The 71,295-nt window shown below is 48.0% G+C and overlaps 4 protein-coding genes and 1 pseudogene across 4 annotated transcripts; 2 read left to right on the plus strand and 3 right to left on the minus strand.

Moving 5' to 3' along the window:
- Window positions 1–13,679: 13,679 nt before the first annotated feature.
- LOC136536202 (uncharacterized) lies at window positions 13,680–15,606 on the minus strand (annotated as a pseudogene).
- Window positions 15,607–16,268: 662 nt separating this feature from the next.
- On the minus strand, window positions 16,269–16,739 carry LOC136536203 (glycine-rich cell wall structural protein 1.0-like). Its single transcript, XM_066528572.1, has one exon. The coding sequence runs from the start codon at window positions 16,737–16,739 to the stop codon at window positions 16,269–16,271; it is 471 nt and encodes a 156-aa protein (XP_066384669.1).
- A 10,256-nt stretch (window positions 16,740–26,995) lies between these two features.
- Window positions 26,996–29,094, plus strand: LOC136519672 (calmodulin-like). Its single transcript, XM_066513051.1, has 4 exons — window positions 26,996–27,071; window positions 28,032–28,189; window positions 28,747–28,827; window positions 28,960–29,094. The coding sequence occupies exons 1-4, from the start codon at window positions 26,996–26,998 to the stop codon at window positions 29,092–29,094; spliced, it is 450 nt and encodes a 149-aa protein (XP_066369148.1).
- A 3,420-nt stretch (window positions 29,095–32,514) lies between these two features.
- LOC136519663 (cytochrome c oxidase assembly protein COX11, mitochondrial-like) lies at window positions 32,515–45,174 on the plus strand. Its single transcript, XM_066513045.1, has 7 exons — window positions 32,515–32,899; window positions 40,416–40,468; window positions 43,454–43,526; window positions 43,609–43,713; window positions 44,670–44,750; window positions 44,846–44,932; window positions 45,007–45,174. Exons 1-7 carry the CDS (start codon window positions 32,600–32,602, stop codon window positions 45,070–45,072), a joined length of 765 nt encoding a protein of 254 aa, XP_066369142.1. The 5' UTR covers window positions 32,515–32,599; the 3' UTR covers window positions 45,073–45,174.
- Window positions 45,175–59,518: 14,344 nt separating this feature from the next.
- Window positions 59,519–60,428, minus strand: LOC136538175 (zinc-finger homeodomain protein 11-like). Its single transcript, XM_066530154.1, has one exon. It carries the CDS (start codon window positions 60,370–60,372, stop codon window positions 59,671–59,673), a length of 702 nt encoding a protein of 233 aa, XP_066386251.1. The 5' UTR covers window positions 60,373–60,428; the 3' UTR covers window positions 59,519–59,670.
- Window positions 60,429–71,295: the final 10,867 nt, after the last annotated feature.

The following is a 71,295-nucleotide window of genomic DNA, read 5'->3' on the forward strand; positions in this document are numbered from 1 at the left end:
GGGCAAAGTGGCAATATCAAATGATCATTCTATCTCAAATGTGCTATATGTTGCTTCATTGAGCTTCAACTTGCTATCCATTGGACAATTGTATGATCTTAGCTTCCAATGCTTATTTATCGAGAAGGAAGTTGTTGTATCTAAGAAGGATGACGATCAAGTGATATTCAAAGGATTTAGATACAACAACCTATATCTAGTGGACTTTACCTCCAAAGATGCTAATTTGAAGACTTGCCTATTCACCAAAACAACACTTGGGTGGCTATGGCATAGAAGACTTGCTCATGTTGGGATGAGCTCACTCAAGAAGCTAATGAAAAATGATTTGGTGAGAGGGTTGAAGGATGTGAAGTTTGAGAATGACAAGCTTTGTAGTGCATGTCAAGCCGGCAAGCAAGTTGTAAATACTCATCCAACCAAAACTTTCATGTCAACCACAAGAGTGCTAAAACTCCTTCACATGGACTTATTTGGACCAACAACATACAAGAGTTTAGGAGGAAATCTTTATTGTCTTGTGATTGTTGATGACTATTCAAGATATACATGGGTATTCTTCCTTCATGACAAATCCAAAGTTGCATCATGCTTCAAGAAGTTTGCCAAGAGAGCACAAAATAAATTTGAAGTGAAGCTCAAGAAGATTAGAAGTGACAACAGTAAAAAATTTGACAACACAAACATAGAAGCCTATTGTGATGAAGTTAGGATCAAGCATGAGGTCTCCACAACATATACTCCTCAATAAAATAGTGTAGTTGAGAGAAAAAACCAGACATTAATCACTCTTGCAAGAACAATGCTTGATGAGTACAACACTCCCGAAGCTCTATGGGCGGAAGCTATCAACACCGCTTGCTATGCATCCAACCACCTATTCCTTCAAAAGTTTCTTGGCAAGACACCTTATGAGTTGCTCAATGGGAAGAAGCCGAACGTCTCCTTCTTTAGGGTGTTTGATTGCAAATGCTACATCTACAAGAAGTGGCAACACCTAAGGAAGTTTCAAAGACGTTGTGATATTGGTTTTCTTGTTGGTTACGCATCAAAGTCCAAAGCATATAGAGTATTTAATCATGCCATCGGCTTGGTTGAAGAAACATATGATATGGAATTTGATGAATCTAATGGCTCCTAAGGAGCACATGAGAATCTTAATGATGTAGGTGATGAACCATTGAGGGAGGCTATGAAGAACATTCCAAGTTGAGACATCAAGCCTAATGATGATGAAGATGATGTACAAGTGATCAATACTCCTTCTTCATCAAGTGTGCCACAAGATGGTGAGAAAGATGGAAGAGTAGAAAATGAAGATACTCATGTCTCCCATGAGCAAATGGTGACACAAGTACAAGATAATGATGCTCCACAACCTCCCCCTCAAGTGGTTGATAGAAGAAATTTGCCTCTACTTTAAGATCATCCACAAGATCTTATCATAGGGAGTCCATCAAAGGGAGTAATGACACGCTCACAAAAGCTTGCTTCATTTATTGAACATCACTCTTTTGTCTCTTGCTTTGAGCCTACTAAGTTAGAAGAAGCTCTTCAAGATCCGAATTGGATAAACTCCATGCATGAAGAGTTGAACAACTTTACCCGTAATGAAGTGTGGACTCTTAAAGAGCGACCATAAGGTGCAAGAGTCATTGGAACAAAGTGGGTGTTCCGCAACAAGCAAGATGATCAAGACATTGTTGTGAGGAACAAGGCAAGACTAGTTGCAAAGGGGTTCTCTCAAGTTGAAGGTTTGGATTTTGGAGAGACCTTTGCATCGGTTGCAAGACTAGAAGCCATCCGTATCCTCCTTGTATATGAATCACATCATGAAATGAAACTATATCAAATGGATGTGAAAAGTACATTTTTAAATGACTTTATTAATGAACTAGTATATGTTGATCAACATCCCGGGTTTGAAGACCCTAGATATCCTAATCATGTTTATAGGTTATCCAAGGCGCTATATGGGCTTAAGCAAGCCCCAATAGCTTGGTATGAGCGTCTTTAGGACTTCCTCACTGAGAAGGGCTTCACCATTGGGAAGGTCGACACCACACTATTCACCAAGAAGCTCGATGGACATATCTTCATTTGTCAAGTGTATGTTGATGATATCATCTTTGGATCATCAAATAAAGATTCTTGTAAAGAGTTTGGTGAATTGATGTCGAAGGAGTTTGAGATGTCAATGATTGGAGAGCTTACATTCTTTCTTGGTTTTCAAGTCAAGCAAATGAGAGAAGGGATTTTCATCTCTCAAGAGAAATATACAAATGATCTTCTTAAGAGATTCAAGATGGATGAATGTAAGCCAATCAAGACACCAATGTCAACTAATAGACATCTCGACCTAGATGAGGGAGGTAACACGGTTGATTAAACTCTCTACCACTCTATGATTGGTAGCTTGTTATATTTAACCGCATCTAGGTCTGACATCATATTTAGTGTGTGTATATGTGCTAGATTTCAAGCTAATCCTAAGGAAACTTATTTGATTGCCGTTAAAAGAATTCTTAGGTATCTTAAGCACACACCAAGCATTGGCCTTTGGTATCCTAAAGGAGCTATATTTGAATTAGTTGGCTATTCTGATTTGGATTATGCCGGTTGCAAAGTGGATAGAAAAAACACATCCGGAGGGTGCCATTTGCTTGGTAGATCACTTGTGTCTTTGTGGCAGAACCTCCTAAATTATAGGGCCCACATGCACCTGTCACTGTCCAATGACCTCTGGCGACTATACATATGTTCCCGGTAACTTAAGAAGTCTGTCCGGTGTCCTCGGGGAACCCCGAATCATCCACGATTTCTGAGCAGAATCCTATTACAGAGTCATTGCAGTATTACAACATTTATTCAAATATCTACATCAGAGTAAAATAGTGGAAGTCTTACAATAACTTAGTTTACAAACCATTAGTTCAAACCTTACAAACTAAGTTCGATTAATATTACAAACTATAGCAGTGGAGTGGCATTAGTAACATAATACAAACACACAATATAAGTACCCTGCCCAAGGGTCACACATTTACTTGGCATCATCGATCGAAACAACAGTCATGCAGCACAGTCCAAGATAGACCTGCCCATGAGGCTCACCTGCAACAAGGGTCAACGAATCGTGAGTACAAAAGTACTCAACAAGACTTAACCGAAATAAAATTGATAGAACACAGGAATGCAGGCTCCGGGATTCAAGGTATGGCTTTAGCAATAATCAAAGTTCTTTTGTATAAAAGCTCTCTAACAAGATTCTTTATATCAATATTTTTATCATCAAAAAGATCATATACAAAGTTGACATGATCCGTATTAAGATCATGAAACTTCATATCCAACACTTTCTCAAACCTTACTCAAGTTCCAGTTATTAAACTACGATGATGAACAGTGAGTTGAGTCTCCATAACCGAGGAGCAACGACGATTCAAACCGATTAAACCCAGCTGGGAATTCCAGACCACATGACATATGTAGGTCCCTGACCTACATATACCAACCTACCCTCAGGTCCTCTAAAACAAGAACGGGTCCGCGCCACCCGAGAATACAGTACTCCACCAATCCAGCCTATTGCCACGTGGGTACACGCTATTCCTGCCATCTCTCCACTCTCAGTGCACGAGTAGCCATTCTCGTAATAGAATCGCCAAGTTAAGGCTTACCAGAGTATGTGGTTAGTACTACAAAGTCTCACCTCATGCAGTTCAACAACGGACGGGCCTCAATCGACACAGGCGGAAAGAACCCGCTCACAAGACATCTATGTCTTGTGGCTCTCATACACCAAGTCCGCCCGGTCTAGATTTATTATTCCACGTGCTCATATCTCATGATAACATAAGTAACCAAACGTAACCAAAGATCCATTTAAAACTCGTAGGTGATAGGTAATCACCCGACTTTTATTTGTCTAAGTATGGCTAAGCATAACTAGACATTTATGAAGTAAAACTGATAACAAGGTAGATATAAAAAAACAAGGTTGGTAATGCACCAATTAGGTTCACTCACTCCTAATCACTTAATGCAGTATTGAAAAGCAAAAGCGATATAAATTTGTAAAACACAAGGTAGGTTTAAATGCATCCGGGGCTTTCCTTGATTGGCGGAAAAGTCAGGTTCCGGAGTCGTTCCACAGATATCAAATCCGACCTCAACAGACGGATTAACCTCCTCCTCAACTTGATTAACTACCACGTGCTCACTTTTGTTCACTACACGTAGTAACAATGTCATGTTTAACATGATGCGAGATACAAAACGTGATGCTTGATAATGGATGCGAAAGTTAAAAACTTGAATACAACTTTCCTTCGCGGTACAGTTATAAGTCAAAACTAACTAAACCTTTTTCATAACACTTATTTCAATTGCCAAGGATCATTACCAACTAATGACCCAAGGTCATCACTCAATCCAAAAATTCAAACAAAACCTAAATCATTAAAGGTTACTATTTGCTTTTATGAATTAATTATTTAATTCAAAATTATGAAATAAATCAGCTTGTTCCAATTGAGCTCAAAATTTTTGTAAAGGTTCATAACATGATAACTAAGTGGTAAAACAATTTTCATAATTTTTGGATAATTATTTAAGCCTAGAAAAATCATGGAAACTCATTTATTTATTAATTGAGCAATTTTTATCACATTCAAAAAGTACTGAAAAGCAACATTTCATATTTTTCCTAAATATTATACATCACAAAGAGGTCACACAAAAATTTTCATAATTTTTGGAGCTCTAAATAATTCTACACAAAAATAACAAAAACTCATACTATTCATTCATTTCTGAAAAAGAAAAATTTCCATTTTCAAATCAAACCGCCACTGACATCTTGACCCCACCCGTCAGTCTTGTTCCCTGCGCTGACCACGGCGACTACGCGCGCTAACCGGTGATTTCTTGCCGCCGGTGAGATCAACGGCGACGGTGAAGGCAACAACATGTTCATCACGACTAGGCGCACCTACTGATGTCACTACTTGCATTGATTACAGCTCAATACGAGCTCGACGCTGGCCATGGCGGACACGGCGGAGCGGCTATGCTACGCTGGTGAAACAAGACTAGAAGAGCTTAAACAAACTGCAAGGGAAGGTTCAGCAGCTCACCCCGAACACAATTGAGCAAAAAAACGAGACCGGAGGAGCAGCGGAGAGGTAGGTTGACGGTCACAGCAGCCGCGACGGCGTGAGCAATGACGACGGCGATGTTCCAGTGGCTGTGGTGGAAGAAATGACCAAGCAACAAGGCATAAAGCACCACGGCATCAAGGTGAAGCTAGATCAACACTTAGCAAGAGCAGCGGCTCACCGTAGAGCGACGGCCACGGTGAAGCACACGCGACGGCGATGCTGCCGGCCGCAAGGAAGAAAGGCAGCGAGCGGCGTTCCTTGGCAAAATTAAGCACCAAGGCTCGGTGAACTGGGTTCACAAGGAGTAGGCGGAGCTGGGACAGGCTTTGCCAAGACGGTAAAGGCACTATGACGACGGCGCAAGCATGACGGAGCTGCGACGGTGGCGACTAGAAAAACAGAGGAGGAGAAAGAAGAGAACAGCGACTGTGTCGGGGCTTAAAACGCGACCAGGAAGCAAAGAGAAGCCACGTAGGGGCCTTCTCCGTGCCAGCGCGGAGCCGAAGGTGGCCACGGCGATGACCAGAACGCAGTAGAAGCTCGCCGTCGGCGAGGTGGCTTCCGCGGTTACTGTTCACCGAAATTACAAAATTGCCACTCGATTTGAAACCCAAAATACTCCCAAATTTATATGGCAACACAAAAATCTCCAAAAATAAAAGTTGTTCCAAATTCAAAGTTCTACAACTTTGCTTTTATAACCATACCCAAATTCGGTCTACATTTTGAAATGCAAGTTTGAATTCAAAAAGGGGACATTTCAAGAATTTACGCCTTTTCAAATTACTTCAAATTTTATAAAACAACTTTGAAAACTCCAAAAACCAACTTTGTACATCTAGACAAGCTCTACACTTTTTGCTTTTAGGCTCAACCCCAAAATTTGCTTAGATTTTGAAATGGGGTTTTTAGGGTAAACTTAAACGCTGAAATTAGGGTTTTTCAGAAATTCAAAATAAAACCAAGATTTCAAACTTGATTCAAATCATGCAAATCAATACATACAACATAAAGGTAAACTTGTTTTAGTGTATACATATAAAATTTTTTACTAAGACCAAATGATTTGCAATGCATATGATGACATGGCAGGTTTTAGTATTTAAAACACCAGGGGTGTTACAGTCTTGGTCCTCCAAGAAGCAAAATAGTGTGGCTTTGTCCACCGCTGAAGCGGAATACATTGCCGCGAGTGCTTGTTGTGCACAAATACTTTATATGAAACAAACTTTGCTAGATTATGGAGTAGTTCTAGAAAAAAAGTATCTCTTTTGTGCGATAATGAAAGTGCGGTAAAACTTGCAAATAATTTAGTTCAACACTCTCGCACCAAGTACATAGATATCCGTCATTACTTTCTTAGAGACCATGTTGCAAAGAATGATATTTCATTAGAAGGTGTAAGGAACGAGGATCAATTGGCGGATATCTTCACTAAACCACTAGATGAGGTGACTTTTTGTCGATTACGGAATGAGCTCAATGTTCTTGATTTTAGTAACTTCACTAAAAATGAGCTTGTGTTGTCCCTTGCAATGCATTATAATATACAACATGTTTACTTTATGGTAATGCACTTAGGGCTTATCTAACATGGTTAAGATAACCACCGTAAAGCATGTGAAGAAGCTTAACCTTGGATCAAACTTGACAAGCAACTAGATTTACTTTCAAGTATTGCATTGCATATGCATGAATGTTGCTTTGTCGTTTATCTTCAATTGCCCTCTTATTGCCTATTTTCTTAAAAAGAATTATAGCCTAAGGCAAAATATTTTGAAAATTTTGAGGGATTGAGAGAGGTCACTCACATCAGTCCCAATTGGTGTTTATTTGGATCTTATTAAAGTTAGAACTTGATTGGGAACAGGCAGCACGATGGTCTTTGAAGATTTGCTAGAAAAAGAGTGACCGGACGCTGCTCCGGACTCTGAAGTCCAGCGTCCGGTCAGTTCATAGGAGGTAAACCTGCTGCGATGGAGTGACCGGACTCTGCTGTTTAGCGTCCAGTCAGATGGTGGTTCAGCGTTCGATCAAGCGAAGGCATTCAAGGCAGTGTGGACCAGACTCTGGCTGCGTCCGGTCAAGGTTCACCAGATGGTTCGATCGTGATTCTAGGGGTTTTGGACCTCTCTAGAATCGACTGGACTCTAGGTGGCAGCGTTCGGTCGTTGCTACTGGAGCGTCCGGTTAGTAGAAATCATGCGGGTTCAGGACTTCTTCTCTGTTTCCTTTTCTGTCTCATTGGGGAACCCCTTATAACCCAATTTGCATCGCCGTTTCCCCCAGCCACCACGCCACACAAAGCCCTAGCCACGCAGCAAGCTCGTCGTGCCACCTAGCTCACCGTGTCACCCAGCTCCCGTGTCGTGCCGCCCTGCTCCCATGCCCTCGCCGCCGTGCCTAGGCACAACTGCTTCAGCGCCGCCTCTAGCCCATGACATCCATGCCCGTGCCTTCTTCGCGTCGCCGTGCCCTGCGCCAGCGTCGTCACTGAGCCCTGCGCCAGCGCCACCACCGTGCCCTACGCCAGCGCCGCCGACGTGCCCTGCGCTAGCGCCACTGCCGTGCTCGTGCTCTGCTTCAGCACTGCTGTCGTGCCTTCACCGGAGCCGCGCCATAGCACCAGTCACCCATAGCTCAACAGCGCCACCAGAGCCTCCTCTTGCGCCTACTTCGCCAATCCAGTGCTCACTGCCTCACCAGAATCCCAACCCTAGGTTCATAGTGTCTCTCGGTGGTTCCCCAATTGTCGTTCCCCTTCTTTTTGGATCGCTGGTTCATCGGGTAGCAAGCCCTTAATTCTAATTTCATACCTAATTGCTTGCTTCTTAGGGTTTCGTATCTCTAGATATGTTGTAATTATTTATAAATCTAATCTATTCTAACATGCAACGAGTCGGTATTTCTGAGGTCTCAGTGACAGTTGACAGTCAACTTAGGGCCTAGCTCGCGAGTATGAATCAAGGCCAAGCCTCGAAAGTGATAGTTGGTAGTTGATCTTTGTCAGCGGTAGTCATGCTTTTCAGCTTCATCAGATAGCTCGTGTTAAGAATGTCAGAGGAGGTCCCGGTGATGAGGATCCAAGGCCCCCGCCTTGCCTGCCTATAGATACAAAAGGCAAGGTGACAAAGAAGCTAGCGACAAAGAAGCGCAAGTACCTAGATGTAGATACAACGAGAGCAGCCGCAGTTGTAGAGGCCGTAGAGCACGTAGAGAGAGGAGGTACTCAGAGTGGTGTTGTTATTGTAGATCAGCTTTCTCCATCTATGAGGGCTGCACTTGAGCAGGTTGAGCGCCATCATGGTGGTCTAGCTAGGACTATCATGGTTGGAGGATGGCATGTGGCTATTGATGAGAGTCAACCTTAGGGGGAGTCACAGCAGCAGCCACAGTCAGCAGAGCAGACTCAGGAGGGAGAGCAGGCCGAGGAGACAGAGCAGGCACCTTAGCCATAGCTTCGCCGCTCTGGCCATACCCGTGTTCTAGTCACACCGAGGTCAGAGACACAGCGGAGGGGTTCTTGTCCACCGCCTAGACCACAGTGTCCGCCTCTAGTGACTCACTTGAATTTGAGAGCCGCCATGGCCAAGCAGGTGCAGTAGCTCAGATTTGTGGACTTTGAGCAGTGGTTCCCACCAAGGAGGGATGACTGAGCTTCAGAGGGCTTCTACACACCACTGTAGGAAGATTTTATAATGCATATCTTAACAGTGGGGCAATATTCAGATCTCAGAGGGTGTGTAACATTGAGTCTATTATAGCAGCAGCTGCAAAGCATATTCGCCCTTACCTAGCTTACCTGCCAGGGCTGATAGATTTACTTGGACAGACAGACTTATATGTTCCATCTTAGATCCATCATTTCTATGCTACAATCTGGATTGACCCGCAGCACAGATTCATTCACTTTGCTTTCAAAGGTAGAGATTATAGGCTGGTGAGCTCTAGGGTCAGAGAGATTCTTAGGCTTCAGGAGTAGCTAGTCCGACTTCATGAGGTTTGCTATGGATAGGCAGCGCCTCCTAGACGCCCTCATGGTGGTATGGTGCCCCCAACAGATCTAGTCCACCATTGCTTCATAGAGCCTTTCAGCGAGGGGTCGAGCAGGACACCTAGTAATCTCACTCCTACTGCTAGAGTGCTTGATGCTATTATGAGGAGGACCCTGCTTCCGAGGATGGGATATCGCGAGGGCTTGACACGCATACAGCTATGGCTTCTAAACTCTTTGATGCAGTAGACTATGATTGACATTTGAGATCTCCTTCTATCAGGGATGGAGGATACTATTGTAGAGGGATTCAGGGGTCATAGGCAGCTGTCATATGCTTACTGGATTACATTCTTGATCCATAGGGCAGTTACTATGAGGCCACCTGAGATGCTGGCAGAGTATAGTGGTGCTACTACAGAGTTCCCTGCATACAACACGACTTAGATGATCCGCCATAGTGCAGTGAGGACACCCAGCTAGCCACACTGTCGTCTAGAGGTGTCAGAGACTATAGCCCAGTAGGATAAGACCATCAAGGGCATAGCAGCTACAGAGGAGGAGCAATTAGATGCTCAGCAAGAGGGGATGGTCGAGAGTGACCCCAGTGACAGCTCAGATGATGACTACCGCGATATCCCTTAGATACCTCCACGACGACATGACCATGAGGTCGGTAGCTTTAGTTTAGCTCCACCTACACCGCAGACAGACCCCGCTCTACTTGCCATACTTGAGCGGATGAGGTAGGATCAGGTTCGCTAGGCTTAGGAGACCGCTGCTATATTTGCATAGTTTCAGACTCGGTAGGATGAGTTCCAGCGATAGTAGCAGGCGATCTAGCAGCAGCAGCAGCAGTAGGCCATACAGTAGCAGCAGCTTCTCATGCAGCAATAGCCACTTGGGTTTATGCAGCATGTTGTGATAGCCATTAGGGCTCCACCACCATAGCCTTCACCCCAGCTTGGTCAGCCTACCACCACTTCTATGACTCTAGTTGTATAGCCCAGTGGGCTTCAGAGTCAGGGACAACCAGCTCCATAGTTTCCTTCACCTACAGAGCAGGTGTCCTAGTGGTTTGCTTCGCCAGTGCCAGGCCCACAGTTCACTCCTCTTCATATGGGCTTTACTCCGCCTCAGAGTTCATCAGTGCTCACCCTAGTTTCTAGGAGCCTTGGTGCTTCATTCAGTGAGTTGATAGGATAGCCTATTACTGGGACTATAGAGACGCTCCCTTCGTCGGTTGCATCATTAGAGCAGGCAGTGCCAGTTATAGATCCAACCTAGACCGCTTCAGTATCGCTTCCAGCTATAGAGGGTCAGACTGCTTAGAGCTTAGGATCAGATGATGATGGCACACAGTTCCAGCTCGCTCCTCGCACCTCAGCGCTTGACTCATTCATTGCAGCTCTGCCGATCGACCCTTAGGTTTTGGTGTTTGACACCAAAGGGGGAGAGGGATCGAGTATATTAGCCTTAGGGGGAGCGATACATTTAGGGGAGTCTATCTATTAGCTTATAGCTTATCTGTTACATTTGGAGTTTTATGTGTGATACATTAGCTTATAGCTTATCTATTACATTTGGAGTTTTATGTGTGACACATTATGCATTCACGTTTACTATTTGCATTGAACTACTTAAGTGTGATCGTAATCGTGATATTAATGTGATCGTGATATTTATGTGATATGTGATATGTGTGCTCTCTACTTTGAATTATTTATATGTCATATCACTTGTGTTATGCTCATTTGCTTTGCTTCCGCGTTTTACTCCGATGCAAATGAGCTTTATCACTTGTACTCTTGCTTATTTCATATCTTTTGAGTACATCATGTTGGCTTGGGTCATATAAGTTTGCCTAACACTTTTGTTCTTATTATCAAAAGCTTATATGAACCAAGCATGCTAAAAAACCTCATCTCTTTCACATACTCAAGGTGGTATTGTCATCAATCACCAAAAAGGAGAAGATTGAAAGCATCTAGGCCCCTAGTTGGGTTTTGGTGATTAATGATAATACGTGATTACTATGACTAGCGTGTGTTTTATAGAGGCAATTAAGTTAGGTCACTGTAATGGAGATCGATTGGGCTATCATGGTGGTCATGCTCCTACGATGGAAATAGTTTCGGTTTTCAAAGGATGGACTAGTTCTAAGTGTTGTTTGGTGTTGGAGACACATAGAGTAGTTTAGGACTTTGTTTTTCCTTTGGCCGTACTATTAAGGGGGGTATGAACGGATAGCTTGACCTAGGTGAGTCTAGTGAGTTAGGTGTGGTGCATACTTGCTAAATCTAGCACTAGGTAGCTCCTAAAAAGCCCTTAGATCTATTGGAGCAAACTTCATTCATGTATGATCGAGAGTTGAAAGTGAATGGAGGGTCAAATACTGACCAGATGCTGGTTTCAGAGTGACCGGATGCTGGTGTAGAGTCCGATCAGTTCATTTGATCAAGGTGATTTCGTCTGGTGCGACCAGACGCTGAGAGATGAGTGACCGGACACTGGGTCTCAGTGTCCAGTCGACTCCAGTAAGGTTCCAGAGAGGGAAAAAATCATGACCGGACGCTGTCTAGCGTCCGATCACAACTTAAACACTAGAGTTCGAGGAGAACTGACCGGAGCGTCTGGTCAACATGACCGGAGCATCCGATCACCCCGTAGAGGCACATAACGGTTCATTTTTCAACCAAGGTTATAAATACTTCCTCCATTCATGTGAGGGGATACTTTTGCTCATTCCAATAGCTGAGAAACACCTTTGAGAGTGTGATGTAGACTAGGCCTGATCTTCCGAAAGGTATGATAGCGTCGATTGGTGGAGACTCGACATTCATGATCTAGGCTTCGAACCAAGATTGATTCGGACCCCTGCAACTGTTACACCACTGCTCTGTTGGTTATCAACCACGTGAACGCGATTGACCTCGCCGAGAAGGCTTTCCTGTAAGTAAATCGAGAACACAAGCAAGAACGGGATGAACGCAATCTGAAATTGCAAATAAATATAAAGCTTATGATAACGAGAAGGAGTTCAAGTCTTTATTTGAAAGGACTAATCGCCACAGGTGAATAAGATCAAGAACTGAGGCCCTGGTTCACAGCAAGCAGCCTTGGCGGCACAGTTGCAGCAAAACGATGTCTGTTTCACAAGAAAATCAAGAACTAAACAAAACCCAAACTCTAAGGACAGCGACGGCTGCTATTTATAGAGTCTTGGGCATCACCCCCCTAGACGCGCCCCCTAATGGGCCCAAACACGATACACGGTCCAACGGACCAAAAGACGGTGTCGCAGCACCCTGGCAGATTCTGGATGCTGACTTGTTTCGACGATTCCCGTTGATTCCGAAGGTCTTTTGACGTGAAACCACTTGGATTGACTTTCTTATCAAATTGGCTTTCTAACCATATGTGGATCATCGAAAATAGAGTCCGGATGCGTCCTGGGTGACCAGTTTAAGGTAGACTGGTTCTGGAGACCGAGACAGACTCGAACTTGAGTTGTTTTGGGCCTCCACCTCGGGGACTCGAACCGAATTAGCCTCGGACCTCCTTCTTGACTTGGATACCCTTGCTGGCTTCCTACCCCTCCATACCATGTGCCAAACATGGTCATATGCATGGGTGTCATGTCCTCATCAGAGTGCCAAGAAGAGCAAGGTCCTAGTGAGGTGATTGAGATTTGAGAATCCCAAAGAGAGCCCTCATTAGTGAAAGCAAGAGTAGCAAAGTGTGCATCCACCCTTCTCATTAGGTTTGTCGTGGTCAAGTGAGAGTTCGTGCTTGTTACTTTTGGTGATCGCCATCACCTAGATGGTTTGGTGGTGATTGAAAGCTTGGTGATCATCCGGCGGAGCTTGTGGATGACCCAACTCAAGTTGTAAGCGGTTGTGGGTGATTCACCATGATGGAGTGTCAAAGAATCAACCCGTAGAGAGCACTTGATCCTTGCACGGATCAAGGGGGAGCTACACCCTTACGCGGGTGCTCCAACAAGGACTAGTGGGGAGTGGCGACTCTCTGATACCTTGGCAAAAAATATTGTTGCGTTCCTCCTTCTCTCTTTATTTTGAGCATTTACTTTGAGCAATTCAATTCTTATCATTTACATTCATAGAATTGCCATGCTAGAGTAGGATTGGAACATAGGTTGCTAAACTTTTGTGCGGTAGATCAATAAAAACACTTTCTAGGCACAATGAGTTAATTGGGCTAACCGTAGGACTTAATTATTGTAAAGAAATTTAGAATTAGCCTAATTCACCCCCCTCCTCTTGGGCATCTTGATCCTTTCACACATAAACATATAACTTCAAATAAACTCTTCTAAACACCAAAGTTAGTAGATTTCATCATCACTGATTAACTCTTACATAATAGCCTACTAAATAAGACCGTAATTTAGCATTGGAAAACAAGATAAATGTGTCGATCTTGCAAAAGTCCTGTGCGGTTTCTGAGGACAGCTCTGAATCGTAGGACATGTTAGGGACACATGATTATATTCCAGTGCCTCATATGAAAAGCTCTTCACGTGCTTCCTCTTCCTCCCTAACTAAGTTGTTCAAGCCCAGAGCAAAGTCAAATGAACAAGGACTACACACATGCATGACAGGCCACATTCTTTTGTGGTCAATTACTCTTGGGGTAAGCAGGCTTGTGAGGACAAGGATTACATGACATTTTTCTGCTTACCTCAAAAGTCACCCATGACCAACACCAAATACATAAGTTGGTGCTACTAAATACACATACAAAAAAATTCGATTATTGGCTCACATAAGATACACTGAAACCTATGCTCTCAAGAATTCACAAGCAAAGAGATGAAAGGCGGATTGTCCACGAACCCGCAAATAGGCTTAATTTTGCAGGTTACCCATAATAATCCGTAAAAAGTTAAGCCTATTTGCTGGTTCATGGATAACCCGCCTTGCTCCTGCTGCAAAAGATAACTAAGGAGCAAAGCTAATGGGCATGATCAATGCTAGAACAATAGAACTTCTCACATTTGCATGGAAATGCAAGGCATCAATCATGAGCCCCAAAGCTTCAAGATAGAGCAGCCACATACACAGTCAATACTAGCCTTTGTAAAAACAACTTTGGCTACACACAAGCTGTCTAAGGATTATGGGTAGCTGGTGTTGAAGCTGCAAACCAACAACTAAGAGGGTTCTTCAGTAATGCCTAGAGCACCAAGTTCATCAAGAATGAAAGGTTATTTTTCATTTTAAATTTTGTGGGGTATTATAGGAGCTAGGGAACGTACTACAAACCACTAAGTGGTTCTTGAAGCTAATGATGTCAAGGTGTGTAGACAAACAATGATTTGCACTTCGAAGTAGTTATGTTGATGGCACCTTATAAAACTTGAGGAAATGTTCACTCATGCATATTCAATAGTAGTGCAAGTGTGAGATCATAACAGAATCTGTAGGCGACTCTAGTTCTGTGTGGCATGGAAATAGGCTATCTCGGTCTTCTTAAACATTGCTGCACTCAAGAAAAAAAAAGATTTGGAGCCGTGTTATCAGGCTGTGAACACTTTGGTCTTGCCAGAAAATTGACATGAGTGTATTAGAAATCCATTGTGATTCCGAAAGTAACCATGCCGGCCATTCTCAGGTACATCAAAATTTGCACCACAGATGACATGTTCATACTCTATTCCCTACAGCAAGGCATTCAGGTCAGTGAAGATACTAACAGACTTGCATTAATATTAACTATATAAGCAAAAACAACAAAAATAGGAGACGGATAAAGAAAATGAGAAAGCAACCTTTTCTTTTGCATATCTTTTCAATGCAGCTTTCGCCTTTCTGCGGATGAAATACTGATTAGCCATGAACTTTTGCTGGTGTCTTTCGACAATCTTGGCTGCTCCAGGAACTAATTCTAGAACTGAGGCCACAGACTTTCCAGGGCATGGTTTCTCTGAAAAATATGTTGCAATGAGCTTGACCTCGCTGGAGGTGACTGTGCGGCTAACCATTTGCGATGCCTTGAAAATTGGCAAAAAACTTGGGCGTGTTGACACCGCAAATTCAGCCAGTGCATCTGGCTGAGGATGCCATGCCTCATCGGCTGCAGCCTTGTAAGCATCCACATAAGAGCTCGACATATCAAGGTTACGCATTGCTCTGAAAATGGCTTCTTTAAGGTTAGCATTGGAGTGGAGAAGGTACAGTATGGCATCATGTTCAGAGAGTTCAGGGAAGAGGACGTGGAGGAAAGCAAGGAGGCCATTGAGGGAGCGGCACCCGACGCGCATAAGACTTTTGGTGCTGATCATGTCCACCTTAAACTCTTTGGATGGAGGGAATACAGTGTCGTACCATATGGTATTGAGAATGATGTTGGTGACAGGGTCATTAGCTGGACCAAAGCAGTAGCCGGCCTTGAGGAGGCCTTGGTGATGGCGTATGCCCAAGGCATCCCTCGGAAGCAGCACGATTGCTTTGAGGTACAACAAATGGATTTTTTGTAGAAGCAAAGTTCTTAGAGTCTCTTTGAATTCAAGGGGGAAAGCGTTGATGCTGGCTGTTCCTTTGATGTAGCGATTTAAGCGAAGAGTCGCCTGCCAGACAGCCTCCGGAGAGCAAGGTGGCTCCTTGAGAGGTTCCTCAAGCAATTCGTGGAATCACTACCGGAAACAGAGACTTTGCCGAGTGCAAAATTCTTTATCGAGTGTTAAAAATCGGGCACTCGGCAAAGACCTTCTTTGCCGAGTGCTGCACTCGGCAAAGAATTGCACTCGGCAAAGATTTCTTTGCCGAGTGCCGAGAACTCGGCAAACACGGGCACTCGGCAAAGGACTTCTTTGCCGAGTGCCAGACTCTCGGCAAAATCTCTACGCTCGGCATAGGCTGCCCGTGAAACGGCGTCGTGTCACGGCCTTCTTTGCCGAGCGCCAACCATCAGGCACTCGACAAAGATTTGTTTTTTTGTTTTTAATTTCTTTGCCGAGTGCTAGATCTGGGGCACTCGGCAAAGAAATTAAAAACAAAAAAAAAACAAATCTTTGCCGAGTGCCTCCCTGATCCGGCACTCAGCAAAGCCGCGGACTTAGCGGTTTTTGACCGGCCGGGCAGTCACAGTCAGCCACCCCGCGCCCACGCCTGCCCGCCCCCGCCTCCGCGCCGCGCGCCGCGCCCACACCGCCCCGCTCGCCCGCGCCGCCACCGGCCGCCCGTGCGCCCGCGCCACCCGGCCGCCGCGCTGCCCGCGCGCCCTGCGCCCGCGCGCCAGCGCGCCCGGCCGCCCGCGCCGCGTTGCCCTCGCTGCCCACGCGCCCGGCCGCCCACGCGCCGTGCCCCCGGCCGGCCCTTCCCCTGGCCGCGCCGCCCGCTGCCGTCGCGCCCTGCCGCCAGCCGCGCCGTGCCCCCGGCCGGCCCTTCCCCCAGCCACGCCGCCCGCTGCCCGCGCGCCAGGCAGCGCCGTGCCCCCGGCTGGCCCTTCCCCCGGCCGTGCCGCCCTGACCCCGGCCGGCCCTGCGCCCCGGCCGCGCCTTTTTTCCGGCCTTGCCCTACCCCCGGCCGCGCCCCGTGGACCACCCGCCCCGACGCCATCCGTGCTCGACCCCGTCCCCGACTCCGCCCGATCCCGACGCCGCCCGCCCCTACCCCGTCGCCCGTCAGGTATGCCTTCTCACTTATTATTGTCGAGGTAGTGGTAGTTGTAGTAGTATTAGTTGTACTAGTGGTAGTATTAGTACAACTAGTGGTAGTATTAGTAGTAGAATTAGTGGTAGTAGTAGTAGAAGTAGTGGTAGTAGTACAACTAATGGTAGTAGTTGTAGCAATAGTGGTAGTAGTAGAAGAACCAATGGTAGTAGTAGTAGCAATAGTGAAAGTAGTAGTACAAGTAGTGGTACTACTTGGATATATTCTTCTGTATGGATTGATATCCAAGCTACATGGCTTCTGTTGAGCCATATGTGCTTGTCGACCATCGTGCCGTTGTTTTTTGCAGGTTTTGGAAACCTCACCGTGTAGGGGAGGTTCTGCCGAATTTTTTTGTAAATGACAGTATTTTGTTCTATTTTTGTAGAGAAGAGCCCGTCAGAGTTGAGTCGGAGTTCTCGCCACCGTGTCGGTCTGCCTGCACCACGTCGTCTCACCACTGCACCGACCCACCACGGCCCCGCTAGCCTGACTCCGTCGCCACCCTAGGTATAACCCCTCTTTTCGTATCATTGTCGTAGATCGCGTAACTCAGTTAGGCGTCTCCCGTTCGAAAGAGATACGGTTGGAGGTATGTAGATCTTTGCATATCTATGACCGTATCTATTTCGGATTGTCCACGCTTTTTGGACAGCCCGCAGATGCGTAGATGGGTTAGTTTCCATGTTCTGCTCTAGTCCGAGACAGAGTTTCGGCATCACCTCCCTGTTGTTCTCCGGATACACACTCTTCTTTGGCAGGACGTGTATCTGGAGAACAGCGGGGAGGTGCTGCCAAAATTCTGTCTCGGATAGGAGTAGAGCATGGAAACTAACCTCATCTATGCATCTGCGGGTGGGATTAGGACCTATCCTCACCTATTAGACAGTAGGAACACCATGTAGATGCAATTGATGGTTACATTACTTGCCGATACATATGTTAGAGGATGGATGACCGTCAGTGGATGTACACGGGCTAGAGAAGTCAGAGTGATTACACCACGGAATGGATGAACAAGACCGATGCTTTCTTGAACAGTGCATTTGGCAACGCTGCTAAAGGACATTGCCTAGTTTTGTGTCCCTGCAACAAATGTGGAAACAGGAGAAGGGTCAACAAGGTGGAAATGGGTAAACATCTTGTGAAGAATGGATTTACGCCGGACTACACTCGGTGGGTCCACCATGGTGAAGCACATCGTATGAGAGAGGAGGTGGTGAGACCACGGGTGGAGGCTTTTGATGCTGATGCCGGGGTAGCAGACATGTTAGATGACTTTCGCCAAGGACAGTTCGATGAGGGACGTGAGAAAGAGGAGATGGAAGCAGCCGCACAGGCGTTCTACGATATGATGGACTCGGCACAGAAACCCCTTCACGATCGGTCAACAGTGTCTCAACTGGATGCCATTGGACGCTTAATGGGGTTGAAGTCCGAGTTAAACTTAAGTCGACCTGGCTTCGATAAGATGTTGGCCGTGATTGGCACCTTGCTTCCGGAGGGCCACATTCTGCCGAAGAGCATGTACGAGTCACAGAAACTCCTTCGAGCACTTAAGATGCCATATGAGTAGATACATGCTTGTCCGAAAGGGTGCCTCCTATTTAGGAAAGAACACGAGCATGCAAAGTTCTGTCCAAAGTGTAAATCCTCCAGGTACCTAGAGGTAGACTCTGATGATGGCCAGAAGAGGCAACTTACGATCCCCATGAAAATCCTACGGTACCTTCCGTTCCTACCGAGGATCCAACAGCTATACATGACCGAGGAATCTGCGAAACAGATGACATGGCACAAAAATGGCAAACGGTACAATCCTGACAAGATGGTACATCCATCCGATGGTGAAGCTTGGATCCGCTTTAATGACAAACATCGTGACAAAGCAGATGAGGCTCGTAATGTACGTGTCGTGTTGGCAACAGATGGGTTCAATCCTTATGGAATGATGGCTGCCCCATACACATGTTGGCCCGTCTTTGTTATCCCCCTTAATCTCCCCCCGATGTCTCCTTTCAACGACATAACGTATTCTTGTCGTTGATAATTCCTGGACACTCGGGGAGTAATATGGGTGTGTTCATGGAGCCCGTGTTTGATGAATTGGTCCGTGCTTGGGACGATGGGGTATGGACATACGATCGAGCTACAAAGACAACCTTCAAAATGCACGTTTGGTACCACTACTCCCTGCATGACTTCCTGGCGTATGGGATATTCTACGCCTGGTGTGTTCACGGGAAGTTCCCATGTCCAATATGCAAGGAAGGTGTGAGGTTTATTTGGTTGCAGAAGGGTGGCAAGTATTCATCGTTTGATAGACATCGTCAATTCCTACCTCTTGACCATCCATTCAGACAAGACATCAAGAACTTTACGAAAGGCGTCAAAGTGATAAACCCTGCACCGCGGATGATGAATGGTGCCGAGGTTCATGCTCAGATAGGTGCTCTCGTGCCCAATGAAGAAGGTGGTTTTGTGGGATATGGTGAGCAGCATATGTGGACTCATATCTCGGGCATGACGAGGCTCCCCTATTTCGATGACCTTCTTCTACCATATAACATTGATATAATGCACACTGAAAAGAATGTCGCCGAGGCACTTTGGGCAACACTCATGGACACTGAAAAGTCTAAGGACAACCCAAAGGCTAGAGTAGACCTGGCAACGTTGTGTGATAGACCAAATCAAGAGATACAACCTCCTAGTCGTGGCAAGACCTAGAGAAGGCCTAAGGCTGATTTCGTCTTGAAAAAGGACCAAAGGAGGGAAGTACTTAAATGGATCAAGAAGCTAATGTTCCCTGATGGGTATGCAGCGAATCTAAAGAGGGGAGTTAACTTAGGCACTCTGCGAGTCAACGGGATGAAGAGTCATGACTACCACATATGGATTGAGCGGCTTCTTCCGGCGATGGTTCGAGGCTATGTCCTGGAGCATGTCTGGCAAGTGCTGGCAGAGTTGAGCTACTTATTCCGCCAGCTTTGTGCCAAGGAGCTCTCTCGGACCGTCATTGATGACTTGGAAAAAGCGGCACCCGTGTTGCTCTGTAAGTTAGAGAAGATCTTTCCACCCGCCTGCTTCTTGTCGATGCAGCATTTGACTGTGCACCTCCCGTATGAGGCACGGATGGAGGGGTCCGTGCAGAACCGTTGGTGCTATCCAATCGAGAGATGTCTGAAGACTCTTCGCAAAAAATGTAGAAATAAAGCCAGAATTGAGGCTTCCATTGCAGAGGCATACATTCTAGAGGAGGTGTCAAACTTCATAGAGAAATACTACACTGAGAAACTTCCTAACGTTCATAATCCACCCCCTCGTTACAATGCTGGCGAAAATGAATCGAACCTCAGCCTTTTCCAAGGGCAACTTGGAAGCGCAAGTGCATCGACCACTAAGCAATTGAAAAATGAAGAGTGGCGCAGTATCATGCTATATGTGTTGACCAACCTTGTCGAGGTGCAACCGTTCATTCGGTAAGTTCTAAACGAACTTGTTTTATTTCGCTGTATGTTCTTGTTTCGTCGTCCAACCCCCTTGTTTCTCGTTGGTACAGGGAATTTCTTCGTCAATCCTGGCATGGATCAAGGCAACCTACCCCGCAAGAAAATGATACCCTTCTTTCACGGGGTGCGGGACCAGGGAGCCCCGATTTCATTTGTTGGTTCAAACAGAAAGCCCAAACTAATGCGCCTATAAGTGATGAGTTAAGACAGGTTGCAAATGGCTGTGCCGTTAGGGTCAAGTCATTTACCGGTTATGACGTGAATGGATATCGTTTTCACACAGCAAGCTACGAGCAGAGTCGGCCCAATCGACAAACCACAAACAGCGGTGTTGTTACGCCCGGCACTGATGGACTTGACTATTATGGAAGAATTGAAGAAATCTACGAACTATCATTTTATGGTTCCAAACCTCTTACTCCTGTCATATTCAAATGCCACTGGTTTCATCCTGGTGTAACGAGACGGACCCCTAAGCTTGGGCTAGTCGAGATTCGACAGGATTCCGTCTATCTAGGAAAAGATGTCTACATTGTGGCTCAACAGGCCGTCCAGGTTTATTATACGTCATACGCGTGCAAAGACGTCGAGCATCTTAAGGGTTGGTCTATTGTGCACAAGGTATCGCCACACGGTAAACTACCTGTCCCAAACGATGAAGATTACAACTTTAACCCAAACACATATGATGGAGAGTTCTATCAAGAAGAGGGGCTACAAGGGAGGTTTGACATAGACTTAATCGAAGAGATAGGAATGGAAGTAGATAATGAAAGGGATGATGACGAGGATGCTGGAGACGAGGTGCGAAATCTGAAGGACATACAAATGCTTGAGCGATTACATTTCGGCAATGACAATAAAGACAACATTCCTCCTTCGGATAGTGTTGATGAGTTGGACAATGTTGATAGTGATGACGAGACCTATGATCTAGCTAATTTCAATCATGAAGATTATTTCTAATACATGTAATATTATGTTTTTTGTAATTATGTTTTGTTCATTTTTGCATATATTTCTAATACATGTAATACTATGTTTTTTGTAATTATGTTTTGTTTATTTTTGCACCTATTTCTAATTATGTCTTGTTTTTCTTTTTTATTGCAGGTGATTGAACAAAGATGGTGGGCGACCGTCATAGGTCTGTGAACTCGATTTACCAAAGACCACGTCGATCGCAGGAGGGGGCGGAGGGGGCGGCAGAGGGATCGAACAAGAGGAGGAGGACCGCTAGCCGCAGGAGGGGGCCGTCTCCTCCCACGCCACGTGAGGAGGACCGCCAGCCGCAGGAGGAGGTGGCGCCCGTGGACGAGTCAGGCGAGGAGTTGGTTTGGCAGACGGAGGAGGAGGAGGAGGAGGAGGAGGAGGAGGAGGAGGAGGAGGAGGAGGAGGTAGAGGAGGAGGGGGGAGGCGGCAGGCACGGGTTCCGCTTCCTCCAACTCCTCTTCGAGTGTCTACTTGCGAGGTCTCGTGATCCTCCCACAGGTTCCGCTTCCTCACCAATGCCCAGTGATTCGCCCCGAAGGACAAAAGTAAGTAACTGTATATGTTATCACCACTACTTCATATGATATGATGAAAAAAACTAATAATTTTTCTTAATTACTTGTGTAGGAACTGGGTGGTTGTGTCGGGTGGTAGCGCACGGCTAGTCAACGGCATCCTGGGTCTTCTGTGCAGGCAGCACTTCCCTGGCATTGTCACGTACGCATCGAAGATGGAGCCGGCCTACTCGTTTGACCACTATGTCGTCGCCTCCGATGCGGAGTACCCCAACAAGGCGGCGCGGGTGAAGGCAGAGTTTTGGGAAGTCTCCCTTACACAACATTGCTCAATACGTTGCATTCATTGGACTTTTCTTGAAATAATGAATCGATACATCGCTTTTGTATGCAGACTTATTACAGATGCGAGGAGGGATTTGAGGCCAGGGCGGAGCAGGCGACTACCAAAGCCTGGAAAAAACTCATCACCGACATGCATCACGAGGCGCGCATCTAGGCCATCGTAACCTACTACGGGTCGAAGCTTGGAGAGAGGAAAACCAAGAAAGACGCAAGAGAGATGCAGCTGACCCGTGAGCAGTACCTTGAGGTAAATGAAGCACATCAATATTGATTTGATTTGAGATTAAGTTGGTTTAATTTGATCTTCTTATATGTCTAATACTTGATGACGTGTAGGTGATTCCCTGGTGGTGCCAAGCGTATCCCGAGTGCTGGGCGATAATGGTGGACAGGTGGTTCACGGAGGAGTACCTCAAGATGCATAGGGATGCCCGGGACCGTCGTTTACCGATGCAAGGTCCAGCACACCATCAAGGCAGCCGCAACCTCGCCGGATACAAACAAGCATGGGTACGCGAATTGATTTATCTATTGTCACGCTCAGTTCTGTCTGATTTCTAATCATCGTGCTGTCTTTCTCGCAGTCGGCGTCACATAGTGGCCAGGCTTGCTCGGACTTCCAGGCATGGTGTATGGCCCACAAGGGTAAGGCGACGTCCGACGTCTCCTTCAACCTGGAGGACCCGCCCGAGGCATACACGAACCCGAGCGTCAACTCCTGCATCAGTGAGTACACTGAGGTGGCGAGGTCGCTCCATGGGGCAGACCACGATCCGAGCACCCAGGACTTCGATGGAGAGGCCGTCATGAGGGCGGGGCAAGGCAAGAAGCATGGGCGGTTCTGGCTTGGCGACGGCGTCATCGACACGGCCTCTACTCCCTCTCTCTCCCAGATCCGAGCACGAAGCACGAGCGAGAGCCCGGCCATTCGCACACGGCCGACTGCTGCACAGCACCGGGTCGACGCACTCGAGGTTATTCCTGTTTTACTCGTCATACATTGATCTTTACACACCTTAATTAGCTTTGCATTACTGAAACATTGGAGTGAAATATTGCAGGCCTGGCTGGAACAAGAAATGAAGGAACGTCAGGAGCTAGGGGCCCAGTTGGAGGCCGAGCGGGCCGAGCGGCAGGCCCAGGCGCAGAGGCTGATGGACATTACGGATTTCCTACAAGGGCTTGGGCAACGTATGGGCTTGTCTCTGCCACCTGGGCTGTTGGTTCCACCTCCGCCTCCGTGTCCTGCAGCTGCAACTACTCCTGTGAGTATCAAAGTTTTTTACTTTCGCTTGTGCTTTGCTTGTATGGCCTCTATTGTCCTAGATTAGCTATCAAAATAATCTTGTCTCACATGCAATCTTTTCTCCTTTATGCAGTCTCCATCTGACGGTGGTTCGAATAATCCACCTCATGCATCTACGAATGATGCATCTGGGCCTTCACCACAGTCGCAGTGGCCGAGATGAGTGCATGTTGTATTTTTTACATTTGTTGTTCACTTGGTGATGGACTTGTGATATACTTGTGATGCACTTGTGGACTTTGATGGACTTGTAAACTTATTTGGATGGACTTGAGCACTTATTATTATATATTGTGATGAATGTGATATGGGCGGATGGATGTGTGGATGGATGGGATATATATGTGATGGATAAGATATATATGCGATGGATGAGATATATATGCGATGGATGAGATATATATGTGATATATGTTTGTATGAATATATTTGTCATGATGGAATGCAAAAAAAAAATTACCGTTTTAGGTCACTTTGCCGAGTGTTGCACTCGGCAAAGGACCCCTTTGCCGAGCGCAACGGTCACAACACTCGGCAAAGCTGGCAAAATGGGCGACCAGGAATCAGATTTTTCAGCTTTGCCGAGTGCAGTGACTATAACACTCGGCAAAGAAATTTAAAAAAAAATTAAACTTTGCCGAGTGTCTTCCGTGTTGGCACTCGGCAACGAGTTTTTTTAAAAAAAAATAAAAAATCTTTGCCGAGTGCCTAGAGGGGTGGCACTCGGCAAAGAAAAATTTCAAAAAAAAATAAAAGCTCTTTGCCGAGTGCCTTACGGGTTGGCGCTCGGCAAAGAATTTTTTTTAAAAAAATAAAAAATCTTTGCCGAGTGCCTAGAGGGGTGGCACTCGGCAAAGAAAATTTTCAAAAAAAATAAAAGCTCTTTGCCGAGTGCCTTCCGGGTTGGCGCTCGGCAAAGAATTTTAAAAAAAAATAAAAATCTTTGCCGAGTGCCTGGAGGGTTGGCACTCGGCAAAGAAATTTTTAAAAAAAAATTAAAAAATTCTTTGCCGAGTGCCTGCAGGGTTGACACTCGACAAAGTGACCGTCAACGGAACCGGCGCCGTGACGGTCGCTTTTCTTTGCCGAGTGCCCGATAAAATACACTCGGCAAAGAGTGCTTTGCCGATCAATTTTTTGCCGTGTGTGCTTTGCCGAGTGCCGCACTCGGCAAAGGCTTTGCCGAGTGCAATATAGCCTTTACCGAATCCAGTAGTGAATTGCTTGATGGCATAAACAGAAAGGCCACGATCGATGGTAAGAATCTTTGAGAGCCCCTCAAGACGCGAGGCCAGTAACAGCGATCTGGTTGCAAAGAGGGCCGGCTTGGGGAGTGAGGCAGACATGGCAGCACACCTCAGGGCTACCTCTATGGTTGGCGAGGAGATTGGGAACCATCTGCAGCCCACGCCTCGGCTGTGCTTGATGAGGAGGACGGCTACTAGCAGGTCAGCCTTCGACAGGACAAGGTAGTGCAGGGCCTCCGAGACAGGGAGATAGCGGAAGTAGCAAATGAGGAACGTAACAAGTCCCTCCAGAGAGCGCTGCGCTATGGTCCTCCGTTGCGATAGGCTTTTGGGTCTGTTGACTCTCGGAGGAAGGTGGAAGATGTTGCTCGCATTTGTAGTGATCTTGGACATAACCTCATCTTTCCTCCTCTGTGCCTCCTCCACCGCTGTCTTATTCTTATTCATCTTTCTCTTCCTCTTCTTCCCCCTTCTATCCGGAGAAAATTGGAATCCTACCATGGGAAGTGGGTTTCGCTGAATTGACATCCTGTAATGGGCTAGATTGCCATTATAAAACTTGTGCAGTCCACTAGAATGACATTCTATGCGTTTGGGACTCAAAAAAAAATGAAAAAAGAATTTCTCTTCCACTCTTGTCCCTGCCCTTTTCTTCTTTCTTTCACGTTAGCATGGACGGAACGGGGGGCCACGAGACGGATCGAGCTGCTCCTTTTCTCGGCGAGCGAGCGGCATGGCGGTCCTGCTGCCTCCCGCGCTATGTACGACAGCGAGGACGTGGACCCGTGCAGCTGTCCGTCGACCTCGTCCTCGCCAAGAATCGGATCCCGTTCTTCATCCTTGTCACTTGCGGCTGCGCCGGAATAACCTCTCCTCGCCGGAATCCCCTCTCTGATGGCGACACGAAGATGAGCAGATCGCTCAGCTCGGCACTCGGCAGCGCGACGGGAGAAGGAGAGCGTCACCTCGCCCAACCCTATGTCTGCGTGCGTCCAGCTCTCCGTCGAACTCCTCGTCATCCAGAGCTTCGTCGTCAGCGTCCAGCTCGTCGCGGCAGCTGCTGTCCGAGGCCGCCGACGGCAACCACGCAGTAGCGGCACGGGGAGTACCTCTGAGAGGTGTAGGAGTTGGCCGGCGAGGGCGCGCCGCTGCCGCGGCTCTTCATGATGGGCCGCTACGTGGGCGGCAGCGAGGACTGCGGCTTGCTGGCCGAGTCCGGGAAGCTGCGGGAGCGTGCGCGCCGGTAAGGTGTGGGCGGGCAGGGACGGCCGTGGCCGCGAGGGCAATCCACGGCCGGCGTGGGGGGCGGGGGGGCGCTGCAGTCATGGCCGGCGTGGGGGGAGGCGCTGCAGTCATGGCTCTGGCGTGGAGAGAGGAAGCGGAGGAGCGCCCGGTCGACCGACGTCGATCCGTTTCTCCTCCCTCCGTTCCGTGTGTCCGTGTGCTCTCCCGTGAAAACAAGGGATGTCATTCTAGCGGACTGCACATGTTTCATAATGACAATTTAGCATAACTCCATTGTTGCGGGATCGCAACCTAGCGAAGCCCAATTTTCTCGTGCCCTAGAGATCGATGCCTGCTCGCGCATTAATCCGAGCACCACCGGTTGCGGCCCCTGACTTGGAGCACCCCGATATCTCGGACATGCTGCAGTGCTGCTAACCTTCAATGCCGACACAGATGGACCGATCGCAGGCTTGGGGACTGAGGAGATAATGTTTATTTAGGCCTGGGCCTTGTGAATTGTAATGGGATGTTGGCCTATTAGATTTCGGGGTGGATAGTGGGTTTTACATGAATTAGGCCTGCTAGACCTAAACTTTCGGCCCGTGAAAAAGAGCAACCTCTAATCACGACGAAGTCCACTGGGCAGGGCCCATGTTCAGACGTCAGTCAACAAAAAAGAAAAAACAACCAAGAAAATATAAGCCACTGCTGGCCCCCACTTGGCAGTGAGCAAGCCGCCAGGCGTTTCCCCTTGAGGTGCATGTGCATCAGGTGAGACCCATCGAAACTCAGAAAGACCGGGGCCCACACCTCTTCTGCTTAACCTTTCCCTGCCCGATCCCTGGCCCCCACACTCGAGTCCTCCTCGCCGTCCAGACAGGCCTCTCTTCGCGAACGCAAACCTTCCTAAAGCACGCGTCCCCGTGAAGCCTCAGCATCGCGCACCATCCAGTCATCCACTGCTCAAGAGCGTGAACGAAGCGGCGGAAGGAAGAGACGCAGGATCGACCGACGAGAGATGGCGGAGCACTTCACTGAGGAGGAGATCACCGCGTTCAAGGAGGTTTTCGCCCTCTTCGACAAGAACAGCGACGGTACGTGTTCGCCGTTTCCTAAACCCTTGCGGGTGCAGCTTCGAAGGGTTTCTTGGGCCGTCCGGCCATCCGCTCGGTGTTTGCTAGTAGATCGCGGGACTTTTCGATTTGTTTTGTTGCTCAGTGCCATGCTTAGAATCAGGGTGAGTGGTTTTTGGGGAACACCGAGATGGAGAATTCTAGCCTTCTAGGGATTGATTGTTTGGGTTTTTTGCTGGCTTCTTTTTTTCGTTCCTGCATGAACTTGTCTCGTATCTGCCTTGAGGTTTGTTGTCAGAATTTTCAGAGGTGTTTGTGCATATTGTTTTTCCCAGATCTCTATATCCACGCTCTGATTGATTGGCACGGTTCTGAATTCCTGATCTACAGTCCTATGCATACGAATCTGATTACAGTCGATTTTGTTCTAGTTGTAGCAGCCTTCCATCTGTAAAAACCAGTAACCCGCCTGCATTGCTGCCTGTTCGACTAGAGATAAAGAATGGATTAGCTACTGGGATTGCATGTGTTCTTATGGAAAAATTGGATGCCATGGCTAGGGATAAACAATACGGAGGCTGCATTACTGGTACCAAAAATTTCAGAGTTGTTTGTGTTGATTTTTGTTCCTAATCTCAGTATCTGCATCTTAGTTATCTAGCTCAGCTATGCATAGATGGTGTCTACTCTTTTCTACCTTTGACGTCTTTTATCTGCCTATATGTGCATCTGTTCATCACTTGAACAGTTGAACTATACATTGTAGTTTGAGTGCATAGTTTCAGTGATCTTTGGTTCAGATGAAGGGTGTGTTTTGTTTGAAACTTGTCACCATTTTACAGAATCTACGTGAAATGTTTCGTGTTGTTAACTTTATACTATCAAGCCTAGGAATTAGGAAATATGTGGTTTGTGCTTTTGCTCCTTAACAGATTTTGAAAAATGAATTCACATGAGATTCTTCTACTTACATGTATGCAGGATTCATTACTAGCGAAGAACTGGGAACTGTGATGAAGTCCTTGGGTCAAAACCTCACTGGATCTAAACTGCAAGATATGATCATGGAGGTTGATGCTGATGGAAATGGAACTATTGAGTTTCCTGAATTCTTGAATTTGATGGCACACAAACTGAAAGTATGGCCTACGTTTTTCTCTTATTATGTTATCCCAGTGTACGTGATGCTCTATATGCTGCATTCCAAACTTATATTGTACATATTTTCTAGGATCAGAACTTGGAAATGCCCTGAGACATTCCCCTCGAGAATAATGCTTCATAGCTTGTTTAGTCTAATTTATATGATTTCCATACTGTGTCCTGAAGTGAGGGGGTTAGAGATTCAGCTTAATGTCAAGGTTTTTTGTTTAATGCCAAACATCACTGGTTTGCTCACAGTACTTATCTTATTGAGAAGGTGCTATTTCTCTTGCACAAGAATGCGAAGCACACTAGCATTTGAAATTCCTAATATGAAACCAAACATTTTGATTCAATGCACACTACTAGCGACTTGAACGGTCTGTTGCCAGCTTGATTAGATCAAAGCATACAATGGTACTGGAAGCATCAGAGCATAGTATGAATTTAAGTTTAACAATGGCAGCTTCCTACGATGTTTGCTATACAGAATACAGTTTATGTATTCTTTGTACTCTTTCGGTACTAACTCACCTGATTTATGCTCTCAAATGACACTGATTCAGAGGAAGAAGTAAAGGAAGCATTTGAAATGTTTGACAAAGACCGGGACGGTTATATTTCTGCAGCTGAGGTAAACCCCTGGCTTAAGCATGTTCTTACCTATTCGATCACTATACTGCCAATTCTTAACATAGAGGGACATCTACTCGAGATTTCCAAATGATAAACTTCTGGCATCAGTTAATATCATTTGACTCTGCAGCTACGTGACATGATGGCAAACCTTGGGGAGCAACTGACTGACGAGGAAGTCAGAGAGATGATACAGGAGGCGGACACGAACGGTGATGGTTTTGTGAGCTATGATGAGTTCAAACAAAGGATGTTGCGCAAATGAGTAGGAGTACTATGACATAGAATAGAACACATGTTGTTGGTGTCTGACTAATTACTTAGACAAGAGTCGATGGTGGTTGATCCTCTCGATACTAGTTATAATACTTGTCGCTAGTACTTAATTCCCCTCTGTAAATCACCAAGGCTTCATATATCCAAAGTTTCTATGAAGATAGGGTACATGGTTCGCACCTTTTGCCAACTGGATTTGTTAATGCTGGGTTTGAAAAGTTTTCCCAAAGTCAGGACCCATTTGGCACAGTTTCACCGGCAGTTATGAGCTGCTTCTTTTTTTTTGTCAAACACTCTTTTTCAAAACAAGTTTATGGGTGAAACTTTTTTTAATGCCCTCACAAAGGAATGGAGAGAAGTGAAGCTAAAAAAGTAGTTTTTTACAGCTCTTCCTCATTTTGCTCCCTCAGCCATGCATGAAGCTGTTGGCGAAGCTGTTTTGTTAAACAACTTTTTCAAAACAACTCGGCTTCACCCAAAAAACTGCATGTGAGCTTCAATAGTGAAACTAAGTTATGCTAAACGGGGCCTTAGTGTACATTCATGGAGTATTTTTTTTGTTGTTTGTCTGATGCAGAGGTGTATCACGTGGATTTGATCGCTTGGATCAACACTACAGCTGCTGTAGAGTCTAGCATCATTACCATTCTAGATTGGCTCTAAACCATTCAAGACAAAATGCCAACAGTTTATTGCTTGGAAATCTCGACTAGTGTGTAGATGCTCGTCTAAAAAAGATAATTGGGAGCAGAGTGATCGGATGGATAAGAGCATGTAGAAACAAGGAGTTTACCTCATCTGCAATATAGCCATTCTGGTCCTTGTCAAACAGTTTGAATGCTTCTCTCAATTCTTCCTTTGAATCAATATCCTTCGAGGAAATAAATCAGGTGAGCTAGCACACGATGTGCAGATGTGCTTGTGCTGCTAGTCCCATTCTAAAGCTTTGCATCCCTGCTGCTCTCGTGGGCTTAGGTAGTCAGGTTTGCGACTGCACCCAGTGATGAACTGAAGGTGCATCACCAGCAGAAATGCGCATGCACTATAGTTGCGAATTGTGACACATCACCGGGGCAAGGAAAGACCTGATCGGAACCAGTGAGCTCCATGGCACTACACAGGGACACAGTTGCGTGCTCTGGATCAGGGCTCAGGACTGGGATGCTTTTGACCTTGTAACCTGCGGAAAATCTATAGCAGAGATGCTGATGAACTGATGTAGAGGTATTGCACCGCGCAATACAATGAACCTACATGGCTACATCTCCGTTCCCCATTTTAGATATGTGGCTATTTTCCTTTTACGAAATCCGACAAAGGTTATTGTGCTACAGAATCAATATTTTTATTGGCTACTTAAGTGTTTTTTCTGCTAAATAAAAAAGTCAGAAAACTTTAGAAGTGTACAAGTTTATTTACATTACCTCGATCCTTTGTGAAGATTCTTGCATGGTTGTCGACAATATCTCATCCTCATCAGTGTCATTTCTTCCACTTCACCGCCACTACTAGGTCGAAGTCATGACTCATAAGAGGGGCTGTGGTTCAAAGCTCCCAATAATAAAAATTGCACAAAGGGAGGCGTTATCCAAATTGCACAAAAGAAAAAAGTGACACTTACTTTGAAGTATATGGCATTAGTGTTGACAAAAAGAAGTAGATACGTTAAGGGTATGTTTGGAACCTTTGCTGGTTGCTCGCCTTGTCTCACCTGTTTGCACAGCAAGCTTGCCCTTCTAGGCAAGAAAATCCTTGCCAACATAGGCAAGCCAAATCGGCTCTCCTGCACGAGCAAGGTTCAATTGCGTGCTCCCGTGGGTAGCTGAGCCGTCGCCAAATCAGCCTCCACCGCCACCAGATCGAGGTTTCCCGGTGTCAAACCAATCTTTGGCGCCGCCAGATTGAGGTTCCTCGGCATAGAATCGATCTCAACCACTGCAAATCAAGATTCCCTGGTGAAGAATCGGCCTTTTACCGCTGCCGAATAATGGTTTCTTGTTGCTGAATCGGTCTTAGCCACAACTGGATCAAGGTTCCTCGGCACTAGATCGGCCTTAGATGCCGTCAGGTTGAGGTTCCCCATGCCGAATTGGCCTTAGTCGCTGCTAGATCGAGGTTCCTCGACGCCAAAATGGACTCAAATGCCGCTAGATCGAGCCCCTCCCCCCCCCAATTCGGCCTTAGCCGCCGCCAGATCGAGGTTCCTCAGCACCAAATAGGCCTCAGATGCTGCTTGATCAAGGTTCCCCAACCTCAGATGTCGTCAGATTGAGGTTCCCCCACACCGATTCAACCTCTACAACCTTTGGTTCAAGGTTGCTTGGCGATGAATCGGCCTCCCCTTGAGCTATGGTGCGAAACGAGACGAGACGAACCGCGACAAGGTTCCAAACACATCCTAAACAAAGAGTCATCGGAATAAAGGAGATTCTATCAATAGAGAAAGCCCCCCACAACGACAGCGGGGTGAGAGTTAGATGCCCATGGAATCGAGAAAGAAAGCCGAAGTGGTGGAGAAAAAACTTACCTTCATGGCGTTGATAAGCAAGATGGTGGTAGCGGGGGGGGGGGGGCAAATATATGGTGGAGGCTAGGGTATGTGATATTTATATATGAGGTGAGAAGAGAATAGTGTGGTTGGATCTAAATCCAATGGTTGAAATAGATGAGCGGGGGAGATTAGGGTTTGTCGACGAGGAGAGTATGAAGCAATGACTATCTAATTCTAGCAGTTGAAATGGTAATATAGAGGTAGTAGCTAGGAGAATGCTTAATGGTTGAAACTTCTACCATATTATGCAAGAATTAATTTACATATTCCTATTTTTATCTATAACACCTTGTCTCCATACACCGAGTTTTTAGCACAAATCACCTAAAGCGCTAAATAAACTAGAATAATGTTATAATTTTTTCATATTCTTCAGCGTGACGAAGTCACCAAGCTCGATTTCTTTAAAATCCATATCAGTTTTTTTTGTCAAACATGAATGTTTCTTTTATGTATATCCCTTGTCAAGCATTTGAAATCATGATTATTACTCTCTCTCTCTCTCTCTCTCTCTCTCTCTCTCTCTCTCTCTCTCTCTCTCTCTCTCTCTCTTATGTATATCCCTTGTCCTTAAATAAAAGGTATTTTTAGTTTAGGTCAAACCATGTTAAATTTGAAAATATTACAAATATCACCACTTGTTCAAAGAGAGCAAGCAAATAGGTCCATAGCTTATCTTTGTGAGAAAAATGTTGGGTTGAACACATCTCCCCGCGGGAAGGAAGTGTATGGGCCTGTAACTCATCGCATCTAATATCGGCCTGTAAAGTTTCTCTGGGAGCGAATTCCTTTTGTCGGCCCATCCAAAAGAGGCCGTCCTGGAGAAACCCGGTTCCGTTGCATTCGCGCAGCAAAAAAGAGGAAAAAGAAAGAAGAAAGAACAGAGGAAAGACGAAAGAGTACAACGCGGCGGCGACACCACCGCCCGCCGCCTCCCGCCGCGATGGCGATGCGTCCGCTCGCCAGGCTCCGCCACCAACTTTCCCCCTCCCTCCTCCGCCTCCATGGCCCGCAGAATGGGTGGCCTCCCGCCTCCGACTCCGCCTTCCTCTGGCGCGGGCTCGCCTCGTCATCACCTTCCGCGGCCGCCACCTCGGCGGGTCGGGAGAAGAGCTCGAGACGGACTCTGGGGTACCTGCTCGGCGTTGCGGTCGCCATGGTCGGCGCCTCGTACGCCGCCGTCCCGCTATACCGTCGCTTCTGCCAGACTACTGGCTACGGCGGCACCACCCAACGACGCGAGGTTTGGACTTGCCCTCATTTTCGATTTGGTTCGATCCAGTTATTCTATGTGCAGATGTGCGTTGCCCATTGTTCGTATATTAGGATTAGGTGCTCCATTTCATCATTGGCCGGCGCTAATTGCACTTTGCAGTTTGCAACACTCCATCTCTATCACTGGTAGGGTTTAGTAACCTAAGCTGATACGGCCTACTATATATTTCTTGTAGAAATAGGCGCATTTCAAGTCTATTTTCACACCTGTGGTCACCAACGATCCACAGGCAACGTGAGTTGTGAGGAACGGGAGTAGTTCTCCTTTACCGAGCTTTACTTTTACTGGTAGAAAATTGTTCAGCATTCTTTGTACACATTGCCAGGTCTTTAAACATTACTCCATGTAGGTCCACACATAACGATTATGACCAATCAAATGACAGCACGTCAACAAAACAAAGCATGCGAATGAGCTGTAGCCTTCCCGCTTCTAGTCCGACTGTCCTTGATGACCCCCAGGTGTTACACCTATGTTGTATTTAGTTCATAGTTATCATGTACTTATTATGAAGGGAATATGATCTTTATCTGAGTTGTTAGGAGTTGTCTAGTTTTAAAGGTTGTGTTACCCTTGTTGCTGTGTTTGTTAAAAAAAATGCTTATAAAAACAAGGAATGTGAAGTCATATGTTCCACTGCCTAAAGCAAGCAGCCAGCAATGGTAGGGGGAGAAGGGAGCATTGCGCTGCAACAGAAACATCTCTGAGCCACAGTAAGCCCAGTGCCCGATCCATAAGATGGAGGAGAGTTCGAGTCTTGTAGGTGAGGAGTCCTGACCGGAGAGGCAGCTCCTGGTGGTCAGATGTACTCCTACTCCTGCTATTGGCTTCATTTAATCCTTTACTTGACGCCCTGGACTGCTGGAGTTATCACTGGCTGATGGATAAGTCTGGCTGCTGTGGTCTTTGTGGGGCTGTTGTGGTCTTTGTGTTTTTAGGACAGCATAGGACAGCATCTTAGACTAGAGGACAGCATCTAGGACAGCATCTTAGACTAGCATCTAGAGGACAACATCTTAGCATCTAGTACAGCATCTTAGACTAGCATCTTGGCATATGCTTGGCTGGCTAACGGCCTATAAATATGTATCCCCAACCCCTCGGGTTGGCATGGCATTGAGAAATAAACCAGAAAATTGTCCCAACTCCTAGTGTCATCCTCTTTCGATGAGAGTAAGAATTCTGCTACTTCCAAGAGTGAGAATTCAGCGACTAACAAGTGGTATCAGAGCCGTATTATCCTATAGCCTGAGCATCTCCTCTCCCAGCCACACAACAGCCCAACTGCGAGCAGCAGCTCCGGCCGCTCCTGCTCACTCCTCCCCCGCGCGGACGAGCAGCAGCTCGTTTGAAGCAGCCCTCTCCCCACGCAGCAGCCCCCTGGTAGCGCGTCATGTCCGCAGGGCAGTCTCAGCGCTCGGTCGCCTCGAGCACGCGGCGTCGGCAGGAGGCCGAACTTGCCGCGGCAGAGGGACGCGAGCGAGCGGCGGCAGAGACCGCTGCGGCGGCGGCAAGGGCGTCGAGGCTGGCAGCGGCGGAGCTGGCAGCAGCCAGAGTGGAGGCGGAAGCAGCGGCGGCGGCGAATGCAGCACGTGCGGCGGTAGCGGAGGTCGAGGCTCTGCGTGGCAGCATCGGCAGCTCCATTTCCGCTGACAACACCGCCGACGCGGACCTTGAGCTGCTAGAGAGGGAGGCAGCGCGAGCGCGGGCGGCGCAGTGGGCAGCCGCGCACGCCCCACGAGCGTGGCGGCAGCCCAGACAGGCGCGGACGCGCTGGCGGCACTCCTGGAGGAGGCGTGCACGGCGGTGGCGCTCTTGGGGCAGCCGCGCACGCCCACGAGCGCGGCGGCAGCCCAGACAGGCGCGGATGCGCCGGCGGCGCTCCTGGAGGAGGCGTGCACGGCGGCGGCGCTCCTGGAGGAGGCGCGCACGGCGGCGGCGCTCCTGGAGGAGGCGCACACGGCAACGGTGGCGGATGGGTCGATGGAGAGCGCGGCCTTCACAGACAGTGTGGCTCTCTCTCCCCGGATCGGTACCGACGGGTCGATGGAGAGCGCGGCCTTCACAGGCAGCGTGGCTCTCTCTCCCCGGATCGGTACCGTGGTTACCACGGGCTCTAGGCTGTTATCAGGGACGTCGGTCCCAGCGGTGGGTGGCCTACCCTCACCAAGACCAACTACGTCGAGTGGGCTGCGGTGATGAGGGTAAAGCTCCAGGTGCGGCACATGTGGGAGGCAGTCCGATACGGCGACGTCGACTACGACCTAGATCGACGGGCGCTGGATGCCCTCATCGCTGCAGTCCCGCCTGAGATGCAGTTCTCGCTTACCAACAAGCGGACTGCCAAGGAGGCTTGGGACGCCATCGCTGCGGCACGCATCGGCAGCGACCGCGCCCGCAAGTCCACACTGCAGGCAGTTCGCAAGGAGTGGGAGAACCTGGCCTTCAAGCCAGGTGAGGACGTTGATGACTTTGCTCTCCGTCTCAACACTCTGTTGCAGAAGATGGTGCAGTTCGGCGATGACACCTACGGCGAGGAGAGAGCTGTCGAAAAGCTCTTTCGCTGCGTCCCCGAGAAGTACAAGCAGATGGCTCACTCGATCGAGTCCCTGCTGGATCTCTCCACGATGTCGATCGAGGAGGCGATAGGTCGCCTCAAGGTCGTCGACAGCGATGAGCCACAGTCTCTCTCGGGGCCCATCACCACTGGCGGGAAGCTCCTTCTCACTCGGGAGCAGTGGCTTGCCAGCAAAGGTGATCTGAAGAAGGTGGAGCCTTCTTCCGCGACAGGCGGCCGCAAGCGTGGCAAGCCACGCAAGGCGCGCAGAGATGCCCAGGCCGAGGCGCGAGGACGTGCCGAGGGTGATGCCCGCGGAGGCGCCGAGGGCGGCGCCGCCGGCAGTCACAAGCCGGCACGAGACGACGCCTGCCGCAACTGCGGCCAGCTCGGCCATTGGGCCAAGGACTGTCGACAGCCACGACGCGGCCAGGCTCACGTCGCACAGGCGGAGGAGGAGCCGGCTCTATTCATGGCACATGCAAGCAATGAGCTACCTCCAGCGGCACCGGCCGCAGCGGCTCTCCTCCACCTCGACGAGCCAAAAGCACACGCCCTCCTCGGCGACAGCTCCGGCAACGACAAGACTGACGGGTGGTGCCTTGACACCGGCGCCACCCATCACATGACCGGTCGATGGGAGTTCTTCACCGAGCTTGATTCTAGCGTCCGAGGCTCCGTCAAGTTTGGGGATGCCTCCGGCGTGGAGATCAAGGGCGTCGGCTCCGTCATCTTCACCACCGTGTCTGGTGAGCACAGGCTGCTCACCGGAGTCTACTACATCTCCGCGTTGAGGAACTCCATCATCAGCTTGGGACAGCTGGATGAGAACGGTTCGCGCGTGGTGGTTGAGGACGGAGTCATGAGGATTTGGGATCGTCGTCGTCGCCTTCTTGCCAAGGTATCCAGAAGCGCAAATCGACTCTTACGTCCTTAACGTGCAGGTGGCACAACCCCTCTGTCTCGCTGCTCGTCGGGACGACGAGGCGTGGCAGTGGCACGAGCGTTTCGGGCACCTTCACTTTGAGGCCCTGAAGCGGCTCAGTGCCACGGAGATGGTGCGAGGCCTGCCGTGCCTCGACCATGTGGAGCAGCTCTGCAACGTCTGCGTGTTGACGAAGCAGAGGCGACTCCCCTTTCCACAACATGCTAGCTTTCGAGCCAAGGAGAGGCTCGAGCTTGTGCACGGGGACTTGTGAGGCCCGGTGACACCGGCCACACCAGGAGGACGACGCTACTTCCTGCTGCTCGTCGACGACCTCTCCCGCTACATGTGGGTGATGGTCCTCGGCAGCAAGGGAGAGGCTGCGGATGCCATCAGGCGCGCGCAGGCTGCTGCGGAGGCGGAGTGCGGCCACAAGCTGCGCGTGCTGCGCACTGACAACGGCGACGAATTCACGGCGGCTGAATTCGCGTCGTACTGAGCTGACGAGGGCATTCAGCGCCACTACTCCGCGTCGTACAGCCCGCAGCAGAACGGCGTCGTCGAGCGGCGCAACCAGACGGTTGTGGGGATGGCTCGGGCCCTCCTCAAGCAGAGGGGGATGCCGGCTGTCTTCTAGGGAGAGGCGGTGGTGACGGCCGTCTACATCCTCAACCGCTCGCCTACCAAGGCGCTCGACGGCAGGACGCCATACAAGGCTTGGCATGGGCGCAAGCCGGCGGTCTCCCACGTGCGGGTCTTCGGCTACCTCGCGTTCGCCAAGGAGCTTGGCCACATCAACAAGCTCGACGACAGGAGCACTCCGGGAGTGTTCATCGGCTACGCGGAGGGCTCGAAGGCCTACCGCATCCTCGACCCGAAGGCACAGCGTGTGCGCACGGCGCGCGACGTTGTGTTCGACGAAGGGCGAGGATGGGCGTGGGACAAGGCGGTGGACGACGGCTCGGCTCCGACGTACGACGACTTCACTGTCGAGTACGTCCACTTCGAGGGAGCTGGGGGAGTAGGCGGCTCTTCTTCGGCGAGTGCGTCTACCCCAGTCCCCAAGCCTCCACCGACCCCGGCGCCTGCTACTCTGACAGCACCACGCTCTCCAGCCAGGACCTCGGCTGCGATGAGTTCTTCGCCGGCTCCACCACAGCCGGCAACGCCACGCACTCCAGCACCGACAGGCACCACTCCGGGCACGTCTACTCCACCACCAGCTCGTGTCGAGCACGGCCCGGTTGAGCTCGCTACTCTGCTCTCTCACGACGAGGAGCGCGTCGAAGCGTACCACGACGGCGAGCCGTTGCGGTACCGTACGATGGAGAACCTTCTCGGCGACCAGCTGGTGCCGGGACCGGTGCCTCATGACCTGGAGGCGCAGTTGCACCTTGCGTGTGACGACGGCGAGCCTCGGTCGTTTGCAGAGGCCGAGAGACACGCGGCATGGCGCGCCGCGATGCAGTTGGAGATGGATGCGGTTGAGAAGAACCGCACCTGGGAGCTTGCTGACCTTCCTCGTGGTCACCGCGCGATCACCCTTAAGTGGGTGTACAAGCTGAAGAGGGATGAAGCCGGTGCCATCGTCAAGCATAAGGCTCGCTTGGTGGCACGAGGTTTCGTGCAGCAGGAGGGGGTTGACTTCGACGACGCCTTTGCTCCCGTGGCACGAATGGAGTCCGTGCGACTCCTCCTTGCGCTAGCTGCCCAGGAGGGCTGGCGTGTTCATCACATGGACGTCAAGTCGACGTTCCTTAACGGCGACTTGAAGGAGGAGGTCTACGTGCACTAGCCGCCGGGATTTGCGATCCCCGGCAAGGAGGGCAAGGTGCTCCGCCTGCGCAAGGCCCTCTATGGCTTGCGGCAGGCACCGAGGGCGTGGAATGCCAAGTTGGATTCCACGCTAAAGGGGATGGGCTTCGAGCAAAGCCCGCACGAGGCGGCCATCTACCGACGGAGCAGTGGAGGTAATGCTCTGCTGGTGGGTGTCTACGTCGACGACTTGGTGATCACCGGCACCAAGAATGCGGAGGTGGCGGCATTCAAGGAAGAGATGAAGGCCACCTTCCAGATGAGTGACCTGCGGCCTCTCTCCTTCTACCTGGGAATCGAGGTGCACCAGGATGACTCCGGGATCACGCTTCGACAGACCGCCTACGCCAAGCGCGTCGTTGAGCTAGCTGGGCTCACCGGCTGCAACCCAGCTCTCACTCCGATGGAGGAGAGGCTGAAGCTGAGCCGCGACAGCACGACGGAGGAGGTGGACGCTACGCAGTACCGGCGTCTTGTTGGGAGCCTTCGCTACCTCGCCCACACACGGCCGGACCTGGCATTCTCCGTCGGCTACGTTAGTCGGTTCATGCAGCGACCTACAACGGAGCACCAGCAGGCTATGAAGAGGATCATCCGCTACGTTGCGGGGACTCTCGACCACGACCTCTACTACCCTAGGTGCCCTGGGGCGGCACACTTCGTCGGGTACAGCGACAGCGACCACGCCGGCGACATCGACACCAGCAAGAGCATGAGCGGGATCCTCTTCTTCCTCGGCAAGTGCCTCGTTAGCTGGCAGTCGGTCAAGCAGCAGGTGGTGGCCCTGTCCAGCTGCGAGGCCGAGTACATAGCGGCCTCCACCGCTTCGACTCGGGTGCTCTGGCTCGCTCGACTGCTTGGCGATCTCCTCGGCAGAGACACTAGAGCGGTGGAGCTCAGGGTGGACAACAAGTCCGCTCTGGCCCTGGCAAAGAACCCCGTCTTTCATGAACGCAGCAAGTACATCCGGGTGAGGTACCACTTCATCCGAGGCTGTCTTGAGGAAGGGAGCATCAAGGCGAGCTACATCAACACCAAGGACCAGCTTGCGGACCTGCTCACCAAGCCCCTTGGGAGGATCAAGTTCTTTGAGCTCTGCTCCAGGATCGGGATGGTTCAACTTTCCCACAAGACGACGCACAAGGCTTAGGGGGAGAATGATGGATAAGTCTGGCTGCTGTGGTCTTTGTGGGGCTGTTGTGGTCTTTGTGTTTTTAGGACAGCATAGGACAACATCTAGGACAGCATCTTAAACTAGCATCTAGAGGACAGCATCTTAGCATCTAAGACAGCATCTTAGACTAGCATCTTAGCATATGCTTGGCTGGCTAGCAGCTTATAAATATGTATCCCCAACCCCTCGGGTTGGCATGACATTGAGAAATAAACCAGAAAATTGTCCCAACTCCTAGTGTCATCCTCTCTCGATGAGAGTAAGAATTCTGCTACTTCCAAGAGTGAGAATTCAGCGACTAACACTGGCTCAGGGCTTTTCATTCTTTAGAGGTTAGGCTGAAACTGTTCTGGTCATACATAGCCATGTACCATATCGAAAATTGTGAAATAGTACGACACATGGAAAATGGAGAATATTTACTATTTTATTAAAGAACATGGTAGCGAAAATGGAGAATATTTACTATTTTAAAGAACATGGTAGCAAATCAAGCCAATGGAAATATGCCAAAACAAAAAAATGGTGAAGGTGGAACTGGCAAGTTTTCATTTTCCCCCCAGAGAAATGGAATGTCCCATCTTATCTTGCACTCCATGCACACCGGTGTTTGTACACTAATGTAACTCAGGAATGTGCTCCTTAATTTTTCTTAAAAGACATTATTGTTCTGGTTCATTTCCTGGGTGAATGCTGACATAGATGATGCATATATTTAGACATCACTGAGACATAATTATTGTGAATTTGTTTGTGGAATTGATTGAAATTCATATGCCTGTGCTATTTATTTGCTGCCTGATTCTTGGTATGCCAATTTCTTGACCATTGAGTAAACTTAGGTATGTCTATATCTAACTCTAACTTCATGCAATTGTTCAGAAATGTGGCTTATACTTAAGCAACTAGGAGTTGCCTTAGAAATAATTGACCCATTGAAAGTTTGGTACAATGTTATATCCAGTGTGAGCGTTCGGATTCATGAGCTTGAGTGTTTTTGTACTCTATGCAGAGTGTGGAGGAGAAGATCTCGCGGCATGCTCGAGACGGAACTACAACATCGCGGTGAGCCTGGCTGAACATGGGAATACCCAGTTTTTGGATTTTAATTAGAGTTAAATACACCGGCGGCCCTTAAACTTGTGGCATTGTGCCACTTAGGTCCACGAACTCCCAAACTCGAAATTTGACCCCCTGAACTTGTTAAGCGGTGCACCACAGGTCCATACCCCTTCGAGAGATGCTGACTAGGATGAAATTTTACAAAAAGCACCCCAAGTCATGTTCTACCTCCGTATCCCTCGCGCACGGCGGCGTTCGGCCGTCCGTTTCCTCACGAAAACGGGATGTGAACATGTTCTCCCTCGCAGTTGGTTCCCTCGTGGCCGGCTGTCCACCTGTGCGGTCCCCGGCGCCGCTTCCCTCGCGGCGGCGTGAGAAAATGGGATCGGGCTGGCCCTGCCGGGATGCCCGGCCAGCCACGCCTCCGTGGACATGATGCTATCCCAGAGGTCGCGGACGCCCTGGTACAGCAGCACGCTCCCGGAGCTTGCGTGCCCACGGCGTCCGTCGCATAGTTCACCTCTGGGGCGCCAGGAGCCAGTGGGAGCAGCGTTGCCGGCCGTTGTGTCGTCGTCGTCCACGGCAGTGCTGTCGCTGGCGTCATCAGATTATTGATGCTTCCACGACTGCCACCGGATTAGCCAGGAAGAAGAGGACACCGTCAGCAACAGATGGCATGGTGCAACGCCTGCCCCCTGTGGCCTGTGCTCACCATGCCGACCACGGTTGGAGGGGAGGTCGCTGCTGCGGTGAATGGCCGCGTCAGGAAACGTGCGCCCAAGGACAATGACAACAGCAAGCCGGAGTCGTCCAAGCGCCTAGGCAGAGGGCCGCCGCTAAGCAGCGGCAGCGAACGGCAGTAGAAAGGACACGATCACCGCCGCCAACGCGAAAAACCTCGTCATCAAGAAGCAGCCGCTGCTAGCAACGATCTTCAGATCGTCCCTGTTCTACCGCTACCAACGCCAAGCAACAGGAGGAGAAGGAAGCAGAACGCCGCGGCCTCGCCGAGCGGTGGCAGCAGGCGCAATGTGGTCGCTAGGAGGAGCAGCACGGTCGTGGCGGCAACGACAACAGTGAAGAGGCGCACCATACTGACATGGCTGATCGACACCGGTTTCCTGTCCGACAGAGAGAAGGTGTTCTACGTGCCAGTGAACAGTGGCGAGGGCAAGGTTGTCTCGGGCGTGGTCACCAGGACAGGAGTCCACTGTGGCTGCTGCGACGCCGTCGTGTCGCTGCTGGCGTTAGAGGCGCACGCTGGCCGCGATCCTGTGCAGCAGCGGTCGTGGGAAAAGCTCCTGCTCGTGTCTGGCAGCTCCCTCCCGAACCGCATGCAGGAGGCGTGGGAGAAGGAGAAGCCCACTACTGCCGATGCGTGCTGTGAGCCTGTGACAGCACCCGCCCCCGCGCGTCTGATGCCTATGACAGCACCACGAGCGAGACGACCGGCCGCGGACGCCACGGGCGAGGGAGACAGACGGCGGGTCGCGAGTGCCGTGGCCAGCCAGACGTAGAACATGTTTATAGCAGGGTGTTTTTTTATAAAAAAATTATCCTAATCAGGGCCTCCTGAATGGGTATGGACCTGCGGTGCACCGCTTAACAAGTCTAGGGAGTCAAATTTCGATTTTGAGAGTTCATGGACCTAAGTGGCACAGCGCCACAAGTTTAAGGGCCGTCAGTGTATTTAACTCTTTTAGTTATTTCATGTTCCTGAACTAACACTGTATTACTGAACCAATTATTCAACGAAATAGTTTCGTCTGAATACTTTGTTTTGCCCTGGGATGCCATTCTGAACGCTCCCATTAAAGACCTTAGTTTCTTGGGAACACTATTTTGATTGAAAGATAAAAAAAGGCCTTACTTTTGTGGAAACGCTAAAAACAATCGTGTGTTTTCAGCTAGATGTCAGTTGCGTAAATTAGAATCTTCCTTTACGTCTCAAACATGGCACTGTGACTTTCTTTCCTTGATGTCTGTTTAACAGTGTTTATGGTCACATGTACTTCGATTTCAAAAGTTAAGCTTATATGACAACGCAGGACTTCAAGATCCAGTGTAAAGATATGTAGGACATGCTATGGTAAAGGCTAAGTTGGTACATTCTTGATGACCATTTCATTCCTACGATGATAGTGTGCTTTAATCGTATGCTAGCTCTTGTATAACTTGAGCGAACATATGCCTAGTTTCCTTAGGGCATCCGGAGTGTTGGGAATAAGGAGGTCCTAAGGAAGTTAGGGTCGACCTAATACATAACAAGGTCGACTCTAAGGAGGTTCTAAGTAGAGAATTTTTGAAGCCAGACCTCAAGCCAAGGCCACAACCTCAAGGATTAAATTATTGAGTTTGCCTATGTTGCAGTTGCCATCGCGTGTTTGGGGATGGCATTGGCACCTCCCCCCACCGTGGTCACCGGTGCTTGTGGTGGCCCTCATGGTAGTGGTGGTCTCTGGTCGGATCGGGAGAGAGTGGTTGAGGGGACGGAGCTAGCGTTGCTGGGATGGGGGCAGGAGGCGACATCTGGGCTGTGGCGTGTGGCGTGCAGTGGAGGGGGACAAAGCAGGGTTTCTGTGATGGCGTGGTACTGGAGGGGGTGGAGGTGGTAAATGCAGGTCGGAGTGTAGGCGGCGCTGGAGGATGCGGAGGAGACAGATGTGGGTGGGGGTGGCACCAGATTGGGGACGAGCGGAAGTCAGCCGCTCAGGAAACTTGCATTGTGATTTTTTATTTGATATATGGTGGGGTTACCTAAAAACTGATCTGGGCCTTAAATGCAACGGAGATGGCCTTTGAAATACAATGCCCTTATGATTTAATGAAGTAAATCGACCTTTTTCCCCGCTGCTTATTTTACTTGCTTAGAGCTTATGCACTGATGATATCTGTATTTCTGCCGTTGTGCTTTTTTAGAGTTTATTGTTGTTCTTGCACTTTGTTTTTTCATTCGTTTTAGAATCAAGGCATCCATTTTGCTTGCAGAGAAATAATTGTTCAATTTAATGCTGATGTTGCTGATGGAATGCCGTGGAAGTTCATCCCTACACAGAGAGAGGTAATATTTGGGATTCAAGTCCAGATATTGAGCAGTTTCTGTCGTATGTATACTTATTCTGGTCCTATTTCATTTATTTTAGGTCAGAGTTAAACCTGGTGAAAGTGCTCTGGCTTTTTATACTGCTGAGAATCGAAGTTCAGCTCCAATTACTGGTGTATCCACATATAATGTTGCTCCTATGAAGGTTTGAAATTGCAATTGGGTTCCGTTCGTTACTATTAACGTAATTCACATATGCGGATATACCTGCTGTTTCTTCTTGGAAGCTAATGACATTATCATTGATTTAGAAATGTTGTGTGATAGTTTGGTCAATTTGGCACAACACTGTTTACTACTATACTATGGTTTACTCAATAATGTAGCATTTTCCTTCTGGCAATATTCTATAGTTTATGCTAGGTGTAAGTAACACTCTTCTTCCATGAGTACACCCTTTTTGTGAGAGCATTCTCGTATGGAACAAATTGTAGTGGGTGATAAGGATGTCATTGATATATTGTAACCAGATGCATGTAGCAGATTTTTAATATTATTTTCTGGATACTAGTTTCAGTAGACATCCTTCATTCCTTGAAGATTATATAGGCTTATCAGGCTGCTTAAGTCTCGAATATTTGACCAAGTCTGTCAAATTGACTTTGTTTGTTCCGTTTGCCTGTCAGAACTAATGGATGCTTTACTGTCTGTACACCTGCAAAATCTCAGTATGAAATAAAGCACACCATTGTTTTGAATCAAATGACTTATCAATAATGATGCACAATTTCACCCTAAAGCATATTGGCATGTCCTGGGAAGCAAGACTTGTGGGCAAATACAGAGCCACAGGAATGGTGTTTGGAGGTTATCAACTTATCATGCACACTCCTGTTCCGTTTTGCTTTGAAGTTAGATCAGATGTTGACAGATGAAAATTTGAGACATAATATTTTTGGTTTTGTGAAATTGCATGTCAAACACCAAAGAGAAAATTTGAGAATACAAAACTTTTGATAAGATGCTGTGAAATTGTCTGTCTATTCATGTTGCTATGGAACAGAGGCACTGAGCTTGAGAATAGTAACCATGTCATTAGCTAATAGAAGTTCTCACTTGTTCGTCTGAGTTTACAGCAGTATTTTACCTTTTATCCTGCAGGCTGCGATTTACTTCAATAAGATACAATGTTTCTGCTTTGAGGAGCAAACACTTCTTCCTGGAGAACAGATTGACATGCCAGTAAGTTTAGTTTGCTAAGCAATATTGCATACTGACTGTTATCTACTACTATTTGTGCACTATGTTTTGACGACAAATGCTCGTGAAATTCTCAGGTATTCTTCTATATCGATCCTGAGTTTGAGACAGACCCCAAAATGGACGGGATCAACAATATTGTTCTTTCGTACACATTCTTCAAGGTGAACGATAGTTAGAAAACTTGCCAACAGCATTGTTGTATTAGGAAAATAACACTTGAACAATCTATATGCAGATATGCTGCGAGATAGCATCTCATGTAACACCAAGAGAGGATTTTTTTTGTTTGTTTTTGGTGTAGTTAGCTCACATTTGTTTGTGGAGAATTTTGCAAATAATCTGTAACGGTGTACCCGAGGCCAACGCGATCAAAGTGGATAGCAGTTTTCATATGCAATCTCAAGACTGTAAAGTGGCTGAGCGCACCTCTCTTTTTTATGTGACTGAGCGCACCTGCCATACAGCTGCAAAAGCAGGTCCTTTCAGGCTTCGCTATCAGATCATCGTAGCGGGTGAGGATTATCGAGGATCCTACCGTTCGATGGTAGGGTCGTGTCTTCTCAAATGTCCATCGCCCAAAAACTTCACTACGCACTGAATTCCATCGATCAGCTACGCTCCTGTGCATGTTTAAGGAACAACAATGTTATTTATTTATTTATTTATTTAGAGAGAGAGAGAGAGAGAGAGAGAGAGCGAGCGAGAGAGAGAGAGAATATAATGGATCTCACATGATCCCTCGTACATATATTACCACCTTCGACACTTTCTGAGGAAAATAAAAAGTGTGTTTTGTGGGTAAGGTGGTTGCTCTAAGCAAGTCTTTAAAGGTACTCTCTCTGCTCAAATTATAAGTCCACATATCTTTGTTCTAAACTGAATTTGTCTAACTTTGATCAAGTTCATAGAAAATATACATTATCACTTATAACATTCCATTAGTTTTATTAGATTCACTATTAAATGTGTTTCTATAGTGCATTATTTTGAACTTGTATGTGTTAATATTTTCTTCGTGAAAAACTTGGTTAAAGTTAGGACAAAAATAAATTGATACTATATAATAAATCGGAATGGAGGGAGTAGCTATCCCAACATTCAGCAATGAGAAACAAGTACTACTGAGCACTCATCCGTGAACATCTCTTCTTATTGATGTTTAGGGTGCCCTTCAGAGCCTAACCCTTAGGTAAGGCGTGACCTTTTGCTAATGCTCTAACAACATCTCAACACCGGCAGTGCTCACGTAAAGGTAAAGTGGCACCTGGCGGCTTCGTGAATCGCCCTCAGCTTTGCCGCCGCCCAGACATTTTTACGAGCGAAACGAGGGGAGGGTCGTCATCACTCACAGGATCTCCCAAATCTTGTGGAGCAGCCGTCCGGCAGCCGGCGGGGATCGGTGGTCCTTCCTGTTGCTCCGACGGCCAGCAGGGAGACGGACGGGAGACCGCGTAGGAGTAGAAGGGCAGCGCACCCGGCAGGCAGTAATGGGCAAACGGGCCAGAGCCAGACCAATGAGGAATCGAGGATGGCACGCAACGCACGGGCACACTGCAACCTGCGTTGCGTTTGCACGCCACGGCCGGCGGCAGCCGCCAGGTGCAGCTGCACCCGACCTTTTTTACTCCGTCCCGCTCCCGCGGCAGCAGCACTGTTCCGGCGTGAGCGCACGTCGCGCCAAGTGCGGGGGAGCGAATCCGCCGTACCGATCGCACTGCCCCTGCCCCGCGGGCCGCGGCATGGGAGCATGACGCGACGCGACGAAATGGAATCAAAGGAGAGCCGAGCCGGAGCCCGGAGCCCCGCCAGGCCGCCACAGCCAAACCCGCCCACCGAAACCGGGGATCGTGTAACGGCAGCATGAAGCGCGCGGCACGGCGCTGCCGGATCCGCGCGCACCGTGCGTGCTTACTACCAGTGTCACCGCCTCCTGTCCGTGTCCTGAGTGAGTCCTGACACCGTCGTGTGGGTAAGCCTGGCGCGGCGGTGGCGCGTAGCGGCCCGGCGGTAGCTAGCAGTATCACTGGCAGCAGGTCCGTGGCCGTGGCACGAGCCGGCTTTCGCAGCGCTGCATCGCTGCTGCCTGCTGCTATACGGCCTTACGGCCTCGTGTCAATATGTCACGCCTGCACCTTTTTCCTGCGGCGACGCAGGTATCTTTAGCATGGACGTTGACTCTTGGAGTACGTGTGTACCTGTCGCGTGGTGGAGGGTCCCAAGGATCAGAGCTGCAGGGATCCGTTCATTTGTACGTGTATATATATAGTACTGCTCCTAGCACGTATATATATTTGGGACGGTGCTGTCTATAGCTGGTCATGTAGTCCGAGGCATGACGACACGGCACGAAGCTCGCTTTTTTAGCCCGACACGAGCACGGCACGGTCCTGTGACATGCGGGCCCGGGCTAGCTCGGCCCGAGGGAGCAGGCCGTGCCTGGGCCGCTGCTCAAGCCCGTGGGCTGGCACGCCACGGCCTGGCCTGCGTCAGCCGGACTGGTAGCGGCCCGGCCACTCCCATCCCCCTCCTCACTCCACCTCCCTTCCCCGCAGCCCAGCGCGGCCGGCCCAGCCCACCATCCCCGCCTCCCACCATCCTCAGTCCTCATATATATAAGCGGAGCCGCACGGCGCGGCCGCGGGCCGGCTCTCCCCCGCGCAGGCGGCGTAGCCCCACGCCCTCACGCTCCCACACCCGGCCCCGAACCCTAACTCCCTTCCCCTCCCCCTCCCCGCCACCCCGCACAGTCCTCCTCTCCCCCACGCTCGCACGGCCGCACCCCTCCTCTCCCCCACGCCGTCACGCGGCCGCACCCGCACCCCTCCTCTCTGTCGCGCGCGGCGCACCACCCGGCCGCACCCGCACCCTGGAAGCGTCGCCACCGGCGTGCCCCTACGGCCCTACCTCCTCTTGTCGCGCGCGGCCGTCGACGTCGGGTGCGGTCGGATCCGCCACGGCCCTCTTCCTCGTCTTCACCTCCACGCCTCTGGAAGCCCGTGACCCCGTGGGACAGATCTACGGGAACAGATCCAGCGGCTCGCCGCCACGCTCCCCACGAACGCCTCCTTGTCCGGGAAGCTCTTCGCAACGGCCACCATCGCCGAGGTCCCCGACACCGTCTACGGGCTCGCGCTCTGCCGCGGCGACGCCGACTCCTCCTCCTGCAGGGCCTGCATCCCCACCGTCTTCTACGCCTCCTGCCTCGTCCGCTACTCCGACCAGAACTTCCTCTCTATACCCTTCGCCACCGCCTCCCACCTCTCTCAATCAGCGCTGCCCCTTCGCCACCCGCGCCCAGCCTAGAGGCGACGACGACGCCTCCATTCCCATCTCGTCGGGCTACTGGGCCGGCACGACCTGCTAAGACGCTCGGGCTTTTCAGGCCGACCCGACCCAAAAAATGGCCCGACAGGCCGTGCCTAGGCCGTTGGCCAGGCCCGGCGCCCGGTTCGGCCCGGCCCGAGAGGCACGGCGTGCCATGCCGGCACTACCACCTACGGGCCGTGCTTGTCCCAGGCCCGTGCCGGGCCGGGTCGGGCTAGCCCGTTGGCCAGCTATAGTGCTGTCCGTATACATCATGTTTTTTCGCTGCAGAGTAGTAGCGGATCTCAGTCCTCTATGGAGCTCTCTCAGTGTGACACGGGGGTTGCTGATGCTGATTTGTTGTGAGAGAAAAACAATATTATTTTATTAAAACGATACGGCTGATAAGTTCAAACAAACATAGCCATGTCATGTCAATAGGCTGCAGGAGACAGCAAAGGCGCGATGTACCCGAGACCCTCTTTATGTCTCCGTCCAAGGTGTGTGCGCCCGTCACATGTTTTTGAGCTTAATGGCTATGTAGATGTAGACTTTCAGGAGTATTGCACCTAAAAGTGCATGCGAGTGACAAAAAAAGAAGCACCGTTCTGTAAAAATGGTAGAAGTCACTACTGCAGAAACCATTTTTAGAGGCGGCTCGTAACTCTTTGTAGGGGTGGTTTGGCCATCCGCCCCTACCGAACCGTCTCTACAAATTATGCATTTGTAGGGGTGGTTCTCAGACCGCCCCTATAAATCGATTTGTAGGGGCGGCTGCAGTACTAATCGCCCTTATAATACCTGTTTGTAGGGGCGGTTCAATCTAGAACTGCCCCAACAGTACGTTTTCTCGTAAAAAAATTCAAATTTACAATTCAAATTCAACCAGAACACTGTTTGTTTTTCACGTATTCCATCCAGCGATCGCGTTGCCGAACGGCCCACGACCAATGTTCCAAACCACGTTCGCGTTGCCGAACACCCAGCGACCAACGTTCTGAACCGCGTTCGCGTTGCTGAACGCCCCGCGACCAGCGTTCCGAACCCCTTAGACTACAAGCACAAGAGTATTATATAAACTACAATTACAAGTCCAATTCACAAGAATATATACAATCCATCATTAAATATACAAATTCCATACACATTGTTATCAACGTCCTAGAACTAGCCTTTCAGTCTCACGAATGTGTTGGTACTGAGAATTTCTACCTAAGTCAGACTCTCGGTTATGGTAGGCGCATTTGACGTGTATAATCTGGTCCAATATGAAGTTGCAAAGGTCGCCGACGAGCTCTAAGAGTTGGTCATCCTTGTATGGGTCTTTTTTTATTCCTTTCTCTTCTTTCCACTACAAGAGAACAAGTTTTGGTTTAGTATTTTATACCATGTACGAAGTTTTTATACTACGGGTGAAGAGGTTCAAACTTACCCTTAAGGGGTGTCTCCTGTAGACACCGGTGTTACTCATCATAGAACATATATAGTATCTACAATGTATACTCCCAGGCTTCTGCTTAGGGCACTGTGTGTTTTGTATATGAAAATGTTAAGTAATGCTTTTGACAACCATGTAATGGAGTACTGAAGAAGTAAGTTATACTTACCGCACATAGTGTTTTTATAGCCAGCTTTTCCTTTCTTGCTGGATCATGCCTTCCATGATGATTAGTGACATAGAACCTAAATGCCATGTTCGAATTATTTTAGCAAATACAACTTGTTAGTATTCAAAAGTGAACGTTACAAGTATGTATACAAACATATAAGCTAATGAGGATTGTCGATATGTATACGTCTTGAGAATCGATATAAAGTCTTTGTATGTCACCAGGTCCCTATCTATTGAATCAAAGACATATGCCATACTCCTCCCGACATCGACAGCTATGCAAATCCAGTGGTTGCTGCATGGATTTAATCATAGAACTAGATAAGCTCTTTTGCATCGAATAAAATATATCGAACAAAGCTTTAAGTATAGAGTTGAACTTACTTGAAGTTGTATGGTAGCCATATAGTAGAGTGTTGTTGGAGAGTTTTGAAAGCCAGGGCAATGTATGCCGCAACCTTAAGGGACTCTTCCCTTAGTTTCGTCGTACGGATGTGCTCTTTCTCCCGAAGAGTCTTTACCGTAGCTAGCTCTTTGGCATTTAGTTTTCACTGTTTAGGGTAATTAAAATTTATTTGGGCTATAGCTTGAGGGTCTAGATACCTGGCTTTCACACTTGGCATTTGTTTGCACTTGCATTCTACAAATCACGGCGTGGGTTAGTTACAACAAAATTCAAAGATTACATTCATATCATATCAGGAGGACAAGGACTTACAGGCACCACGTGCGAATTAGATTCATCTCCATTTCTCCCATGTGAAAGCATGTGTGCATGTCATTGAAGTCAAAGACAATTTTCCCGGCTGGGCTTCCAAATGTGCCGGTGGGGAAGCATGCTTGTATGATGTCTATGCTCATTAGGAGAACACGCAAGTACCAATCATGGAACCTTCTCATTCCAAGTGGTAGGCGCTGGATGTCCTGGTTTGGTAGGAAGGGCTTGCCTCTTTCATATGTTTTCGGGCAATCCTTTGACCATTTGATGGCATCAACATTTGGATACTGCTTTGCAATTTGGTGGAGTTTGCTAGTGACGGCCTCCTCAGAATCTCATGATGGGACTTTTTTAACTTGGTTCTCAGGCTTGAACTGGTCATGGAAATACCACTTGGACACCGACGAGACGTTTTTCATCGGAACATAAACTGGCTTTATGGTGATTGGATGCTTCTTTCGAAGTTCCCATTTAGGCACGTCCTCATCTTCTTGTGCATCACCTTCTTCAGGAGGCACTCGTTGTTCATGTATCGGTTGTGCTTGTTGAGAAGACTGTGGCATCTCATCATGCACTTGCTCGGTACGAGCTGGAGAAAGTTGTGGCATCTCATCAGGCACATGCTCGCTAGGAGGCAGGGAAGAATGTGGCATCTCAGGAATGTGGTGGTCATAAGACGGTGAAAATATCTCCTAGACCTCAACAACTTGCTCCAAATTTGGGAGAGGGGGAGGCGGCGCAGAAGCAGTCAATATAATGTTTCGTTTGTGCCAGAGGATGAACTGCCCCATAACGTCTCCAAGTAACACCAGACCCTTGGGAGTTGCATAGTCTATCCTCCACTGCATGAACTCGGGCTTCATGGTATGCACCTCAACCCTAGTGTAGTTTGGCGGTATCTTATTATTGTGGTGTAAGCCACCGGGAGGATGTGCCACACCCATTGCTACCTCCATCACAGTGTTCTGCCGGCCGCTAAGAAACACCAAGGTGCAACTAGTTGGTTCCCGTATACAATCGACGGGGGTTGTGGCTGTAGTGGAACCTTGGCTGCTAGGAACTTTCGGAGGGTTGCCAACTAATGCCAGTTCTTTCGGTGGCGTCATTAATATCCGTGGCTCCGTAGACAGTCCTTGCTCCTCCAGCACCTTCGCAACTAGAGCCTTTACTTGAAGCTCAAGATTAGTCTCCTGGTCTCTGCCATGTTTCTTGTATATGTGACTGTCCTCTTCGAATCCTTGCTTCTAGGTTGTCCTTTTCCCTAGCCCCCTGGTGCGGCCTGTGTGCTCCTTGTTTCCCAAGCCAAGGCTAAGCTCATCCCTCTCTCTGAAAGGATTGAATGAGCCCTTCTCCTTATCTTCAGCATATTTCAGTATCCTTGATACTACCTCTTGGGTCTCTAGCTTATCAAACTTAAGATTACCGCCAGATGATTCTATACTCCTCGCATATATCCAATTCCTTGAGCGTACCTTCAAATTCATCACATCGATATTTCCAACAGCTGCGGCCTCTTCGTCCATCTTCCTAAACCGCTTTTCCTTGGCATAGTAGCCACCAGGGCCTAGATGATGGTGGTGTTTGTTCCTCTTCGCCAGCTTGGTGTTATGGACACTGAGCTCCAATGCCTCCGGTGAAGTCTTTTGAGCCACGAGCTCCTCCCATTGACTAGGAGTTATTTTATCAAACTCGTTGAAGGGAGTTAATCCCTTTTGGATATACTTCGTGTTGAGCTCCGACCTCCAACATCAGAATGACTCTCCCATAATCCTGAAAGTATTTTTTACCAGCTCTTGCTTACCCTCTGAAAATCTAAAATTGAGCTTCAGCTGCCTATCCCATAGTTCATTCTTTTTGTTCTCTGATACCTCTTTCCAGTTAGGGATTGCTGGGTTCAATTTATCTCTTACTAGGGCCCCGATTGCATTACTGAATCATCCTCTTAATTCCTTCAGCTCAAGGATCTTCCCTGCTGACCCAACCTTTATTATCACATAGCATGCCTTATCTAGATATAGATTTTCTTTTCTATCTCCTCATTTCCTCTTAGGCTTGGTAATCGTGGTTGTGTCTTGAGGTTGTGGAGCAGAGGCATCGTGATCCGTCTCTGTGGTTGTTGCCTCTGCTCTCCTTTCCTCTACTCCGTCTTGTCCAGCGAGATGTCGCGGATGTCGACATCGTCTTTTCCAAGTTTTAGGAGAGACTTGTATATACGACAGGTCAAAGTGTTAGCAGAGGTAACACAGCCAAAGCTTTAGCAAAATTTACAAGCTAAGGCTTTTTGTTCTCATGGCAATATATCTTTGGGTAGGTTCTTTTCTACAACACTGATCTTCTTAGGAAAGTCTGTGAATACCAGTATCTCATCGTAGTTATTGTAAGCTTCAACATTGTCCACGCCATCAACTCCAATAATGTGCTGTTTCCCGAAGGCAACCACGTGCTTTGTCTTCTTTTTCGGGGGGAGGTTACTTTGTGGGTCAGACATATAGAAAACTTGTACGACACGTGAAGCGAGCACTCAAGGGTCATCTTGGTAGCCTAGATTCTCGAGGTCTAGGACTCTTAATCCGATCTTGTTCAGTTGGTGTTGTTTGATCCAGCGGCATCGAAATAGGGCCATCGTTATATCCCTTCCATAGTCAAGTTCCCATATCTCTTCAATGATGCCAAAGTATTGGATCTTTCATCCTAATCCATCGAGAGCCTCTATTCGAACGCCGCTGTTTTGGTTCACATATTTACTATCCTTTGCGTGGGTATAGTACATATACCTATTGATGTCATAAGCATTCCAAGATGTCACTTGTCTCAATGGCCCCTCCGCCAACCTACTAATGGTAATAGAGTCTATGGTTTCTCTAGGTGGTATGTTTTGGTCCTTCAACCATGTAGTTAATTGTTGCTTGTGTTGTTTCATGACCCAATCATCCGAACGGCCATTTCTCTCCGCCATAATGATAGCCAAGTGTTCATCAATGTATGGTTGCATCAGTTGTGTACTCTGCAAGACACTGTAATGCTTCTAACTCACCTCTTTGTAATCATGGTTGATGAACACTTTTCTACCACTGGTGCCCTTCCTAGCCAGCCTACCCTTGTGACGAGAATCAGGTTTACCAATCTCTTTCTGTACTTTTAGGTACTCTTGACAGCACTCAATGACTTCTTCAGTACTGTAACCCTCTATCATGGAGCCCTCTGGGTATGCTCGATTATGCACGTATTAACTTAGAATCGATATGAACCGCTCGTAGTTCCACATTTCATGCAAGTAGCAAGGGCCCAACGCCTGTATCTGATGAACCATGTGAATCATGAGATGTGGCATTATATAAAAAAAGTAGGAGGTAAACACATCTCCAGTTGGTTTTGTGTCTCCACCACAAATTCATGTAGGTCACTCAGCTCTTGCTTGCCAATCGTCTTCTGTGAGATCTTCGAAAAGAAGTAGCACATGCGGGTGATGGCCATTTTCAAGAACTCAGGCTTTATAGCCCTGATTGCAATAGGTAGAAACACTGTCAGCATCACATGGCAATCATGAGCCTTGTAGTGTGTTATTGACAAGTCCTTCATCGACACTAGCTTCTTCACATTTGCCAAAAACCCAGTCGGAACTTTGATCCCCCTCAGGAAAGTGCATATAGCTCTCTTCTCGTCTGGTGTTAGGTTGAAGCACGCCGCGGGCAGAGTGTATTTTCCATTAGCCTCAGGTACCGAGTGAAGCTATGGCATCACGTTTAGCTGCACCATGTCTTTCCGCGCTTTCAGACCATCCTTTGACTTGTCTGTGTCCATCAAGGTAGCAATGAGACTCTCAAAGACATTCTTTTGCACGTGCATAGCATCAATGGCATGGGGGGCCTCCAAGTCTGGCCAATAAGGCAGATACTGAAAGAAGATCGATTGTTTCTTGAAAGGTACGCCTTCGACAGGAGGTGTGCTTCTATCTCTGTTTGTCCCATCCAGATTCTTCTTTCCATAGACGACGCGTATGTTTTTCACCATTCTGTACACGTGTTATCTGTTATGACGTCTCTCCGGAGGGGGTTCAATCTCTGGGGCGTTGTCATAAAATCTAAAGAACAATTTACTGTGGTACTTGTGACTTGTCTTTAAGAAGCGTCGGTTTCTTAGGTAAATTATCTTCTTAGATGCATCCAGGTACACCCATGTAGTACCATCCAAGCAAACTAAGCATCCCATCTTCCCTTTGATCTGTCCAGACAAAACAAACAGCGTGGGGTAATCATTGGTAGTAACAAATATTATTGCTCTACATATGAAGTCCTCCTTTCGGAACGCATCGTACATCTGCTCCCCATACCTCCATAGCCTCTCTATTTCTTGCATCAAAGGCTCGAGGAACATGTCTATATCAATGCCTGGTTGTTTAGGGCCAGAAATAAGAATAGTGAGGAGAAGGTACTTTCTCTTCTGACACAACCATGTTGGGATGTTGTACATGATCAAGATCACTGGCCATATGCTGTGGTCGCTCATCCTCTCATTGAAGGGATTCATTCCATCGGTGCTCAAGCCAAACCGTACATTCCTTAGGTCATCGCTGAATTCTTTATGATTCTCATCAAACCTTTACCATTGACTATAATCAGCCGGGTGTGCAATCTTATCATCATCCACCTTGCGCTCATCATCCCACCATGTCATGAGTGTGGCTTCTTTAGGGTTTAGGAACATACGTCTCAAGCGATCGGTCACTGGCAGGTACCACATTACCAAGGTAGGAATTCTTCTCTGGTTTGCATCATTGCCTAATCGAGTGTCCTTTGGGGGCTGAGATTCTTGTACCACCTTTTTTGTACCCTTTTTATTCCTTTTTTTCCCCGTGGAGGCTTCGTCCCCACCGTAAAGGTCATTGTCCTTGTACCGGCTGGCCTCACACCGGGGACATTTATCCAGTGACTTGAACGTTTTGCCACAAAAAAGTATACAATGGTTGGGGCATGCATGGATTTTTTTCAACCCCCATTGTCAATGGACTTATGACCTTCTTCGCTTGGTATGTGTTGGCGGAAACTGAGTTTGGTTGTGGCAGCACCCATGACAGGAGATGCAATAGATCATTGAAACTACAATCTGACCAGCCGTACTTAGACTTCAAGATGAGCAGCTCAAGCACAAAATGTAGCAATGTCCAATGTGTTGGACAACCATTTTCAACACCATACACAGTCTCCTTTGATGCTTTTGTCACCCTTTCCAAATTTTCTAGACCTTTCGGGCTATTTAGTAAAATCTCTAGTCCAAAGGCTCGAATCATGTCCTCCAAATCATCTTTATCCCCGACACGTGATCCACCATCATTATTGGCACCACCTTTGTCGTTACCATCCCAACCACCAGCATCACCACCTTGTTCATTGCCAAACTCAAAATCCATTCGTGCATCAAGCTCTGCTGAATATTGGGACATGGATTCTATGGTTTCGTTGTCGTATTCCTCCTTATCCTCGTCGTTAACAATAACCGTTTCACCATAATGAATCCACACTGTGTAGTCCTCAACAAATCCTCGTATAATCAAATGTGATCTGATGATAGTCACATCTGTCCATGCCATACGGTTCTTGCAATCTTTATAGTGACAAATAATTGTATCCTTATTCTCTTTCAATGTCGTTGCATGCTTCTTTGCGGCTTCAATAAATTTATCCACCTCTTCACAGAAACCTGCCTTGAACCTTAACGAACCATATATCCAAGAGTTTCTGTACTCTATCTTTTACAACAACAACAAAACAAACATTAAAGGACTAGTTATTCATATATATATAAAAATAAATCAAATTAATAATTACTTGAGAATAATTGTATATACTTCAGATACATATGAATATAAATCTAATATAATTACATAAAGCATACAAACATACCATGGTAGAGGAAAATTAATTAATGGTCTATTTATCCATAAATAATTAAAATACATATTTATTGATTACAATAAACAATTTCAAATACAACAATTAGCAACAATTATACTTTACCCAATATCTTTCATACAAACCCTAGTCTAATTTTATCAAACATAAATTTACAAAAATAAAATTAATAAAAAAACCAAACCCTAGATCTAGATCTACATGCACATGAAACATGCATAAAACTAACTAATTGTTCACTAAAATCAAGAAATATGGACCAAATAAGGGTATGATCTTGTTCCCCTCCCTAATTTACCCTAATACATTTAAAACTTGGGTCTAATTTGCTTCATAAGTAGCTCAAGCACCATAGAAGAGAGAGAAACAAAACTTTAATTACTCACTAACCAACCATTAAAACTTCAAAAAAAGTATGGAGTAGCATTTTCTTACCTTCTACAACCTCTCCACCAAAGAATTTGAGACCAAAACCTTCCCCCTTAGTAGAGCAATTTTTGAGAGGTGCTCAAGGCCTCCCCGCCTTTCTTTTACGGGTTGAAGTGAGTGACCCGAGGAGAAAGAAGGTGCTGCAGTTGTGCTTTATGTGGATCATTTGTAGGGGCGGCTGGTGATTGAGCCGCCTCTACAAATAGAAACGCCGGGGGCAGCTGGTGAGTGAGCCGCCCCTACAAATCAGACCCATTTGTAGGGGCGGCTCGTATTACCAGCCGCCCCTGTTGTTCTATTTGTAGGGGCGGCTGATGTCTGGACTCCCGAGCACGCCACTGTAGGGACGGCTCCATCACCAGCCGCCCCTACAAAAAATTTGTCCCGTTGCTAAAAATCGTTTTTTTTACGTAGTGAGTGCATAGGTTGTAATGAGTGATGAGTTCCATTTCATTAGTTAAAAAATGACATGATATCTCAGCGTCAATTGCACGAACACAACAACGTAATTGACCTTCAGTAAAGTGAGAAATATATTGCATTGCACAGATTTCTTGAATTTAAACCTTACATTGCATGGGTTGTGCTCTAAAGGGATTGTTTGGTTCCACCTCAGATGAGGTCGCCTAACACCAGCAACAGTCCTGACCGTCCACTAGGTTGCGATGGCTGCCTAGGCATGAACATGTCTAGGAAGATAGCATCCAAACAACCTCTAAGTCGTTTAGGCACCATAATTTTCTACCTCATAGTTCATGTTACTGTGTAGATCATACCGTTATTTGCGCGTGTGTGGTTAAACTGTAATTAATGTAAGACTAAGACCTCACTCGATGCTCATTCATGATAACATATGGATGGCGTTAAAAAAAAAGAAAAAGAAAAATCTCCACGCTAGGGTTTTGTTACCTTTTATGTAGTTCTTTGTGTCCACTTAATTTTTATAGTTATTTTGGATAGAGAGATAACCGCATAACTAATTAAAACATACTAAAAAATGACACAGCAAAAGTACAACCGTAGAAGCATATAAGTCGTCTCTGAGGGACTGAAAAATGTGGGTTAGCAAATGTGCCAACACACATGAGAAGTAGCAGTTTGAGATGTACTCCATCCAGTGGCGGACTCAGGATTTTAGAGTAGGGTATGCCCATGGCAAGAAAATATTTGGATGAACAACCTAAAAAGTTCACAAGAGCCAAGACATTTGAATTTTGATTACCTCTGAACATAGCAAAGGCCAAAGGGATTTGAATTTTGATTACCTCTGAACGAAAAAATCAAATCGAGGTACTGGAGCAGTCGGGCTCGCCGGCTCCTGCGGCTCGGGTCGTGCCGAGCGAGCAGCTCTGGCTCCACAGCTGCCGGGGGGAGCGGGGCGGTAGGGGGGGGGGGACGGGGGGCGCCGGCGCCGCGAGCGGCCGCGCGGGCGGGCGGCCTAGCGGCGTCGCGGCGCGATTCCGCGTCCGTCGAACTCGAACGTTCCAAGCTGCTGGCTGCCCTACCCCTACGGCAGCCTCCTGATGGGTTTGGGGAGTGGGGAATTGGAGATTAGGGAGTGGGAAGGCCAGATGGGCCATTGGGCCGTCCGGTTAGGTGTGGCATGTGGGCTGCTTTTCAGTTAGATGCGAATTACAGGCAGAAAATAGTGAAGAGTCACAATTTTGAGACCTTAACTATATTGTACATGTATATACCTCTAAGAACTACTAAAATTTTTCCCAAAAATATTGGGTATGCCCGGGAATACCCGGGCACAACTGTAGGTCCGCCCATGACTCCATCTGTTTCAAATTATACAATATTTTGTTTGTCTTAGATGTATTGTTTTCTTGTGTATCTAGACATATTGTATATCTAAGTGCATAAAAAAATATTGTATCTAGAAAAAATCAAAATGTCTTATAATTAGAATGGAGGGAATATAAACTATTTGAAACGTTTAAAAAAACAATGTAACTACGATGGATTTATGTTAAAAATATATATACATCTATTGAATGGTATAGGTATACATCTACTCCCTCCGTCCCATATTAGTTGACGTTTTTAGACTCTTTGATTGTGACCAGTGCAGAAGGTGAAAGACTAAAATGCCCCTCAAAATGTAGAGATGGTGATGTATTTTGAAAAAAAGAAGGGTATAATGGGAGAAGAGAAAGATGCATTGGGAAGTGAGAATGATAATTTTTTGAGACAAAATTTGAATGCTATTATGTATTTTGGGATGGAGAGAGTACACCCTCAACCAACCGTGTGTACAACATTTCCAAGAAAATGGTCCTCTTTAGTTTCTATTTGTCATAATTCTTTCAGTCAGCACCTCTTCAGTTTTCCTGAAAATTGTATACATGCTTGTATGTACTGATGTAAATATGTTAGGTATGATTAGTTCACTTGGTATGGCATCCTCACCTGTTGTTCCCGGCTACATGTTTCTGTCTTCTTGTTGGTGCACATTGAATTTTATGTAGCAATCTAGTGTGTTTGGAGTAAACATAAATGCAACTTATAATGATATTTATACAAAGTCATTTTGATCCATTAATAGTGGTTACTGATGAAGCCGAGAAACTAACCCCCTTCTGAGGTGAGTTCATGTAAACCTCCAAGCAGTTGTTGCATGCATGTACTGAACGGGGATTTTGTAGTGAGTTCATTAAAGCACCCAGTTCAAGTTTGTCACACCGAACTTAAATTTCATGGCGATAGTTAGCAAGAAGGCAAGAGATCACGAACATATCAATGACTGAATGATCAAATGACACAGCATTAATTAGCAGAGCCGTGATAACAATGAGTATCTCATCATCAAGCATCAACAATTAATCATCAACTCATCGAAGCAAAATCACCCAAAGGAATTAGCAGCAAAAGGAGGTGTTAATCATCGATCGCCGCCAGGGCGAGGCCATACGCCATTGCCGCCTACATGCACATCTCGCTGCCCCTCACCTCCTCCTCGTCCTCGATATCGGCGCCCATCGCCGGAGACATGCTCCCGCCTCCTCCAACAACGCCACCGCCGCCGCCGCCGCCGCCACGCGTCGTGGACGACGAAGTCTGCGCGGCTCCACCGACGCCCGCGCCCCCGCTGCCGCCACCACCAGCCTTGTGGTTGTGCATCCATACCTTGAAGACCTGCCTGGTGACCCCGATCTCCCGGCAGAAGCGGCCCACCTCGTCGTCCCCCGGCGCGCGGCCGGGCTCCCGCTTGGGCATCCGCCAGCCGAGCCGCTCCGCGAACCGCGCCATGCGCTCCTTCTGCTCCTCCGTGAACTTGGTCCGCGTCCGGCGCCTGCTGCCCCCGGCGCCGCCGGCGTCACCGCCCATGCCGGCCGCGGTAATCGCCATGTGGTGCATGCCGTAGCCCGGGGACACGCCGTGGGAGGGCAGCATTGCGCCGTGCGCGCCGCCGCCGTGCGCCCCCGCCGCGGCGTCCAGGAACGCCTTCCGGTGGAAGTTGCGGTGGCAGCCGCAGGCGGCGCAGAGCATCGCTGCGGGCTGGCCGTCGTCGGGGGTGTACTCGCAGCATCCGTCGGAAGCGTATGTCCCGAGCTTCGCCGCGTGGTTGCGCATGCACTCCCGGTACACCTCCCGCGGCCGCTCCTGGTGCTGTTGCTGATCCATTGTGCGCCGGCCGGCTCTCCTCCTCTCCTCTCCGCTAGCCTAACCTCTTGCCTTCTCTTCTCTTCTCTTCTTGTTGCTTCTTCTGCTCTCCCTCTCCCTCTCTCTCTAGCTAGCTACTAAGACTAGTCTACTATAGGCATGTGGCTCTTTGAGCAGCAGCTGTGTTGTGTGCATGCTACGTGGGAGGTCGAGAGGAGAGAGATCTAAGCTCACGGCTCTTCCAAAATGGCTTCACCGGTTAAGTGAAAGTCGACGAAGTCAAAGCCGATGAAGCCAGAAAAACTGGTTTTTTTCGGCTTCTAGTTCATTTTAACCCTGGCTTACAAAACAGCTTCACGCTACAGTGCCTCGATTTACGTAAAATAGATGAAGCCGAAACCGACATAAGCCGTGCCAAAGAGGCCCCGTATGCCAGTGCCGGGGATATATGAGCTGTAAACATCTTTCAGTTCCTTGCTGGGATGCAGATCAAACGCCTAGTATGATGATGATTATTATTACGAGGAGGCACGGAAGACCGCAGCAATCTGGGTGATGAGATGTGTACGTACAGTTGTGGGTTGGCAGTTTGGGGCACGTCAGGATTCGTATGGCTGTTCTTGAGATCTTTGTAATCTGGGGCTGGGGCTGTGGTTCAGGACCAGAGCACAGGCGAGCAACAAGCAGCACAAGCCAAGTACTACTGGTTGACTTTCCTATATGGCTTTTCTTTGAAGGGGAGGAGAGCTGGTAGTAGGTGCAATGGTCCTGATAAGTGAGCCATATCTTTCGAGATCTACTGCATCTTCGGTTCCAGGACTAAGAGCAACTCCAAGAGCGTAGGTAAATTTGGATAGGTAAACCGGCTCTCCAAAACAACTTAGCTTGTCAAAGTATGAAAGTTCTGCAGCAGCTTTTCTAAAACCAGCTCGCTATTTGTTTTCTAACCTGTCGCTAAGTCATCAGGCCTACATTGAAGTGCAACGGCATCACTTTGGAGCACACCGTCGAACACCTTCATGGCATGCCTTGCTTCTCGTCGAAGCGTCATGCCTCACTGCCAGAATAGGCCGCCGCCGCAGTGTGCTTGTGCGGGTCGAGCATGAGCAGATCGATGACGTTTGTGTTCGCGACGGCGATAGCTCCATGTTTGCGACGCCATCTGCCTCCAGCTTCTCTACGCCACTACGGACGAGATGGCCGGCCGTCGAGCACCTCGTCACAGACCATCTTCCAAAGCCTGAGGCCTGAGCTAAAACGTTGCGGAAGCACCAGAGCTCCACTCGAACATGTGCACTTCCTTGGGACCGTGTTGCTTGGCGGCAGCTGATGTAGTACGCACTGCTTGCTCGTCGAAGCTCGACGTGGCCACGGAGTCGATTGTGGGGTGCAAAGAAAAGAGATCCGCCGCCCCGACATGCGCACGGGCGCGCTATGCAGCAGCGCGGCGCCGGCGGCACCGAGATGAAGTCAGCATGTGCGAAGCTAGATGCCTGGATCCCTAGGGGTGGCGTTCCGTGACGATGAAGAGGTGCATCCTGTCCTGCCCATCTGCCCATTTGGCAAGCGAGGGACGCTGGCTATCTATGACGAGCGAGACTCAAGGAATAGCTCGTGGCTATTTTTACAAAGCGAGATAGATAATCTGTTGGAGGCTTGTTTTACACTAAATTAACTAAATAGGACTATACATGACCGGATGACAAGTCTCTTGCAGTTGCTCTAAAACAACGCGTCTAAGCTTGCGATGCGTGCACAAGCACAACATTCGCTTTCTTTCCTCTTAATGAAAAACAGGCACCATGAGTTTGTTCGCGAAAAAAGCACAACCTTTGCTTTCGTATATTGTCAAATTTGGACCTGATCGAACTTGCTATGATTTGTTCAAACAATTAGCCATACTAGATGCCAGGAATGGCATCACAGAGACACCCGTCGAACGAAATCTTTCCTTTGCTATTTATCTCTATATACAACACATGGGATCTATCACGGTTAATGTACGTGTTATACTCTCACTTGCTAACCTTGGTCCTTGCACAATAACAACATATAGACCTACATGCTGGCGTGCATATTAGCTGTCATTTTTTGTGCCTAATTACCGAACTGAATTAATGTGGATGGACTTATTATATCTTAGTGAGCTAGAATGAAAAGTTTTTAGTATGATAAATTTTGAACATGAGAATGTTAACTTTTGTTGTGTGTGCGTATGAGGGGGGGGGGTCGGAAAGCTTATCTCCGCTAAAAAGAACTACTTCCTCCATTTTAAATTATAAGTTGCTTTGATTTTTTACATAGAATTTGCTATGTATCTATACATATATTGTATTTAGACACGTGATAAAATAGATGTAAAAAAAATCAAAATAATTTATAATTTAGAACGGAGGGAGTACCTTGTAGTACAATGGAACTCTTTCCTCTGCTCTTTTATGACTAGATACATGGGATCTAGCATGAAAAATCAAAAAATGTTATATGTGTGAAGGACTGAAGGTGGAAGAGAAAATTTATTGTCAAAGAACAATGTTCCATAATATTACTACTTTCTCCCCCCAACAAATTATTTTCTAGAGTTTGTTAAGTCAAACTTTTCATGTTTGACTTTATAGGGAAAAAATGTAGAAACCAAATTAGTATCATTAGATATATTTTCTACAATATTCTCATTTGGGATCATGAACATGGCTGCGTTCGCTGGTCTTATCAGACCAGCCAGCCGGCTGATCCCCTCTCAATTTACTATTCATCAAACCAGTCAAACAGTGTTTTTCTCTCACAACAAACTAGCCGGAACAGTGTTTTTCAGCTAAGTTTCAGCCAGCTAAATGGGGCCCATGTGTACTCTTTTATATAAATTCGGTTAAATATAAAAAACTTTAACTTAAGATAACTCTAGAAATTTATTTATATTTACTCAAGACAACTCTACAAAGACAGGGTAGTACTTTTTTTTGCGAAAGTAAGACAGGGTAGTACTAATATGCTTGAAATATATGTGTGACACTGCGTTACGTTGTCAAGATTTTCCATGCGGTCCTATTTAATTTCGACTTTTCTCATTGGAGCATTCCATAGCGTTAATTGGAGTGGGGACCTCCTTCCTATTTGAAAGACTTTTGTTAGCAGTACTATGTTTACCAGGCTGATTACATTAGCATAGCATAGCATATTACACTGAAAGCACTGGAGTGAGTCTAGTAGCACAAGTGCCTGTTTAGTAGAGTACGGCTCTATCTGATTTGGAACCTTGCCTAATGAGGAATAATACGGTAGTAGCTTGCTCAATGCTCATGGACAAAAAAAGGTGGGTCGGTGCCTCCTGCACAGCCTATTTTATGCTCTTTGGATCGAGTGTACTGTAGGAGTACAGATTAAGAGGAAGACTAATCAAATAGTGTACGTAGTTAAATAACTAATCAGCATTGGAACTTGAGCTGTGTAAGCCCAGACAACAACAAAAAATAATATACTACTACACCTACTACAATGCACAGCTTGTCCCAATAATTTATGATTTTCGGCCTGTTCGTTTATTGGTTTCTAGGCTGATAAGCTCGGCTGGTGCTGGTTTGTTGTGAGAGGAAAAATACTATTGACCTGACTGATAAGCCCTGACTGAAACCAACGAGCGAACATGCTGTTTGTCTTGAATGGATAGATCTCTACCTTCACTTTATTTTAGTCGAAGTCTACAGAAACATGTGGTACTTATTCGGGCCATTTCGTTTGTAGACGTGGCGGATCCTCGGCTGCTTGCGTGCTATTCTCGTCCATTACATCATGACGAAGTATATATTCTGCATTCATCGCATTGCTCGTAGAGTGCATTCCTTCCTTGTTTTATTTTGTTTGTTTGTTGATCTTTCGTCTTTCAGTATAAATACTTTTCATCGAATTTAAGCTAATGTGTTAGCGAAACAGCTTATTGGCGTTTCAAACTAGACGTACGTTGCACCAGGCTCTCTTAGCTAGGGTGCTGCGTGCTAGGCAGGTGCCTGTCAGCGAGTGAGTGTGAGTCCAACTCGCACGCCGACAAACCTACCAGCAGCTGACCAGCAGCAGCTGATCACACCACAACTGGCCGAGCGATCACTATCTCCACGCCACACCGCGGAGCCCTGACACCGTCCTCTCCCTGCCCCATATCCGTATGCTCCCTCCCCCGACCCCTCAGCCGTCACCCTTTTCCACCGAGTCCAGTCCAACCCCCCTGCCGCGGACCGTGCACGGGTTGGCGGCACATGGGCTCATGCCGGCGTGTCCCGGAGACGCCTCCAGCCCTCACGTCCACGACTCGCGTGCGTGTTGCGGCGGCGACCGCGACGCGGCCACGCGATCCACGGGCAAGGGTAGAGGGTTGAGGGGACGCGCGCGCGACATGGAGGGGGCAGATCTTCCTCTCGCCACGCACATGCACGACCCTGGCTGGGCGTCTCCCTCCCTCGACGCCGCGCGCTGCGCGCTGCGCGCACCAGCCACGAACCCCTCCTCGGCCCTCGCTCCTCCCCACCTCCCGTGCGGCACCCGGTGGAAACGGCCCGAAGCTCCCGTGTGCCGTGTGGTGTGGTGTGTTGTGGGGGCGCCCGTGCCCGCGACAGACGACGGCGCGCGCGCGAGAGAGAGCCCAGAACCACGAGCGGTCGAGGTGCGCTGCATTCGGCCGTGTTTAGGGGGTTCGCGCGCGTGATTATGGTGGTGCTTTGCCATGAACTGTCTTGTCTGATCTGATCCTATCACGCTACCGTCGCGGCAGGAGCGTATTTGCGAGCTGGAAAGATGCTCATCTGCTGAGCTTTCAATGAAAAAAGAAAAGATGCTCGGCTGCTGTGCAGGACTTGGGAGATACAAATTGTGTTCCCGTCCGGATCGTCGCAGCCTTTTTGGCTCAAATGTTGTGGCTGCGTGCGTGTGGAGATACAAATTCGAATCATGAGGGGGGGGGGGGGGGGGGGATCATCTACACGCTTGTGCACCTTCCTGATGATCGATAGGCGTGTGTTGGCAATGTGAGCCGCTTTTACGTTATTGCTATGCTGAGCTCTAGAATTGAGTTATTACACTTTTAGGGGATATTTTCCATGTATTTTAATTCTTTTAGCTAGCTCTTACACCTTTTTTTTTTTTAAAAGCACTCTTATATATACATAAGGGCCGTTTGGTGGCGCTTCTTGAGTAGATTTTATGTGAGAATCACTACTTCTTAGCCAAACAACAAAAGTCCACTTTTTTTTTGTGAAGCAATCCACGCACAGATTCTGATGGGAACAAACATTCTCCATTTACATCACATTGGAAGTTGGGAGCTTAAAAAATCCCGCTCTTTACTGCTCCTATTGAATCTCCACCAGAATTTACTCTAAAATTAATTCTTACATGCTTCTTTGTTAGAATTAATCAAAATCACTAGAGAGTAAAAAAAACAGATGTAAAAATCAAATAATGAAGCTCTGCTAAACATTGCCTTGTATGAAGTGCTTTTTATTTAGCAAGCAGCGCAATGTCTCACTGAATTTTGGTTTGACCCGCTCGCTGAAACCTGGCTGTATCTTTTGGTTTGACCCGCTCGCTGAAACCTGGCTGTATCTTTTCAGAGGTTCAGCTGCATGTTCCGCACCATTAGACAGATAACATGACATATGTCGGAGACCAATACTAAGGTATCCGAATAGGAGGAGCTAATGATCATCAACATTAATTTAACCGAGCAGTCAAGAGCGCGCTTAAAGCTCCAACCACCCCCCAGGTACGCGGGCTCCGCCTCGTCCGACCTCCGAGGGCGGGCTCCGCCTCGCCCGACCTCTAAGGGCAGACTCCGCCTCGCCCTACCCCGAGGCCGCGATCTCCGCCTCGCCTGACCTCTGGGAGCGGGCTCCACCTCACCCGACCCCGAGGCCGCGATCTCCGCCTCGCCCGACCCTTGGGTTTGTGATCCGCCTCGCCCGACCTCAAGACCACGGGCTCCGCCTTGCCAGACTCCTTGGGTGCGGGCTTCGTCTTGCCCGACCGGGACCCATACTGCCGCCAACCACTCCAGGTCGAAGCGTATGGGCCTGGGTCAAAACTCTGACACCAAGAAAGAGACCAGCACGCCCCGATGTAACCGCAGCCACGACGGGCCATACCTGAGGATTCACACCAAGAACAACGTCGGGCGTACCAGTGCTGTTCTGTCTAACCCTCGTACGAACATTGACAGGCGCGTCAGTTCACCACGATGTCCGCCAGGACGGAGTGGAGCGCTATGACCGGCAGATGACGCCTGCGCATGGCGCCAGTGACGGATAGGGCCGCAACGTGGAGCCGTTTCTGTTGATATCTATAGGGTCGGCGAGACCCGCATAAAGGAGAAGAATGACTCGGCGATCCTAGAGGCCTTCCTCTCTCTGGTTCTTCTCCTTTTCCTCCGCTATAACCTGCGTTTTCCCTTGGCCTATAAAAGGAAAAGCAGGGCGCCCCATGAAGGGAATCCCGAACCGATCGACGCATCAAAATCCGATACAGACGCGCAAACCAGTATAAATCTCGTGTCCTCTAAGCACACCATCCGAGTTAGACGCGTAATAATACAAATTTACTCGTCGGTGACAACTCGAAACACCGACGACATGCTACTCAAGTAGTCAAGTAGTACCAGATAACATTATCGTATCGTGTCGCCAAGCAGTCTGTTCGGTTGGCTGGTTCGTATCGTTGCTGGTTCGTGAAGAAGTACTGCTGGCTGGTTTGTGTGAGAGAAAAATACTGTTCCGACTGAAAATTTACGATCATTTACGACAAGCCACGACCCAACGAACAGGCTGAAGCTCGATATTCTAGTGGTGTACCTCAACAGAGGTACAGTGAATGTGAATGGTTCCCCTGCGAGATCTTGTGCTCTCGGTAGGAGGCAAAACGTGACCGCGGAACGTTCGAGCCACTACGGGGCATGTAGCTGCTGGTCACGATTCCATGTGGTTCCATTCTATGACAAAGGGGCGATGCACGAACGATTCAGGATTTTCTGTTGTGGTCAGCACCACGCTTCCATGATTTGCATATCGTCGTTACTCGGCTCGGGAAATCAGAACCAGTCAAAGAAATATGACATACTCCCTCGGCTTCAAATTATAATAATGTTTGATCAAATTTTTTAATTTTTTAGAGTAAAATCATTTAAAGTTCGACTAAATTTATATAATAAAATAATAATATTTATGATACAAATAAGTATTATTATATTCTTTATTTATTATAGTTTTATAGTTTATCTATTTGATGTTATAAATCTTTTTAATTCTTTCTATAATTTTAGTAAAATTTGAGATATTTTGACTCTCCAAAAAAGAAGTTAGAATGACTTTGAAGGACCGAAAACGACGATCAGATGGGGTTTGAATGGGATCCTCAAATTTCTTTCGAAACTTTAAGCTGTTGTCCCAAAATCACGACCCAAGAGCTAAGGCACTAGAGAACGGTATGATCACAAGCCAACGGGTGGCTGGGTACCTTTGACGATGACCAAGAGGTACAACGGATCAACCGAGAACAGATGGAAACAAGTGCTCGAAAGAACGAGAGAAAACAACACAATTTGCACAGGCCCGTATTGTCTGCCGTAGGGAGCCCGGACTGTCCGCGGGTCAGGTCCCAGACTGTTCGGGGTTGAGGGCCGGACTGTCCGGAGTTCAACTCCCAAAAACTGAACGATGAGAAACAGTTCTGACCTAGGCAGAAAGAAGAATGGCGGACTGTCCACGGTTGAATCTTGGGTTGTACGCAAGTCAAACACCAGAAAACAAACTTGCTGAAACAGTTCTGGGCACACTTCAGCAGCAGCCCCCGACTGTCCGCGGGTTGGCTCGGACTGTCCGACGTTCAGAGCAGTAAAACACGACCAAAAGAAGACCTTCTGCTCGTAACGTGAACAATAACAGCGGACTGTCCGGGGGTCAGGGGCGTACTATCCGTGAGTCGTGAAATCAGCACGAACAAAGTTCGAGCCACTTAAGGGGAAGAGAAAACCTAGAGAAGGATGAAGCAAAATGAAAGAGGTAAGGGAGATGGGAGCTCCCTCATCCTATTTAATAGGGCTATTACACAATCCTAGTTTTTCCCTTACATATTTTTGAGTCGAACCACTTAATCCGAGGGCACTATGGTCCAACCCGAGGTAATCTTTATCCGACAGGCACTGCGCCCTTCATGAGATAGCTTCGCCTCGACGCGTACTCTTCGATGCCGCCACGTGCCGTCCATTTCTCTTTGGAACCTCCGCCTAGGTTTTGATGCCCAAACCCGTGAAACTAGCCATGGATGGTTTTCAGGCCCAAACCACCAAACCGCCCGCGAGTAGCGTATTCCATACGCGTCCCCCGCCACTCGACACGTGTCACCGCCGTCCTCGACCGACCGTTCGCCAAGTCCTCCTGAGCCCCGCTCAACTCGCACGTCTGTCGTCTTGACTCGATCAACACGGTCGCTCCTATGTACACTTGCGCTTGTCGATGTCCTAGATGTCAGCCACTGTGGCTGGTCACCCGGTCTCCTGGTCCCTCAGTCCAAGCCTCACGTTTGTCCTTCACCACTCCCGGTCCATCGGCACGGCACGTCCCTACTTAACCTTCACCTCGTCGTCGACCACCGCCTCCAAGCTCTACACCTGCACACCACAAACCAAGAGACATGTCATACAACCCAACTCACGTCATGGTTAGCTCGCAAACTCAACCTAGGTCATGGATCACATTGACAATCACTCATCACAAAACAAACTACAAGGGCACATATCAACCTTGTGTTCACAATCTCCCCCTTGATGAGTGCATTGTCAACATCAACACGCGAATAGTTTGAGCAAAAGAAAAAGAAAAAGAGAAAACAAAGAGCTCACCCAAATGACCAAAAGCCAGAGAAAAGCCAAAACAGGGTCATTTAAAATGAGCAACACTTTACAAAAACTTGGTCCCCAAAGACATGGACAATGTCTCGACACCACTCTCAAGAAGAGGCAAAACAGGCTCAACACCACTAGCAAAGCTCAAAAAGCCAGAAAAGTAGCTAGACCCTCCAGAAGAGGCAAAGGCTCAACACATCTAGCAGAACCAACTCAAACGCAACTCCCCCTAAACAAATGCATGCACTCAACATGAGGTGGGTTTGGTATCTCTCCCCTTTTGTGTGTGGAAATCTCTCCCCCTTGTTGACACATGCACTTATTAAGCTAAACCCAAAGACTGCAACTCCCTGTCAAATATGCTATGAATGCAATGGATGCAGAAATGTGAAAGCTTTAGGGGTATAGTAATTAGAGTGAAAAGATGCTCTAACTGGTGTTGTCATGTGTGTATAGCAACAATTATAAGTGCTAGCAAATGTTCAAACTGATCAAGTGAAACGAAATAGGATAGTTAAGCAATTTGAACAATATTAAGCAATGTCAACAAGGGATTCATCACTGAAAGTAGCACATAGTAGGTATAAGCTAGAAATCAATCTAGTGCTAACAAGTGTATACAAGGTGAACTACCCCAAGCAACGGTCACACATCATGTCAAAGACAAACCTAATACTTGTGTTTTCATCAAAATTTAAATTTATCGGAGTTTGCAGCTTAACACAAGAATTAGTCAAAACATGAGTGCTCGAGAGGTTATCGATTCTGTCAGGCCTAACTTAGCAACCATGCCAAGCCTATGTCATAGACAATAAGAAGCTTAAGATAGTGGTTTCAACATCCACTACAAGGCTCAAGTTCATCCAAATGTGCAATTGGAAGTCGTCTCGATACCTTGACGTAGGACAGTACAGACCCATCTCGATCTTTTCTCATGACTTAGCTTAATTGTCAAGTTTTAGTACAAGAAAAGTTGTCCAAGCAAGTGAATGACTCAAGGCATGAGACATAACAACCTAATGTATAAATGATAGTGAAAGCATCTAGGCCCCTAGTTGGGTTTCAGTGATTAATGACAATACGTGATTACTGTGACTAACGTGTGTTTTGCAGAGGCAATTAAGTTAGGTCACGGTAATGGAGATCGATTGGGCAATCATGGTGGTCATGCCCCTACGATGAAAATCGTTTCGGTTTTCAAAGGATGGACGACAAGGTTAAGGATGGACTAGTTCTAAGTGTTGTTTGGTGTTGAGACACTTAGAGTAGTTCAGGACTTTGTTTTTCCTTTGACCGTACTATTAAGGGGGGTATGGACGGATAGCTTGACCTAGGTGAGTCTAGTGAGTTAGGTGTGGTGCACACTTGCTAAATGTAGCACTAGGCAGCTCTAAAATAGCCCTTAGATCTATTGGAGCAAACTTCATTCACGTATGATCGAGAGTTGGAAGTGAATGGAGGGTCAAATACTGACCGGACGCTGGCTTCGGTGTGACCGAACGCTGGCGCAGAGTCTGGTCAGTTCATTTGATCAAGGTGAAGTCATCTGGAAGTGACCGGATGCTGAGAGATGAAGCGACCGGACGCTGAGTCCCAGCGTCCGGTCGACTCCAGTAAGGTTCTAGAGAGGGAAAATCATGACCGGACGCTGTCCAGCGTCCGATCACCATTTGATCACTGGAATTTGGCACATAACGGTTCGTTTTTCAGCCCATGTTATAAATACTTTCTCCATTCGTATATGGGGGTACTTTTGCTTATTCCAACAGCTGAGAAACACCTTTGAGAGTACCAAGAAGAGCAAGGTCTTAGTGAGGTGATTGAGATTTGAGAATCCCAATGAGAGCCCTCATTAGTGATATCAAGAGTAGCAAAGTGTGCATCCACCCTTCTCATTAGGCTTGTCGTGGTCAAGTGAGAGTTCGTGCTTGTTACTCTTGGTGATCGCCATCAACTAGACGGCTTGGTGGTGATTGGGAGTTTGGTGATCATCCGACAGAGCTTGTGGATGACCCAACTTAAGTTGTGAGCGGTTGTGGGTGATTCACCGCGACAGAGTATCG

This window comes from Miscanthus floridulus, chromosome 2 (genome assembly GCF_019320115.1).
Source record: "Miscanthus floridulus cultivar M001 chromosome 2, ASM1932011v1, whole genome shotgun sequence".
NCBI classification, from domain to species: domain Eukaryota; kingdom Viridiplantae; phylum Streptophyta; class Magnoliopsida; order Poales; family Poaceae; genus Miscanthus; species Miscanthus floridulus.

Bases quoted from the DNA above. Each gene is read 5' to 3' on its own strand.
- LOC136536203 (XM_066528572.1), bottom strand. From the start codon at position 16,739: ATGGCGTCGGGGCGGGTGGTCCACGGGGCGCGGCCGGGGGTAGGGCAA.
- LOC136519672 (XM_066513051.1), top strand. From the start codon at position 26,996: ATGGCGGAGCACTTCACTGAGGAGGAGATCACCGCGTTCAAGGAGGTT. The intron at 27,072-28,031 runs GTACGTGTTCGC...ACATGTATGCAG, and splicing joins CTTCGACAAGAACAGCGACG to GATTCATTACTAGCGAAGAA. The intron at 28,190-28,746 runs GTATGGCCTACG...ATGCTCTCAAAT, and splicing joins TGATGGCACACAAACTGAAA to GACACTGATTCAGAGGAAGA.
- LOC136519663 (XM_066513045.1), top strand. From the start codon at position 32,600: ATGGCGATGCGTCCGCTCGCCAGGCTCCGCCACCAACTTTCCCCCTCC. The intron at 43,527-43,608 runs GTAATATTTGGG...CATTTATTTTAG, and splicing joins TCATCCCTACACAGAGAGAG to GTCAGAGTTAAACCTGGTGA. The intron at 44,933-45,006 runs GTGAACGATAGT...ATCTATATGCAG, and splicing joins TTTCGTACACATTCTTCAAG to ATATGCTGCGAGATAGCATC.
- LOC136538175 (XM_066530154.1), bottom strand. From the start codon at position 60,372: ATGGATCAGCAACAGCACCAGGAGCGGCCGCGGGAGGTGTACCGGGAG.